This window comes from Cynocephalus volans, chromosome 3, assembly GCF_027409185.1.
Source record: "Cynocephalus volans isolate mCynVol1 chromosome 3, mCynVol1.pri, whole genome shotgun sequence".
NCBI lineage: Eukaryota > Metazoa > Chordata > Mammalia > Dermoptera > Cynocephalidae > Cynocephalus > Cynocephalus volans.
In genome coordinates, this window is record NC_084462.1 from 185,717,049 (window position 1) to 185,789,137 (window position 72,089).

The 72,089-nt window shown below is 41.5% G+C and overlaps 3 gene segments (V, D, J or C); all 3 read right to left on the reverse strand.

The window, feature by feature from the left end:
- Positions 1–23,259: 23,259 nt before the first annotated feature.
- LOC134372840 (immunoglobulin heavy variable 3-23-like) lies at positions 23,260–23,858 on the reverse strand. The segment is given in 2 exon segments: positions 23,260–23,666; positions 23,774–23,858. Coding segments are annotated over 2 exon segments (453 nt in total).
- Positions 23,859–29,083: 5,225 nt separating this feature from the next.
- Positions 29,084–42,284, reverse strand: LOC134372841 (immunoglobulin heavy variable 4-39-like). The segment is given in 5 exon segments: positions 29,084–29,142; positions 29,683–29,953; positions 32,211–32,239; positions 41,805–42,128; positions 42,212–42,284. Coding segments are annotated over 5 exon segments (753 nt in total).
- A 154-nt stretch (positions 42,285–42,438) lies between these two features.
- Positions 42,439–56,627, reverse strand: LOC134372842 (Ig heavy chain V region 1B43-like). The segment is given in 4 exon segments: positions 42,439–42,443; positions 44,330–44,506; positions 56,071–56,496; positions 56,582–56,627. Coding segments are annotated over 4 exon segments (654 nt in total).
- Positions 56,628–72,089: the final 15,462 nt, after the last annotated feature.

Below are 72,089 nucleotides of genomic sequence, written 5' to 3' on the forward strand. Positions count from 1 at the left end.
CTAAAGCTATGGCAATTCTGTTGTTATTTCTTGCTAACCAGGTAAAATCTGTTAATTTATACATGAGGACAATTTTTTCAGATTCCTTAGCATAACAGCGCAGAGCAGTAGTCCTTCCTTTTTGAAGCAAATTGGCAGTTTGGTTGACTAAGGTATACACCCTGGGGCCCCTCCCAAAGGATACATGGACCCATTGGATGGCCGTGTTGTCTTGGACCAGCACGGCCATCATAGATTGCTGGCTGTCAATAAGCCACAACTGCAATGGTTTGGTAATACTGAACCTTCCGAGTTGAGCCTGATTTAGCCGGTCTTGGATGGTGCGGAAGCAGTCCTGATGTTTTCTCTGCAACACGATTTTTTGAGTGTCACTGTGGGTTCGCAGCAACTCAAACAGGGGACTGAGATCCCCTGTTGACAAGGGTAGCCAGGGCCGAAGCCAATTAATTTCTCCCAATACCTTCTGTAGCTCTATCGGGGTGTATTCAGTTTTAACAGATAATTGCGGTTTAAAGGGGCTGACCCCCTCCAGCGTTAACAGTGAACCCAATATTTTAAAAGGAGACACCATTTGGGTTTTATCAGCAGAAATACACAGATTTCCTTGTGTTAAGCATTTTAGCAACACTTGGTAAGCCGCTGACAGCCCCTCCAAAGAGGGGCTGCCCAAAATATTGTCATCCATATAAACATATAGCGTGACATGTGGGGAGTTGCAAGACAGGTTGAAGCAGCTGGTACATATAATTTTGACAAAAGGCAGGACCCTTGGCCATGCCCTGGGGCAAAACTACCCACTTGTAATGCTGGTCTGGTCCATGGTAATTGACAGATGGGACGGAAAAGGCAAATTTCTCACAATCCCGGGGGTGTAAAGGGATAGAAAAGGAGTCCTTGAGGTCGACCAATGCCAAGTAGAAGTGGCTGGGAATGGCAGGAACCCAGGGCATTCCCCGAAGGCATGTTCCCTGGATTACCATGCGCTTGTTAACTTCCCAAAGGTCTTGGAGCATTCTCCACTTGCCTGATGACTTGCGGATTACAAACACAGGGGTGTTCCAGGGACTAGAGGAAGAGCGTATGTGGCCCAACTGCAGCTGTTCGATAATGATATCTTTTAAAGCCATTAACTTGGAGGATGGGAGGGGCCACTGCTCCACCCATACTGGTGGGCCCTCCTTCCACCTGATGGGGGGGTCAGGGCAGTGGCACTTAGGACTGGGGGTTCACTATGATTCTGGAGCGGGGTTGATGGGATCTTGCTCTCTCGAATTCAAGATCCCTTCGATAATTGGGAATGCTACTGAATCGTGGGGCAGGATCGTGAAACTGCTGCTGGTATTCCTCCTCATCCAGAAGGTCGTCATAAAACCCCTTGTGGTAGGTGGTAATATATGCATCAGTCTGCCCTAGGATATCCTGCCCTAGAAGATTGGCATTAAGCCCCGATGCAATAAGTGGCTTGAATTGACCCACCAAGCCATCAGCGTCCTTCCACTGGATGTATGTTTTGGTTTCATATGAAGGTGTTTGGCCCCCTACCCCAAGGATTTTAGGCCGGGGGACAAGCTCCCAGTTGGGCGGGTCTCCTCCCTTTGGAGGACGGTGCAGTCCACTCCTGTATCTATAAGGCAGCAGAACCACTTTCCCCCGATAGTGATGTCCATCTTAGGTCTAACCCCCTCAACGATGGGGACAGTCCTGTTGGTCCCAGGGGCCTTTCTTGTGTTTGGACACGATAGCTCCGCTTCTGGCGGACTTGAACTACTCCTTTGGGATAATGGGGCTGGGAGGATCCCCCCACCTAGTTTAAAGGGTTGCTATGCTTGTCATACTTGGATCGGCACTCCCTCTTCCAGTGGAATCCCCACTGGCACCAGGGGCAGGGGGTAGAGGGCTGCCCGGCTTACCCCTCCTGGGGGGTGCCCCGGGGGTGAATCCTGTCCCTTGGGGCACTGTTTCTTAAAGTGCCCAATTTCCCCACAGCTGAAGCACTATCTTTCTTGGGGCCCAGTTTTACTGGGGAGGGCCAAAGAGGCCATAGCTTGGGGCATGGCCTCTGGTAAGGCTTCTGTTTGGGCCCTCAGGGTGGAAGAAAGAGATTGCGACTGGTGATGTTGTGTCCCCACATCCGTGGCAGCTAGGACCCACCATTCCAGGGCTCTTTCTTTAAGACCAGTGCAGGCCAGTTTGTGGTTGGCGGTCATTCTTTCCCACACCAGCATTTTAATAAATTGATCCCTTAAGGGACTGGGGGGGGGACTTCCTCTTGATACTTTCCTCAACCCAGGCAATAAAGGATGGGAGGTCGTCAGTAGGCCTTTGGGTAATACCCGATATCGGGGGTTCTGAAGGGCCCTCTGCGAGTTTCCTCCATGCAGATAGCGTGGCTGCCCTGACCTGATCCTGGTAAGGAGGGGGAATTGCTGCTTGCTGTATCCCTGTACTGTACTGGTCTGTTGTCCCTGAGAGCATCCCGAATGTGATGGGGATTGGGGGGTTGGCGGCTCGGTTTCTTTCAGCTTGCTGATGACATTCCTCCTCGTAGAAGGCACAAAACTTAATGTAAAGGTTGCTGGCAGCACTGCCCGGCACAGCATTTTCCAATTCTGGGTAGTACAGGGCTGGTGGGCCAGCCCTTGGAGAATGGTTTCAGACCATGGGGAGTTAGGGCCGTCCTCAGCTACTGCCTTCTTTAGCTCTTTTAGGTCTCCCACCTCCCATGGGTACCAAAGGGACGGTCTATTGCCCCCCGGGTTAACATTTATGGGGTAGGCTTGGGGCTGATTAGTACCTGCTGGCTGACACTCCCAGGGGTCCCTGAACACCTTAAGTGGTGCAGTAAAGGGTGGGGGAGGCCCCCAGGCAGCCATCAGGGCACCTGTTTGCCCCTTGAGCCATAGGGTCACTGGGGCTCCTCTGCATAGGGGCTAGGTACTTGCCCTCCAGAGGTGGGAGGGGAGGATAAAGACTGTGTTGAATCCCCTCTTGTGAGGCGGTCAGGAGGAAGTGAATTCGCATCTTCCACCTTTTTGGCTGAGCCCGCCATTTGGGCTCGCTCTTGGGTGAATTGTGCCCAATGGCATTCCACTTCCACACTCTCTGACCCACCCATGGAGGGGGCTGGGAAGCAGAGCTTAAGGGCTGACAAGCTGGCGTAAAACCCCAAGGGTGGCTCGACCCCCTGGTGAACCTCCCTCTGCCAGACCAGAGTTTGCACTCGGTCCCAGGTTTCAAATGAGAAGAAGTTCACTGAGGGGACCCAGGGGGCTGCCATTAAGATGGTCTCCCATGTTCTGTGGCCTGTGGTGTCAGAGAGGTTGATCCCGTGACTTTTAAGCAGATACCACAGTGCCTTAAGGGCCAGATCGTCTCCTTTACTAGACACACCACCCATCCTTATACTTAGATTACGAGGACAAAAAACACTCAAAAGTGAAATTAAACTGGCCACAGCAGACGTTGGCCCCCGACAGATTTGGACACCCAACAAACATACACTTACATGGAACAGAAATAAAGGGGGGACTGATGGCCCACGTCACTCACCCAATTCCTTTTTGTGCTTGATCCCACAGGGTGTTGACCCCTCTCACACTCAGAGGTTCCCAGACAAAGGCTTAGCTTCACCGTCAGTTGCCAACCATCCCGCGGCTGGCCAGGCTCCCCTGAGTGGGAGGAGACATGGAGAGTAAAGTAGTTTTCTTCACACAGGGCATCAACTGCTGGGTTCAACCAGCAGGTTTTTCCTCCCTTTCCTAACCTCTCCCATGCCGAACCCAAGAGTGAGCTGCCCTAATGCTTCACCCCTCAGCCCTAGAGACGGCCAGAGGATCTCCCTGGGGGGAGTGAGTGATCTGCCCACCAACCCAGCCCCGAAGAAAGGACACTCAGACGCAGCAGGGGTTCCATTAATCAGTTCCGTTTATTGTTTGCTAAGCAAGCGTATTTATGCTTTGCCAGCGGGAGAGTTTCCTCCACCCAGCCAATCAGGGTGAAAATCACATGGTCATGCATGGGGGTTCCTTAAACAGTCATGCCTTGATAACGATCATGGAAAATCAGGGCTGCCAATGGAATTAAACAAAAACAAAATGCAGAACCCAGCTGTCCCCTCCCACCTTGCTTCCTCTCAGCGCCATCTTTAGGTGGCCGCATGGAGAGGGCCTTGCCTAAATCGCCATTTTGGGGTTACTGAATTGCATATGAGCCCAACACCCCACCACTTCTATTTAATATTTAGAATTACCAGCCAGAGCAATCAGGCAATATAAAGAAATAAAGAACCTACAGATTGGAAAAGAGAAGTGAAAATGTCAGTCTTTTCAGAAGACATGTAAACCTACTTGGTACTTTTAGGCATGGTGAAAGAACATAAAGAATGGCCAGGAAAGCATTCTTTGTAAGTGTGTGTACTAAGAGTTGCGGCCTTGTGTGTGTGATCCAGTTGTGTATCACTCTCTCAGCCCTTCTTCACATCTGCTCCACACCATTGGCAGTCGCAGTCATTTGAGTGCATATATGGGGTGTGGCCATTGATGACATTGGCCATATACATTTTGGGTGTTCAATAATACATTTTGCTATATGTATACATTGTGAAATGATTAATGAAAGTGATGATTATACGTATCACTTCACATAGCTATCATATGTATGTGTGTGTTGAGAACACTTAAGATGCACCCTCAGAATTTATGAAGTACAAAATGCATCATTACTAGGCAGTGTCACAAGGGTGTACATCAGATCTCCAGAAATTACTCATCCTGTTTCATAGAAGCTTTGTAAGCTTTAAACAGTGTCCCTTGATTTGCACAACTCCAGTTCTCTGAAAACCACCATTTGGCTCTCTGTATTTGACTGCATATATGGGGTCTGGGTTCCATTAAGGGTTAACAGCCAGCACACCCTGTTCTCTGACCACTGTGTGACCCTAGCATCCCATGGTCTTGTTCACTAAGGTGTTCTGAGGCTGGCGGAGCCATCTGGACTCACTCTGACATAGGTGTGTGACTTACTATAGGTGAACTGGCATCAGCAGCAACTTGTGCCCCTCAAGAGATGCAGGACTGTCCTGCACTAGTGCCTGAGTTGCCTAGTTATACGTGCAAAAGACACATGGGCATAGGTAAGGAAGCTTCAGGGAACCAACCTGTCACCTGTTGGTGGTTCCACAGATGGATGAATACATGAGATGGGCATTAACAGATTGAGCGAGGTCGATTGCATTGACGGACAAATCTTTATTCAAAATCACAATGGACAGGGGTGTGTCTATGTGAGAAAAGTGGTTCCTATACAAACAAAACGTGTTTGACACAGGACGTAGAGTACAAGGTTACGACACACAGAAAATAGGCTTTGTTTCTTTTTCAGTTAAATCATTTCCAGTCAATGATGTTCAGAATCTTCTGGAAGATCTGTTTATCGTGAATGAAACATGAGTCTCAGTGAAACAATGGCCCTATAGACAGTTCACATCTCATCTGAAAAAAAAGACATGCCAGTTTCTCCCTCACTAACAGAGTGAGGATGAGAGAAATTCAAAACATAAAGAAAAAGGCATGAAGTGTCCCAGAGGACATCTGAGAAGTTGGAGAGGACAGGAAATCCCTAATTTCTACAGGAAACACTTCACTGTCCTCTGCACCTGCCACTGGCACGAGGCCCCTGAGTTCAGTGTGTCCTGCGCGCCCCCTGGTGGTCAGCGCTCCCTGCAGTAGGTTCGTGTCTGGGTTCCCACTGACGTCCCCTCACAGAATTTTTCACACAGTAATACACAGCCATGTCCTCAGCTCTCACATTTTTCATTTGCAGATGCAGCGTGCTCTTGGCATTTTCTCTGGAGATGGTGAATCGGCCCTTCACGGAGTCTGCATAGTTTGTGCTTCAACCATACCAATCAGTGGGTGAGACCCACTCCAGCCCCTTCCCTGGAGCCTGGCAGGCACAGTGCATGTCGTAGTCAACAAAGGTCAATCCAGAGGCTGCACTGGAGGGTCTCAGGGATGCACCCAGGCTCTACCCAGCCTTCCCCAGACTCCACCAGCTGAACCTCACACTGGAAATCTGCAAACACAGAGACATTCTCTTCAAGAAAAGTCTCACGCACATCTACTGTTTCACCTACATACACTCACATTTTCAATGTCTGTCTTTCTCCATTATATGACCTTTTAATACAGAAATAAGGGAAAGCCAGCTCAGTCCAAACTCCATGATGAGTCATCTATGTTCAGTCCTGCTTAATGTACTGGAGCACCAGGGAATCTGGGGCTGGGGCTGCTCTCCCAGAGCTGCAGGGTCGGGTCTGAGCTGCTTTTCTTCAGCAGAGGGAGGCCCTATCTGCATGTCCTCCTGCTATACAGCAAGCTCTGTGGTGGGAGCCTAGGAAGAGGGCGGAGTCCAGAGCAGATGTGAGCGTCTTGGTGGAGATGGGGACAAAAATTACATTTGTGAAAATATGATTTTTATTATATGCTTGTAACTTGGTAAAAATTTTTAATTCATCTTATGTTATATTTGCTCATAAACACAAAATATTTGATGCAATTCAGAACGCTAATTCTTTATACAGGTGTACAGTTATAAACCGAATCATCAAAGGATTATGCAGTGTATCCAAGTGCTCATGTATGGTCAGAGGGAGCCTCAGTGTCTGGGTCTGTGCTCCACACCACGGATCCAACACCAGGACAGAGCTGGGCCTGCCTACTGACATTTGCCTGGTTAGATTCTCCTTCCTGTAATCACACTTTGTGAATTTGCTGTGTTCTGTCTTTTATTTCCATCGTATATAGAGAACCAGAGTTCATGCAAATGCACCTTAAAGAGTCTCTACCATTATATGTTTTAGGATCGTTCTATCTCTCCTCTACTGTAACATACTTTTATCTGCAACAACCCTATGGAATTATAATAGATATAATGCACAGCACATATTTAAAGTGTTTCCTGTGGTTCTTCTGTGATTTCCTCTTCCCATTCCTTCCTTCCTCACTGCCCACGCCCAGGCAACTCATGACCTTCTTTATGTTACTTCTTAGTAGTTTCTCTCTCCTAGAATTTAAGTAAATGGAACTTGGAGTAAGGACTTTCATTGTTTATCATATTTCTCTGAGATCATTATGGGAAATGCAGTCTTGTTCTTGTGTGAATCAGGCACTCATGAGTTTTAACACTGAGTGGGATCACAATGTGTGAAAGTCCCCCCTTTTTTCAGTTTACCAGTTGATGGGAATTTGGATTGTGTCATTTCTGGATATCATTACTTAAGCCGCTACAAATGCAAATGTAGAGATAAAGTACTTTATCTTATTCTTTCAACAAACACAACAAAAATAGGAAGTCCATGATATAAGTGGCAAATTAGCACGTTTTCTTAAACAAATCAAATAGTAAAGTTAACAAGACAAACAGCAAACCTGAAATCTGGAGAGAGTAGTTTTCAGGCAAAACAGGACCAAAACTTAGCTCACCTGGGTCAGAGATCACTAGACGGCAGACACACTAGAATAAAGATGAAATTAGAAATATTTCATGAATTTCCAAATGTCCAGTGTGCTAAAGCATCAGAGTGTGAATCTGGCAGGATGCACATACCTGCAGGGTCCTAACTTCTTTCTGGCTTCTCCAGGGTTGGGGAGAATCACTCAGCTCCGGCCTCCTGGGCTGGTGCTCAAGGGAGAGAGGAGCAGCCCCCCTGCCTAGTGCTCCAGCAGCTCCCCCAGATCCTCCACACGACAAGTTATCAATGTGCATGGGAGGCAGCAAAGCCAATATTTATGCTTTATATTTTGAGAAACTGCTGAACCGTTTTTTGAAATGGATATAAAATTGTACGTTCTCACCAGCATTTGATGAACAAACCAATTTGTCCACATCCTCATCAATATCTCTTATTACTCTTCACTTTTATCATGTTCATACAACGTGGCACAAAACAGAAACTTAAAACATAAAAGAACCTAAATACTGAACACTGCATGTTACTAATTCCACTTATGAAAATTATCCAGAATAGGCCTGCATGGAGACAGAAATTAGGTTAGTGGTCCTGGACCTGGATAAGGAGGAGGAAGGGAGGACTGGAAAGTGACACTGAAGAGACGTGTTCCTTTTTGGTTATTCAAATAATCTAAACTTAAATTCTGTTGGTGGTTGCAGAAATTTTGTTAATTATTTTGTGAGTACCGTATACTGAAGTCTTCTAAACTGCACACTTTCATAGGTAGCTTTTATCATAAGTAAAATATATTTCAATAAGTTTAAAAATCTATCCATCATTTTCAAATATTAATACAGTTATACAATTTTATACAGTTTATAACCCCCATGAAATGTACTTTTCTGAAATAAACAGCAAACATATTGTGATGTCAGTAATTTAAAGGATATGAGAGCATGAGAAACTGTGTGGTATTTTGATATAGTCCAGTTTGTTTATTTTCTCTTTTGCTGTTTGCGTTTTCTGGCTCATGTTCATAGTCTGTGCACACACCTAGTTCCTGAATTGTTTCACCTACATTTTGTCTTAGTGTTATTTAAGTTTCAGGTCATATAATTGTCTTTAATTCACTTTGAGTTGATTTTAGTATATGGTGTGAGGTAAATACCTGGTTTCATTGTTCTGCTTATGGACATCCAGTTTTCCCTGCATCACTTGTTGAGAGGAAGTCTTGTCTGCAATGTAGATTTTTGTTGCCTTTGTCCAATATCAGATGGCTGTGAGCCTGAGGGGTGATTTCTGTGTTCTCAATTCTGCTCCACTGGTCTGACTGTCTATAGTCAGTACTAATAGTGTCTACAGTCAGTAACAATACATTTCAAAATAGCAAGGAGAGTAAGTTTCAACTGTCTTCCCTCAAAAATTATAATGTGATGTGATGGATATATTGACCTTCTTCCAGTTGTCGAGAAGACAAAACATCACTAAAGCCAAAATGTCTCATTAGATTAGTTCTACTATGTTTCCATTTGTATTGTCAGGGCTAGTGCTCAGACCCTTCAAACCCATTGTACAAAATGGGTGACAAACCCCTCACATGCCAGGCTGGGTCACCAGACACTTCACACACAGGTCCACGCTACATAATTGGAAAAGATCCTGGTACCATTGGCAGATGACATGAGCTCCATCTTCAGCGACAGCAGCAGCATCTTACATGTTCGGCAGATTTCAGGTCGAGGAGGTGGTGGTGGCAGTGGCCTTGCGGAGGGTCCCGGTGGCACTGGTAGCAACAGCTTGGTCAACACCCTCCAGAAGCAGGAGAGGCTTCCCATAGCCCCTGTGGACCTCCCAGGGGTGGGGAGAGCACCATGGGTCAGAGCCACTCATCCTTTATACTTCAGTCCATAACCCAGGTCACCTGGGTGCACATGCGCAATTACATTAGACAGTAACCAAGGAACACCTGGGCGCACGTGCATATTTACATCAAATGCTCCGCAATATTTTGAACATCTGAGGGGTCCTGACCATTTTCCTGTATTTTCCCAACAGATCTAATTATTCCACATTATATACATTTATCAAAACATCATTATGTTCCTCATAAATGAATACAATTATGATTTATCACATAAGATGATATTAATAAATAGAGAAGGAGATATAGCCTCTCTCAGACCACACAGTGGTAAAGGATCAAGACGTCCCTCAGAAATCACGAATAAGCTGAGGACAGCCACCAGCACAGCTCCTATTCGACACCTTCAGTGTGACAAGTGGAAGTAAACAAGCAGCAACCAGAAGGAAACATCAACACAGCCCTTTTCTCCAGGTGTGACACGAGGAGTTCTGGGTTCAGGTCTCACAATAAGAAGCTTGGGTGTCATCACTCCCATCCAGACAAAAGTAAAAACTCTGAACGAAATGAAAATTGGTGACAATTCTTGAATCTGTAAAAGAATGAAGTCACAGGGTGAACGGCTGTCCTCAAAATGGAAGATGCAGCCAGGAAGACACAGAGGGTCATAACCTGTCAGATTAGAAACTCATGAGCAGAAACCTCCGTGGGACCCAGGACTGGGGGAGAAAAACCAGAGCTGCAGCTGAAGAATTGCTGAAGACTCAGAGCTGGGAAGTCTGAGAGTTGGGTGCAGCCCAGTGCAATGGTCTCAGGGATCCCCAAACTTTAAACTCTACCTCAGGGGCCCAACCGTGTTCTCGTAGAAAATATCAGAGAAGAATCCTGATGTTCACAGCAGAGAAAGGGAGGAAGGAGCCGTTCTGAAGTACCCCAGAGCATGACCTTCTCTATAAGAAGCCTTGACCTCAGGAGAAGCGAGTTTAGCTGATCCTAATGGATTGCAGATTCATCAGAGCATCATTGACCTGAGAGAAGAGAAAAAATGAATCCCCTCCCCCTCCCACAAGAGACTTGCAGTGTCCCCTAAAGGAGGGTAAAGGGAGAAGCACTTGGGAATGTCACACCCAGGACACGGCTCACTACAGGACAGAACTCATCCTAGGACTGTGCACTGCTTCCCCAGTCCCACAGTTTACCCACATCCACAGGGCTTCTGTATCATGACAGAGAAAAACTAAAACATAACATGCACCTTAGACACGATTTAAGAAGTGTCCATGAAAATGTAGTCCACAAAGGAGACAAAAACAAAGACATCAGGGGACATTTTATTGGGTCTGTTGCTCATCTTGTCATCTTATCCTGTCTTGTCTTTGAGAGACCCAGCCCAAAATTCAGCCCAGCGGGACTCTGTTGGTTTTTAGCTTTGTGCTTGTCACCATGAATCCTCCACATGGACATAGAAGAGCTGTGTGTGGCCCTCAGGCATCTGCTTCTCCATCCAGGACACTGAGGAATGGACAGAGAGTGGGACAAATCCTCAACATCAATGTCCACAGTGTGGATGAGGATCCAGAGGCTAAACTGCCCCATTGAGGATAGAGACGCCGTGGGCAGGGGTCCTGTAGGATGATAGTAACCATGTGGGTGTAGCTGCACTTTATTTAGGGAAAAATGCTGATTTAGGGACAGGGTACTCCTGGACAGATGTAATGTTTGGGGAAAATAATAATAGATCATAATGATTTGTGTGTCAGGACAAAGACAGGTCAAGAAAAACTCAAGGAGGAAAAGCCCTCAGTGAAAAGAACCTTCTCATCTGCACATGAGGAAAGTTCCTTCACTCTGTGTTGCCTGTAGTGAGAATGTGAGAAATTAGAGTCACAAAGAATAAAGGACATGATCCTCAGGGGCATCTGGGAGTCAGCAGAGCAGAGGAAACCTCAGATCCCAAGAGGAACCCCCATGCCCTCTCTGCACCTGCTCCATGGGGCACAGGAGCTGGGTGGGCCTTGAGCGCCCCCTGCAGCCCAGACCCCTCCTGTATCCTGCAGGGAGGTTTGTGTCTGGGCTCACGCTGACTTCCTGTCACTGTGTCTCTCGCACAGTAATACACGCCTGTGTCCTCGTTGGTCACAGAGCTCAGCTGCAGGAAGAACTGGTTCTTGGATGTGTCTATGGTGATGGAGATGCGGCTCTTGAGGGATGGGTTATAATATGTGCTTCCACTAGAATAGATGTATCCCATCCACTCAAGGCCCTTCCCTGAGAGCTGGCGGATCCAGCTCCAGTAGGAATTACTGGTTGTGATGGAGTAACCAGAGACTGTGCAGGTGAGGGAGAGGGTCTGTGAGGGCTTCACCAGTCCTGGGCCCGACTCCTGCAGCTGCACCTCAGACAGGACACCTGGAGACAAGGAGAATCAGATCCTGTCAGCCACATTCACTCACAAATATACCATAACCCCTGTGTGACATCTGAGACACTCACCGCTGGGAGCTGTCACAAGGCAAAGGAGAAGACCCCACAGTTTCATCTTCAATTTGATCTCAACTCTGCTTTCCCCAGAGACCTGAGCCCTGTTTGAGGAGAGACCTGTGAGCTTCCACCACCCATGTCCACATTTACCCTGGAGCTTGAATGAAAATTTGCATGTGGGGGAGCTCTGTCCTTATAAGTGCTGAGGAAGTGAGGTGAGAACCATTGTATTTTTTGAAATGCTCACATGTTTTTTTTTCTTGAAATTATGTGACATGTATTTATGGTATGGGAGGGAACTTGGTGAGCTTCAAACATGCCAAAATGTGGCCCCAGCTTTCTGAGCCCAGATCTGCCTTCCTTCAACCCCTGTGTTCTGTGCAACTCTCCCACATAAACTCAGGCTCTGGGTCTTGCTTCTGCAGTTCTGATCCCAGCACAACCCTTTGTTTCTTTCCCTGGACCCTCTCCTGGGCTGTGGTTCTCATCACACTTGAGAGCTTGTTACTTGTTGTATTGTTGTTGTTCCATGAGTTCCAGGCCTGCCTTGTGTTTTCCATCCTCCATACAAGACACAGCACATCAGAACCACAGAGACTCTGCAGAAAATGGTGCCCAGGAGATTACTGAGGAAACTGACCCTCAATGTTTGGGAAAGAGCAAAATCTTAAATGCCTCCATTCCATGGTCGTTCCTGTTCATCTAAAGTGTAGGAATTTTCAACTTAAATTCATTTCTCACCAATATTTTATGGATTTAATCCTTCACGTAAACCACCAATCTCATCAGATATCAAAAAATAAAATCGATTACAATGGTTAACATGAAAGCAGTAATAACATCCCTATTACTAATCTTTTAAAAACACACTTTCCCTTGACGTGCACCTGTCTGTGGGCATGAGAGCCAGTCCATGTCTGGGGCATCACTCTCTGGATGACTGCCCACCACAGAGAGAGAGGCCAGGGGCTTGGCTGGATGCTGATTTGTCTGCCCCTGTGAGCTCCAGTTCAGTCCCAAAGACAGCTGCATGTCAAGGAGGGACAGACCTTCAAGAGTCCTGAATGAATGACAAGACAGGAGCTGCTGATGGGCAATTTGGGGATGATTCTTCAGGCCCTGTTGACTCATACATTGTGTTGGAGTTTTATCGAAATGTTAAAAGACCTGGGAAAACGTGATGAAAAACAACCACTCTGAAATGATAACGCAAGTATTAGAACCAGAATAAGATATGACACAGATTCTGGAATTATCAGAGAGGAGATTTGAAATAACTCTGTGTATGTGCATCTATGTTTCAGTTTTTTTCAAACCCTCAGCTGACTCTCCAGAGTCCTAGTGGCCCAGCTCTGTGTGTCCAGGAGAACTTGTCAGGAAGCTCCGCCTCATGGAGAAGCAGCGCAGCCTCTCAGTGGAGTAAGGGACAAGGACAAAGACCTGCATCTTGCTCGTTTCTGTTCTAACGTGCTCAGGAGGGAAGTTGCAGTGAGAAGAGGTGACTGATTCATAACGTCACTCAGGAACCCAGACTCCACTGGTGTAAGAGCCCAGATCTACAGCTTGTGGACAGACATTTACAGAAATCAGAAGGTGAGGGAATGGTGAATTTCAGGTGGAATGTTTTTTAGCTGCTGTGAAGACACTAAACATGAGGTCTCCCTAGTAACACAATTCAAGTGCATGACACAGGATGTGAACCACGAATGCAGTGTTGTAGAGCAGATCTCTAGACCTTGTTCATCCTGCATAACTGGAACTTTCCTCCTGTAGAACGTTACGTTCATTAGCCAGGCTGTGAGGGTGTGTGTTATAACTGTGTACACTTCCTTTTGCATAATTATTCATATGGCCCTGACTTACATCAAAAGATAAAAAGTGTGTGTTATCTGCTATTTCAGGATAAAGAAGAATTAGTGTGTGTGTGGACTGGATCCTGACACACTGAGCCTGTGTCACCTCTGTCTCTGTCTCTGTCTCTCTCTCTATCTCTCTCTCTCTACACACACACACATAGCATTGGTCTTTTTTGAAAATCTACCTTGTACTCTCCATTTGATTGATGGTGAACAACTCAGTATAATAGAAAAAAAAATGTGAAACTTCACAGTCCTGTTCTGGAATAAGTCACAGTGTGTAGGAAGAATCTCCCATAGTGCAAAGTGACAGGATGGCCCTGTGTGTTTGAGAGTTAGTGCTTCACAGCCTATTTCTTTGTATCATAATTGTCCTGCAGGCCTCATGCACATGCTGGTTTCTAACTTGGAATGAGTGTTGTGTTTTATAGATAGACATACTGTAAAAAAATATTTTAAGATAATTATAGTATTGAAAATTCATTAAGTAAGAGCCTCACACCACTGAAAAGAGAAAATATGTTCATGAAAAAGTGGTCTTAAATGTAATGTCAGAAAACTGGGAAAAGTACTAGCTGAGAAAATTTTAAATGTCATTTAAATAAATTAAAAAATATAAAAAACAATTATGATGTCATTAATACTAATTAATATTAATGGTGTTTTTAGTGAATATCTTAACAAAAGAAATTTTTAAATGATAATAATAATAAATCACCAAACACTTCTATTATTGGAAAGAAGCAGAGAGATGAACTTAGCAGATAATCTACATATATATGAAATCCTCAATATGGAAGAAATAGAGAGATAAAGAGAAATATCCAGATGAAAAAGGAGAAAAGATTTAAGAACAGACCTATCAGGCAGAGAAGAAAGGGGGAGTATGAATCTGGAATAACCTTAGAGATAAACCAGGAACACACCACAACTTCTCAAAATGTGCCTGTAATTGGATTAATTTAAATGGACTGAAAGGTGAAAGAAAATGCACAATAGGGGCTTTCATTACCAAAAAAAATGCATGCCTTAGGAATATTTGCTGTGCTATGGTTTAAGTATGTGAATACAAGATGGTTGGGAATGCAGGACCAGAAATCAACAAGAAAAATACCTGCCAGAGCAATGCTAATATGAAAAATTAGATGTTATGACAAAGGCTTTATTGAAGTTCAATTATGCCTGAATATAACACTATACACGGGACATGTTTGATACTTGGTAACAAACCAGTCACCATGTCATACTTTGTTCAAGGTCTTCCTATCAGACTTTCTAACACAGGATAATGCAGTTCAACTTCAAATGTAACAGGGTCTACAGGAAATTAGTAAATGTTAACTAAAATACTCTGAATCACTTTAAATTTCCCCTTTAAATGCAAAAGTGAGTGTGACACTGGTTGATTTGCTATTTGCATAATACGTTGTCAACCCTTTGAAGTTCACATCTGATCTGTGTGATAATTTTGAGACTGTCACTGTATGTAAAGGAAAGCCACATGTAATCATTTAAAAAGGTTTCCATTAACAATCATGCTCAGTTGAAATATAGAAACACACTCTGCTGTCCTGTGTCCAGGTTCCAAATTAGAAAACTCAGCTCATTTGCTAATGGGATTTAGTAAATTTCCCCTAAAAGTGTTTTCACAGGAACATGTCTATCTCCATCCTGCTTCAGGTCTGTTCCCAAATTTTGGGGCTCTGATGTTTGGCTGTATTTTGGCCTCTGATCATTGCAATCACCAGGGTTGATGATTAGGACCACACTGCTCAGCCCATTCCCTGACTGTTGTCTGACCCTAGCTTCCCATGGGCTTGTCCACCTCAGTGCTCTGCAGATGGTTGCGCTGTCTGCATGTCCTCTGACATAAGGTGTGTGAGTTGTGAGAGGTGTCCTGGGGTCAGCAGCTGTTGTGTCCTCACAGATAATCTGTGCTTTCAAGAAAACTGCTTGCATTCTGTAGTTTGTATTTCTGCTGTGTTGATTGTCTCCTTTGATGTGCAGAAAATTTTAATTTTGATATAATCCCATTTGTATATTTTTTCTTTTGTTGCTTGTGCTTTTAGGTCTTATTCACAAAGTCTTTGCTTAGACATCTGACAATGGATTAATATACATAATACATAAGTTTCTCAAACACCTATACAGAAAAAAGACCAAACAATCCAATTAAAATATATGCGATGGACATGAGTAGACATTTTTCAAAGGAAGATATGCAAATGGCTAACATATAAATAATAAAAAGTTCAGCATCAATAATCATCAGGAAAATGCAAATCAAAACCACATTGACATATCATCTCAACCCAGATAGACTGGCCATTATTGAAAGGACGGTGAATAACAAAGGCTGGTGAGTATGTGGAGAAATCAGAAAACTTCTACGGTGTTGGTAGGATTGTAAATTAGTAAAGCCATTATGGATGTTTCTCAACCAACCACAGACAGAAGTATCATAAGATCCAGCAGTCCTACTACTGGATTTATATCCAAAGGAATGGAAATCTTTATGTCAAAGGGACACCTGCACTTCCATGTTCATCACAGCTTTACTTATAATAGTCAAAATATGGAGCCAACCTAAATGTCCATCAACACACTACTGGATAAGGAAAATGTGGTATATATAAATAATGGAACACAACTCTGCCATAAAAAAGAAAGAAATTCTGCCATTTGAAGCAACATGGACGAGTCTGGAGAAAATTATATTAAGTGAAAAAAGGCAGACAAGGAAAGAGAAATGCTGCATATTCTCATTCATAACTGCATGCTGAAAGAAAGAAAGAAGGAAGGAAGGAAAGAAGGAAGGAAGGAAGGAAGGAAGGAAGGAAAGAAAGAAAGAAAGAAAGAAAGAAAGAAAGAAAGAAAGAAAGAAAGAAAGAAAGAAAGAAAGAAAGAAAGAAAGAAAGAAAGACCACAACAATACGTTGAGCATTCAGAAGGAAGGAACAAACCTAAGGACACTACAGACGGGGGAAGGGAGGGAGGGAGGAGGGAACAACAAGGCAGGTCAAGGGCGTGAAGAATAATTGTGATTTGTAATAATGTTTCTGCTAATATTAAAAATTAAAAATAAATAAATATAGCTGCTTGATGGCTGCAGATGATTTCAAATTAATATTAGTTAGATATTTATATTAATCAGCTCTACACGATATAGATGAATTGGTTCCTATCTTAAATCAGCATTCGTGAGAAACTGCTAGGTTCTTTTTCACCATGTGTAACCAGTCAACAGGACAATCCTGGGGATTCTCTAAAGGTGGGACATGGTCATGAAACAAGCCTCAAAGACACTTTGGACATTTCCTGGTGGATTTTACTCAGCTTCCATTCATCAGAGGATGTTAATATGTTTTATTTTTTGTCTTCTTATTTTTTCAGTGTCTTGAAGTAATGCATTGAAAAATGTCACAGCTCTTTCAGTTGATAAAATGATGCTTTATTTCGTGTTTCTAACCTGTACTATGACAGCATTTACATCAAGTGAGCTTGTCAAAATTCTAAACACAAGAGCACACACACACAGATACACACAGAAACTATGCTTTTGGAATTGTACATGACAAATAGGTACTTTGCAAACAAAGGGTTTGTGACGTTCTTCACGGAAATAGTAAAATCTATCCTAACAGTCACATCAACTAATAAAAGCCAAAGCAATGCAGAGAAAGAAAATAATAATGATCAAGCTGGAGATGTTACACTACCTGACTTTAAATCCCACTACAAATCTTTAGTAAGAGAAACAGCATGGTACTGGCATAAAAACAGACACTAAAACCAATGGACCAGAACAGAGAACCCAGAAAACAATCCTCATACTTACAACCAACTGGTCTTTGACAAAGGCACCAAGAGCACACATCGGAGAAAAGACTGTTCTCCAGCACCCCTCTTCCATATATGGTGCTGGAGAACCTTGAAAACCATCTATTAAAAAAATAAAACTAAACCTGTATCTTCCACCGTATTTGAAAATCAACTCAAAATGGATTAAAGAGTTAAATGTAAATCTTGATACCTTACAACTCCTAAAATAATACACAGGCAAAACACTTCAGTAAGTAGGACTGATAAAAAACTTTATAAAAATGAACCCAAAAGCACAGGCAACAAAAGAAAAAAAAATAAACCAATGGGATTATATCAAACTAAACACCTTCTACACAGCCAATGAAAAAATTAACCAAACAAAAATACAACCTATGGAGTGGGAGTAAATGTTGGTAAACTGTGCATCCAGTATGGGATTATTATCCCAAATATACAAGGAACTCAGAAAACATCACCATAGGAAAAAATAAAATGAAACAGATTTAAAAATCGGCAAAGGAGTCTAATGGACCTTTCTCAAAAGAAGATACACAACTGGCCAACAGACACATTAAATAATTGTCAACATCACTAAATATTAGGGAAATACAAATCAAACCACATTTATATATCATCTTATTCAGATAGACTGGCCATTATCCAGAAGACAGAGTAAGAGATGCTGGGCAGGATTCTGAGAAAGTGAAACCCTCCTACACTGTCGGTGGGACTGTCAATCAGTGTAGCTATTATGGAAAACAGCATGGAAGTTTCTCAAACAATGACAGATAGATCTGCCATATGATCCAGGAATCCCACTGCTGGGTACATAACCATAGGAAAGGAAATCATCATGTTGAAGGGAAACTTGCACTCCCATGTTTAACGCAGCTCTATTTACAGTAGCCAAGATTAGGACCCAACTTACATGCCAATTGCTGGGTGTCTGGATAAGTAAACTTTGGTATCTGTACAGAATGTAATACTACTTTGCCAATAAAATAAATAACAAAAGTCTGCCATTTGCAGCAATATGGATGAACTTGGGGAAAATTATGTTAAGTGAGATAAGCTGGGCACAGAAAGTGAAATACCACATGTCTTCACTCATAAGTGGGAGCTAAAAATAAAACAGAAAAAGAAATAAAGATGCAATGATGACAAATAACTTGTAGAAATTTCGAAAGGGGAGATCGTACGTAGACCACCAGAGTGTGAAATGAGGAGGGGGGATGGGTTTAGCAAGGAATTGGTAAAGAACCCCAAAATATATCACACTGTACAATGTTGAATATATTATTTATTCTGATATGAGCATTGTATATTGTACACAGATATGGATATTCAAAGCCATACCCCTCAGATATTTACAAAAAAATTCAATAAAAACAATAAAAAGAATATAATAAATTTACTTTTAAGAAAAATATGAAAGAAAAAAATGTAAATCCTAGAATAATAAAATTATAAATATTAATCTAGGAAAACGGGAGAAAATTATTATTTTCCATTTATGCTGATCAGTGCTCAAAAGTTCTCAATAAAATCATGTGCAGTGTTAGATCCTTCGATCACTGAAGAAAGATAGACTGGGAACTAAAGTTTAAAATGCACTAAAACAAATTTCTATTCTTTAGAATAGCAACTCAAGTTGAATGGATGGGCTTGATGTTATGCAGGTCACCACCAGTAGAAAATAGAGATGCTTCCCTTGGAACTTCTTGAGAAGCCACATGTTGACCTGGGCACTAAGAGTGGGGCATTATCTTCCTATTTCAACCTCCATTGCTGGTGGATACCCCTGAGAGGTTTGACTTATCTACACATCAGGGCGGTATCGACCTGTGGGACTCAAAGATCCCACTGCAGTGAAGAAAGTTACGCATCACCTGATAGCTGTTTCAGGTAAAGGTGGATCTTGTCCATACAGAAATATCCAATGCAATTGCTGCTAACATTTGTCTTGGCTTGGGGGACACGAAAGGAAACAACAAAAATCCAGTCCAGTGTGTCCTTATATTTCTCTTTTCTTAGTTGGTTCCACACAGGTCCACTCAGTCCACTCTGCCACAAAGGCCAGACTGACTCCTCTTTGTCTCGGTGCATAGTTGACATCTTAACCTGAAAGACATGGGGCAGTTACCATCCCTGGTAGAGAAACTCTCTTTATCAGCTGAGCCACAGTCATAAGTATCTCCTTTAAGAAGACAACAAACATAGACTCAAATTACGTGGAACCACTTCTGTGCCCTAGTGGAAGGACTGTGAAGGCATAAATAAAATTTTGCATTTAGTCACAGCAAATGTGGTGAAAGGAATTAATCCTGCTTCAACACTCTTATTCCCAGACCCCTGTATTGTAGCTACTGGGCTAAAGTGTCCTATAGTGCAGATTGATTTGGACCATATGCTGGACACTAGATTACAGTGAAATGCCTGTGATGGAATTAATTTAGAGCTCAGAGTTTCTTCTGGAAGACGATGTCGTAAAACATCCTCAGTCACATCAATTTGGTTTTATTTTCAGAGACTTGAATTGGCCCTTCCATTGTTCTGTTAGTCTTTCTGCTTCTGGAAATATCGAAATGATCAATGACAACTTTAGCCCATGCGTGTGTTCCCATGGCCTCACGTCCTATGACTCAACAACAACTAGTGTCCTTGGTCTTAGACAACATCCTGCAGGATCTCATATAAGATCCAGACCTTCAGCGCCAAGGACATTGGTCATGAGCAAAGGACTTTGCCAACAAAGGCAAATCCTCATACTGGATGAGACTAACTACCATAAACAAATATAAAGCTACAAGTGTAGGTGAAGGGCACATGGTATTCTCTCTCTTATTACTGCAACATATGTATAAGCCTAAAGTTACTTGAAAATGCATTTAAAAATTAAGAAAAATATGAATGAATAGGAAAATAATGCCAATAAAAAATTAGATAAGAAAATTCTAATGAGGACAATTTTCTGGCTCTCATGGGTGAATATGACATGAAGCAATCAACTTATTACCAAGAGCATTAGTGTTCGTCCCATGTTGACGGATGGTGTCGTGTTTGTCACCGTCATCTCAGGCACTCAGTGTGAGGAGCTAGGCCAGTCGTGGAGGGAGCGTCCCCAAACTTCATCTTGTATTCTCAGGAAAGCCTGGTATAAACAGAGAAGGCACAAAGGTTGGTACAGAAATATCGATAGTTATATAAAGATCAATGACCTCATTCCCTGGACCCACTGACTTAGCAGAACCTGTTTTCCTCTCATGAGGTGCTGATACTCTCACATGTCAATGCATTTGGTTGGACTTTAACATTATAATTGCCCTGAAAAGTTGTGTCATAGATTGTTAGAAAATTCCCTGAGAAATTACAACATTAATTTTCAGGAAGATGTGGAAAAATATCAGGATGTGATGGAGTTGCTAAGTATAAATCCCAGAAAATAACTAACTAAAGAGGTTATTTCAAGAAGATGAGTGCCCAGGGAGGACCAAAGCTACAAAGGCTTCCAAAGTGTCGAGTAGACGGAGACCAAAGAAGAGCCATCAGATTTGTCATCTCAGAATGTTAATTCTATCAGTGAGAGCACAGAGTGGAATTGCTGGTGTGGACAAAAATTAGAGCAAGTCCAAGAGAGAGTGAAACATGTTATACCTGAAGACATTCAGGATACTCACACTTTCAGTGTGTGTGTGAGGACCCAGAGGTACAGTCCTCCTAAATGGAGGGTTTTTTTTTTTAAGACGAATACCAAACATGTGTTGTTAATAAAATCACTCAGGATATGGCCACGTATAGGACTGCATAAGTGACAGTGGCACCCAGGGGTCACTGTGGACCACACAGTCCATGTGATCATTCTGATTTACTCAGAATCTTTTCCATCCACCACAGTTTGGGATGGGGAAGCTCAAGTTTAAGGTGAGTGTTTTACTCTATGAAGAAAAGAAGAAAACGAGGACACAGATGTTGAAAAAATCTTCCAAAATTCACAATGTCCTGTTCATGACAAATTTGTTAGTATAGGACCTAGATTTAATATTTACACTTTTTTGTGTTTAGCAATATGCCTGTGCAATAAAGTTAATTGGTACTTTTAGAGAGTGCCAGTGAGTGTGTATATACTGTCAGAAAGGCATTATTTTAAAACAGTATTAAAAATTACACTCACTTTAAAAAGTCACCTTTTAATATATGTGCTACAATATCATCTATTCAATAAAAGAAGACAGTAATGTATCTACTTTTCTGCAAAAACAGTTTTTTGATTCAGTCGGATTATCTGACATTTTCCAGAAGGGTTTGTTTAGTCATATGAATATAAAACTTTAACTGGCTCATGTAGAAATTGGAAATCTTGGCTGTTCTACATAATGGTTGGGTGGGGCCTGCCTGGCATATAGCAGACTCTAAAACTCATATTATTATTTTTATAGAGGAACATAGTGCAGTGCAGATGTAATAATGATTTATTGCCTCATGTCTGATAGTCTTTGTTCATGTTGTTATAATTTAAAATAAAATAAGCACAACTTCTGTTCTGTGAAATAAATCTACTCAAAACAGTCTTTGAGACACTGCTTCTTTGTGTTTCACTTCCCCTGCCATATGTGAAGAAAAGTTAAGAAAATCTAAAAGAAAAGGTGTATGCTTGGGTAAAATACACATTTTCTGCCCTTTGTCCAACTTCTTAAATAGAATGCTTAGATCCTTTGCATTTAGTATATTTTCTTTGTTTTTATAAAAGCTTTTCAGAGTTTTAGATTAGTCTTTTAGCCCTTCCTCAGCTCTGTTCCATAACACTGGAACTCACAGATATTTGATTTCATATATGTGCTCTGCTCACTGGAGACAAACTTTATATTGAGGGTGACCTGGACAACCAACGCATCACTGTGCAAACACAGCATCTCATAGATTTGCCTACCAGTGTGTCCTGCAGGTGGTGGAGCCATCTGTACATTATAAGGCATAAGGTACGTGAGTTGTTCTAGGTGTTGTGGGGTCATTAGCCCCCTGTGCCTCCAACTTGCTGCAGGATTGACCTGCACTAGTGCCTGAATTACATGGTTCTGCATGTGAGAGACACATGGGCTCAGCAGCACAGTGAGGAAGCTGTAGGTGACCCACTTCAGGTGACCTGTCCAGGGTGTCCATGGATGGAATGACACATACAATGCACATTAGGAGACAATGTGGGGTTGGATGTTTGAAGATCAAATCTATTCGAGACCCTGAGGGGAAGAGGTAGTCTGTGTGAGTGAAGGTGTCCATGAAGGGACAAAAGCTTCTTCTCTGAGGCCAAAGAGTGTGAGCTTGGGACACAGAGCGACTGGACTATGCAGCTGTTTTTCTATGAGTGAAATTAGCTCCACAAAAGAGAAAGGAGGAGAATCTTCAGGATGGTCTGTTTCTAGAGAATGAAACATGAGTTACAGGAACTCAGGAAGGAAATGACCCTAGTGAAACTTTTTTTTTAAATAGTTAATGTATATATATGTTTATATATTATTGGTTATGAATATTCATGAGATACAGAGCTGATTGTCACCCCTAGTGCCCAAGACGTGAAGTGCAGATTTGTGCTGGCAGCATGTGCATTGCCACATCTCATCTGCAAAATGACCACATCAGATGCACCTTCATTACCCCGTGAGGGTGTGAGGAATTAAAGACACAAGTAACAAGACATAAAATGTCTCAGGGGACAGCTGAGAACTTGGAGAGTGGATGATTCCGTTGAACCCAACAGGAAGCCCAGGCCCCTCTGCACCTGCCCAAGGGAATCAGCCTTGAACTTGGTGGGTCCTGAGCGCCCCCTGCTGGTCCCGTGTGTCCCAGTAGGGAGGTTCTTGTCTGGGCTCCCACTGACGTCCCCTCACTGTGTCTCTCGCACAGTAATACGTGGCCGTGTCCTCAGCTCTCGCATTTTCAGTTTGCAGATACAGTGTGTTCTTGGCGTTTTCCCTGGAGATGGTGAATCGGCCCTTCACGGAGTCTGCGTAGTATGTGCTACCACCACTCTCGCTAATGGCTGAGACCCACTCCAGCCCCTTCCCTGGAGCCTGGCGGACCCAGTGCATGGCATAGTCATCAAAGGTGAATCCAGAGGCGACACAGGTGAGTCTCAGAGACCCTCCAGGCTTCACCAAGCCTCCCCCGGACTCCACCAGCTGCACCTCACACTGGACACCTGCAAACACAGAGACACCCTGGTCAAAAAACTCTCACACGAATCCACTATTTCTCCCACCCATAACCACACACATTCCCAATGTCTGTATTTCGCCTTAATATGACCTTTTAATACAGCAAGAAGGAAAACGCATTTCAGTCCAAACTCCATGGTGACTCGTCTGTGTTCAGTCCTGATCACCGAGTTGGAGCACCTGGGGATCTGGGGCTGGTTCTTGTCTCCCAGAGCTGCAGGGTCAGGGCTGGGCTGCTTTACATCAGCAGAGGGAGGCCCTATTTGCATGTCCTCCTGCTACATAGCAGGCTCTGTGGTGGGAGCCTATGAAGAGGGCAGAGTCCAGAGCAGATGTGAGGGCTCCAGGGGAGTTTGGTGGCAATAACTATATTTGAGACAATGTTTTTTTATTATATAACTGTACCTTTTATACACACCTATAATCCAACTTACGTTATTTTTGCACAGAAACAAAGTATTTGAGTCACTTATGAATGGTAATTCTTTATATAGACGTACAGGTATAAACAAAACCTTCAAAAAATTATACACTGTATCCAGGAGTTCATGTACGGTCAGAGGGAGCCTCAGTGTCTGGGTCTGTGCTCCACACCACGGATCCAACCCCAGGACAGAGCAGGGCCTTCCTAGTGACATTTGCCTAGTTAGTTTCTCCTTCCTGTAATAACACTTTGTGATTTTCCTGTGTTCTGTCTTTTATTCGCATCATACTTAGAGAACCAGAGTTCATGCAGATCCAATTTAAAGGATCTCTGAAATTATATGTTTCAGTATATCTCTATCTCTCTTTCTGTATTGACACCTGGTTTTATTTGTAACCATCATAAGGAGCTATAATAGACAGAACACACTGCACATTTTTAAAGTGTGCACTTGATGAGTGCTGACATACATGTGCACCTGCACAGTCACCACCACAATGGAAATAGTGTACAAGTATTTAATCCCGAAGCATTTCCTGTTGTTTTTCTGAATTCTTCGTCCCACTGCTTACTTCCTCTCACCCTATGTCCAGGCAACTCGTGAACTTCTTTATGTTACTTCACAGTATTTTTTTCTCATCTAGAATTTAAGTCAATGGAATATGCAGTCGCTGCATTTAATTCCTTGTTATACTTCCTCGAGATCTTGATTCGAGATGCAATCTTTTTCTTGTGTGAATCAGACACTCATGGCTTTTACTACGGAATAGTAATCCAATGTGTGAAAATGCTTCCTTTTCTCAGTTTACCTGTTGAGGGGAATTTGTATCATGCTCAGATTTTGGATATTATAAAGTAAGCTGCTCTTAGATTACAAATGTAGAGACTGAGTAAAACTGCTTTTTCTTATTCTTTCAACAAACACAACAATAATAGCAAGTGCATTGGATAAGTGGCAGATTAGCATATTTTCTTAAACAAATCAAAGAGCAAAGTTAACAAGACAAACAGCAAACCTGAAATCTGGAGAGAGTAGTTTTCAGGGAAAACAGGACCAAACCTTAGCTCACCTGGGTCAGAGATCACTAGATGGCAAACACACTAGAATAAAGATGAAACTAGAAACATTTCATGAATTTACAAATGTCCAGTGTGCTAAAGCATCAGAGTGTGAATCTGCCGGGATGCACATATCTGCAGGGATCCTAACTTCTTTCTGGCTACTCCAGGGTTGGGGAGAATCACTAAGCTCTGGCCTCCTGGGGTGGTGCTCAAGGGGGAGAGGAGCAGCCCCCTGCCTAGTGCTCCAGCACCTCCTCCAGCTCCTCCACACAACAAGTTATCAATGTGCACGGGAGGCAGCAAAGCCAATATTTACGCTTTACATTTTGAGAAACTGCTGAACAGTTCTTCAAAGTGGATATACAATTTTATGTTCTCACCAGCATTTTATGAACAAACCAATTGCTCCAAATCTTCATCAATATCTCTTATTATTACTCACTTTTATCATATTCATACAACATGGCACAAAACAGAAACTTATAACATAAAAGAACCCGAATACTGAACACTGCATGTGATTAATTCCACTTATAAAAGTTACCTTGGATAGGCATCCATGGAGACAGAAATTAGGTTAGTGGTCACCTGGACCGGCATAAGCAGGGGGAAGGGAGGACTGGAAAGTGACCCTGAAGAGACGTGTTCATTTTGGGATATTCAAAGAATCTAAAATTAAATTCTGTTGGTGGTTGCACAAATACTGTTAATTATTTTGTGAGTAACATATACTGAAGTCTTCTAAACTGTACACTTTTATAGGTAGATATTATCATAAGTAAAATATATTTCAATAAGTTGTAAAAAATCTATCCACAATTTTCATATATTAATACAGTTATACAATTGTATATAGTTTATAACCCCCATGAAACACAGTTTTGTGAAATAAACAGCAAACATATTGGGATGTCAGTAATTTAAATATATGAGGGCATGAGAAACTGCGTGGTATTTTGATATAGTCCCATTCATTTATTTTCTCATTTATTGTTTGTTCTTTCAGGCTCATGTCCATAGAGTCTGTGCACACACCTAGTTCCTGAATTGTTTCACGTATATTTTGCCTTAGTAATTTTTCAGTTTCAGGTCTTATACTTGTCTTTAATTTACTTTGAGTTGATTTTAGTATATGGTGTGAGGTACATACCTAGTTTCATTGTTCTGCATATGGACATCCAGTTTTCCCTACATCACTTGTTGAAGAGGAAGTCTTGTCCCCAGTGTAGATTTTTGTTGCCTTTGTCCAATCTCAAATGGCTGTCAGACTGAGGGGTGATTTCTGTATTCTCAATTCTGTTCCACTGGCCTGAGTGTCTATAGTCAGTAACAATAGTTTCTATAGTCAGTAATAATATATTTCAAAATAGCAAGGAGAGTAAATTTCAAATGTCTTCCCACATAAATAATAAGTTGATGTGATGGATATATTGACCAGCTTGATCTTGTAAATCTACACAACTATTCCAGTTCTTGAGAAAGGCAAATTGCAACTGAAGCCAAAATGTCTCATTAGTTTAGTTCTACTATGTTTCCATTTGTATTGTCAGGGCAGTGGTGGTGGTGGCAGCACCTTGTGGAGTGTCCTGGGGGCAATGACAGCAACAGCTTGCAGCAACACCCTCCAGCTGCATTAGAGGCTGCCCCATGGCCCCCTGGGCTTCCAAGGGTTGTGGGGGCACCATGGGTCACAGCCACTCATCTTTTCTACTTAAGTCCATAACCCAGGACACCCGGGCACACACGCACATTTACATCAAATGCTCGGCAAGACCGAGCTGACAGACCCCCTGGTTCTTACACAGGGCCATATACAGAGGACAGATGTATGGTATGATAAGACTAAATATGAGCAAAAAAATTAAAGTTTTGTTTATGAAAATATCTGTTAGATCTGGGCTTTTAAGTTATTCAAAAATTTTTAAATAAAAAATTGTTTTATACAAATAGTTAGATCATATTATAAAAAAGATGTGCTTTTTAAATAATTGTTGCTTTTAGTTGATTAAGATAAAAATTTAAAATCAAAATAGGTAATGGATATATAAAAATCATATGTTGTAAGGGTTGAATGTTCTACGTGAAAACTGCCGTTGCTGCCAACCGTGAGGCCTCCGGCCACTGCACTGACCTCGGTTAGAAGCTCTTGTTGCTGGTTAAGTTTGTTTCACTTTAAAGAATGACAGGGACTTTATCGGGAGATTGTGACCTGTGACTGATTGAGAACAATCGGTTGAGATGATTCATTACCTTTTTCAATTTGAAGAATAATATGTACTTTCCCAAAGATTATGATTTATAAATAATGACATGTAGTTCCTTAAAATCTTATGATTCGCTATGATCGAAAGAAAATGATTTCAGTATTGTTCTGATCAGTTTTATGTTCACAGTTTAATATTAACCTAATGAAAAATGTTTGCTTTGTGTAATCGGAGGACTGATGTGATATAAATAAAGGACAGTGGCTTTTGTGTGTCGTCGCTAATGCACTAGACGTCACTGTCCGTCGTCTTTTTCTTCTTTGTTTTACTTTCACCGACTCCACACGTCCTTCTCAGGCTCCAAGAACCAGCTGGAGCTGGACTCCGGCAGGCCCTGACCATTTTCCTATATTTTCCCAACAGATCCAGTTATTCCACATCATGTATTGATCAAAACATCATTGTGTTCCCCATAAATGAATACAATTATTATTTGTCACATAAGATGATATTAATAAAAAGTGAAGGAGATATAGCCTCTCTCAGACCACACAGTGTTAAAGGATCAAGGCATCCCTCAGAAATCACGAATGAGCTGAGGACAGCGGCCAGCACAGCTTCTATTCAACATCTTCAATGTGACAAGTGGAAGTAAACAAGCAGCAACCAGAAGGAAACACCAACACAGCCCTTTTCTCCAGGTGACACGAGGAGTTCTGGGTTCAGGTCTCACACGTAAGAAGCTTGGGTGTCATCACTCTCATCCGGACAACAAGAAAAACATGGAACAAAATGAAAATTGGTGACAATTCTTATATCTGTAAAAGAAGTGAAGCCACAGCGTGAACTGCTGTCCCCAAAACTGAGGATGCAGCCAGGAAGACACAGAGGGTCATAACCTGTCCGATTAGAAACTCATGAGCAGAAACCTCTGTGGGATCCAGGACTGGGGGAGAAAAACCAGAGCTGCAGCTGAAGAATTGCTAAAGACTCAGAGCTGGGAAGTCTGAGAGTTGGGTGCAGCCCAGTGCAATGGTCTCAGGGATCCCCAACACTTTAAACTCTACCTCAGGGTCCCAACCGTGTCCTCGTAGAAAATATCAGAGAAGAATCCTGATGTTCACAGCAGAGAAAGGGAAGAAGGAGCTATTCTGGAATACCCCAGAGCATGACCTTCTCTATAAGATGCCTTGACCTTAGGAGAAGCGAGTTTAGCTGATCCTAATGGACTGCAGATTCATCAGAGCATCATTGACCTGAGAGAAGAGAAAAAATAACTCCCCTCCCCCTCCCGCAAGAGACTTGCCGTGTCCCCTAAAGGAGGGTAAAGGGAGAAGCACTTGGGAAGGTCCCACCCAGGACACAGCTCACTACAGGACAGAACTTATCCTAGGACTGTGCACTGCTTCCCTACCCCACACCTTACCCACATCCACAGGGCTCCTGTATCATGACAGAGAGAAAGTAAAACATAACATGCACCTTAGACACGATTTAAGAAGTGTCCATGAAAATGTAGTCCACAGAGGAGACAAAAACAAGGAAGTCAGGGGACATTTTATAGAGTCCGTTGCTCGTCTTGTCATCTTATCATGTCTTGTCTTTCAGAGACCAACCCCAAAATTCAGCCCAGCAGGGCTCTGCTGGGTTTATATCTCTCTGCTTGTCACGCAGAATACTCCACATGGAAATATAAGAGCTGTGTGTGGCCCTAAGGCATCTGTTTCTCCGTCCAGGACACTGAGGAATCGACAGAGAGTGGGACAAACCCTGAACATCAATGTCCACAGGGTAGATGAGGACCCAGAGGCTAAACTGCCTCACTGAGGATAGAGACACCGTGGGCAGGGGTCCAGTAGGATGATAATAACCACGTGGCTGTAGCTGCACTTTGTATACGGATAAATGCTGATTTAGGGACCGGGTCCTCAAGACTAATCTAAAGTTTCTGGAAAATAATACTAGATCATAATGATTTGTGTGTCAGGAAAAAAACAGGTCATTGAAAAACCTGAGAAAGAAAAGTCCCCAGTGAAAAGAACCTTCTTATCTGCACATGAGGAAAGTTACTTCACTCTGTGTTGCCGGCAGTGAGAATGTGAGAAATTAGAGTCGCAAAGAATAAAGCAGGACATGACCCTGAGGGACATCTAGGAGTCAGCAGAGCAGAGGAAACCTCAGATCCCAAGAGGAACCCCCATCCCCTCTCTGCACCTGCTCCATGGGACACAGGAGCTGGGTGGGCCTTGAGCGCCCCCTGCAGCCCAGACCCCTCCTGTATCCTGCAGGGAGGTTTGTGTCTGGGCTCACGCTGACTTCCTGTCACTGTGTCTCTGGCACAGTAATACACGCCTGTGTCCTCATTGGTCACAGAGCTCAGCTGCAGGGAGAACTGGTTCTTGGACGTGTCTCTGGTGATGGAGGTGCGGCTCTTGAGCGATGGGTTATAAGCTGTACCACCACTATAATCAATTACTCCCATCCACTCCAGCCCCTTCTCTGAGAGCTGGCGGATCCAGCTCCAACCATAATCACTGGTTGTGATGGAGTCACCAGAGACCGTGCAGGTGAGGGAGAGGGTCTGTGAGGGCTTCACCAGTCCTGGGCCCGACTCCTGCAGCTGCACCTCGGACAGGACACCTGGAGACAAGGAGAATCAGAACCTGTCAGTCACTTTCAGTCACAAACTTCCCAGAACCCATGTGTGACATCTGAGACACTCACCTTGCGGAGCTGTCACCAGGTAAAGGAGAAGACCCCACAGTCTCATCTTCTGTGAGATCTCAACTCTGCCTTCGCCAGAGACCTGAGCCCTGTCTGAGGACAGACCTGTGAGCTTCCACCACGCATAAGTCTACATTTACCCTGGAGCTTGAAGGAAAATTTGCATGTGGGAGAGCTCTGTCCTTATAAGTGCTGAGGAATTGAGGTGGTAACTATTGTATTCTTTGAAATGCCCATAAGTTGTTTTTTTTTCTTTCTTGAAATCATCTGACATGTATTTATAATATGGGAGGGAACTTGGTGAGCTTCAAACATGCCAAAATGTGGCCCCAGCTTTCTGAGCCCAGATCTACCTTCCTTCAACCCCTGTGTTCTGTGCTGACCTGGACCCAGCCCAACTCTCCCACATAAACTCAGGCTCTGTGTCTTGCTTCTGCAGTTCTGATCCCGGCACGACCCCTGGTTCTTTCCCTGGACCCTCTCCTGTGATGTGGTTCTCATCACACCTCAGAGCTTGTTGTTATATTGTTATTGTTCCATGAGTTCCAGGCCTGCCTTGTGTTTTCCATCCTGCCATACAAGACACAGCACATCAGAACCCACAGAGACTCTGCAGAAAATGGTGCCCAGTGCATTACTGAGGACACTGATTCTCAATATCTGGGAAAGATAAATATCCTAAATGCCTCCATTCCACGGTCATTCCTGTCCATCTAAAGTGTACAAAGTTTCAACTTCAATTCACTTCTCACCCACATTTTATAGACTTTATTCCTTTTTTTAATCACCAGTCTTATCAGATATCAAAAAATAAAATCGATTACAATGGTTAACATGAAAGCAGTAATAACATCCCTATTACTAAACTTTCAAAAGCTCATTCTCCCTTGATGTCCACCTGTCTGTTGGCATGAGAGCCAGTCCATGTCTGGGGGCATCACTCTCTGGATGACTGCCCACCACAGAGAGAGCGGCCAGGGGCCGGGCTGGATGCTGTGATTTGTCTGTCCCCGTCACCTCCATTTCAGCCCCAAAGACAGCTGCATGTCAAGGAGGGACAGACTTTCAAGAGTCCTGAATGAATGACAAGACAGGAGCTGCTGGTGGGCAATTTGGGGATGATTCTTCAGGTCCTGTTGACTCCTACATTGTGTTGGAGTTTTATCAAAATGTTAAAAGACCTGGTAAAATTTGATGCAAAACCAACACTCTCAAATGATAACATAAGTATTATAACCAGAATAAGATATGACACAGATTCTGGAATTATCAGAGAGGAGATTTGAAATAACTCTGTGCATGTGCATCTATGTTTCAGTTTTTTTCAAACCCTCAGCTGACTCTCCAGCGTCCTAGTGGCCCAGCTCTGTGTGTCCAGGAGAACTTGTCAGGAAGCTCCGCCTCATGGAGAAGCAGCGCAGCCTCTCAGTCGAGTAAGGGACAAGGACAAAGACCTGCATCTTGCTCGTTTCTGTTCTAACGTGCTCAGGAGGGAAGTTGCAGTGAGAAGAGGTGACTGATTCATAACGTCACTCAGGAACCCAGACTCCACTGATTTTAGAGCCAGAATCTGCAACTTGTGGACAGACATTTAACAGAAAACAGAAGGTGGGGGGATGGTGAATTTCAGGTGGAATGTTTTTTAACTGCTGTGAAGACACTAAACATGAGGTCTCCCTAGTAACACAATTCAAGTGCATGACACAGGATGTGAACCACGAATGCAGTGTTGTAGAGCAGATCTCTAGACCTTGTTCATCCTGCATAACTGCAACTTTCCTCCTGGAGAAAGCTAAGTTAATTAGCCAGGCTGTGAGGGTGTATGTGATACCTGTTTACATTTCCTTTTGCATAATTAGCCATATAGCCCTGACTTACATCAAAAGATAAATAGTGTGTGTTATCTGCTATTTCAGGATAAATGGAACGGCAGGTGTGTGTGTGGACTGGAGCCTGACACACTGAGCCTGTGTCCCCTCTGTCTCTCTGTCTCTGTCTCTGTCTCTGTCTCTCTCTATCTCTCTCTCTCTACACACACACACACACACACACACACAGCATTGGTCTTTTTTGAAAATCTACCTTGTACTCTCCACTTGATTGATGCTGATCACCTCCTTATAATAGAAAAAAAAATATGAAACTTCACAGTCCTGTTCCGGAATAAGTCACAGTGTGTAGGAAGAATCTCCCATAATACAAAGTGACGGGATGGCCCTGTGTGTTTGAGAGTCAGTGCATCACAGCCTGTTTCTTTGAATCATAATTGTCCTGCAGGCCTCACACACATGCTGGTTTCCAACTTGGAATGAGTGTTGTGTTTTATGGATAGACGTAGTGTAAAAAAATATTTTAAGGTAATTATAGTATTGAAAATTCATTAAGAAAGAGTCTCGCACCACTGAAAAGAAAGAATATCTTCATGATAAAAATGGTCTTAGATGGGATGTCAGGAAAGTGGGGAAAGTAGTAGCTGAGAAAATTTTAAATGTCCTTTCAATAAATTAGAAAATATTTAAAAACAATTATGTCATTAATAATAATTAATATCATAGGTATTTTAGTGAATCCCAAAGCAAAAATATTTTTTCTAAATAATAATAATAATAATAATTATAATAAATCGCCAAACACTTACGTCATTAGAGACCAGCAGAGAGATGAACTGAGGACATAATCTCTCTATAAATATGGAATGATCTATATAGAAGAAATAGAGAGATTAAGGAATCTATGAAGATGAATAAAGAGGAGAGATTTAAGAACAGACCTATCAGGCAGAGAAGAAAGGGGGAGTATGAATCCAGAATAACCTTAGAGGTCAAACCGTGACCCACCACAGCACCTCAAAATGTGCCTGTAATTGGATGAAGTTTCAATAGACTGAAAGGTGAAAGAAAAGGCACAACGGGAGCTTTCATTACAAAAAAGTGCAGGCTTTTTGCAATATTTGCTGTGTGATTGTGTAAATACATGAAGACAAGATGGTTGGTAGTGCGTGAGCAGAACTCAACAGTAAAAATACCTGCCAGAGCAATGCTGACATAAAAAATTAGATGTTATGACAAAGGCTTTACTGAAGTTCAATTATGCCTGAAGATAATGCTCTAAACTGCAACATCTTTGCTATTTGAAACCAATCACCATGTCATACTTTGTTCACAGTCTTCCTATCAGACTTTCTAACACAGGATAATCCAGTCCAACTTCAAATGTAACAGGGTCTTGAGGAAATTAGTAAATGTTAACTATAATACTCTGAATCACTTTCAATTTCCCCTTTAAATACAAATGTGAGCGTGACACTGGTTGATTTGCTAATTGCATAATATGTCATGAGCCCTTTGACGTTCACATCTGATCTGCATGATAATTTTTGAGACTGTGTCTGTATGAAAAGGAAAGCCAAAACTAATTATACAAAAATGTTTCCACTAATAATCATGCTCAGTTGTAATATAGAAACACACTCTGCTGCCCTGTGTCCAGGTCCCAAACTAGAAAACTCAGCTCGTTTGCTAATGTGATTTAGTAATTTTCCACTAAAAGTGGTTTCAGAGGAATATGTCTATCTCCATCCTGCTTCAGGTCTGTTCCCAAACTTTGGGACTCTGATATTTGGCTGTATTTGTGTCCTCTGATCATTGCAGCCAAGAGGGTTGATTGTTTGGACCTCACTACTCAGCCCATTCCCCGAGTGTTGTCTGACCCCAGCCTCCCACAGGCTTGTCCCCCTCAGTGCTCTGCAGCTGGTGGCGCTGTCTGCATGTCCTCTAACATAAGGTGTGTGAGTTGTGAGAGGTGTCCTGGGGTCAGCAGCTGCTCTGTCCTCACAGATATTCTGTGCTTTCGAGAAAACTGCTTGCCTTCCATAGTTTATCTTTCTTCTGTGTTGATTGTTTCTTTGGATGTGCAGAAGCTTTTGTAAATGATATAATCCCATTTGTATGTTTTTTTGTCTGTTGCTTGTGCTTTTTGGATATTATTCACAAAGTCTTTGCCTAGACATCTGACAAGGGTATTATATGCAGAATACATAATGTTCTCAAACACCTATAGAGTAAAAAATAATAATAGTAATAATAATCAAATTGAAATATGTGCAATGGAGATGAGTAGACATTTTTCAAGGGAAGATATTGAAATGGCTAACAGATAAATGAAAGAAATGTTCAGCATCACTAATCATCAGGAAAATGCAAATCAAAACAACATCGAGATATCACGTCAACCCAGATAGACTGGCCATTATTAAAAAGACCGTGAATAACAAATGCTGGTGAGGATGTGGAGAAATCAGAAAACTCCTACTGTGTTGGTAGGACTGTAAATTAGTAAAGCCAGTATGGAGGTTTCTCCACCAACTACAGATAGAAGTGTCATATGATCCAGCAATGCTACTGCTGGATTTATATCCAAAGGAATGGAAATCCTGTCAAAGGGACAACTGCACTTCCCTGCTAATCACAACTCTATTTCCAATAGTCAAAATATTGAGTCAACCTAAATGTCTCTCGAAAAACTACTGGATAAGGAAAATGTGGTTTATATACACAATGGACTACGACTCAGTAATAAAAAAAAAGAATGAAATTCTCCCATTTGAAGCAACATGGATGACTCTGCAGAAAATTATATTAAGTGAAATAAGCCAGAAAAGGAAAGAGAAATACTGCATATTCTCACTCATAACTTCATGCTAAGAAAGAAAGAGCGAGAGAGAGAGAAAGAAAGCAAGAAAGAAAGAAAGAAAGAAAGAAAGAAAGAAAGAAAGAAAGAAAGAAAGAAAGAAAGAAAGAAAGAAAGAAAGAAAGAAAGAGAGAAAGAAAGAAAAAGAAAGAAAGAAAGGAAGAAGGAAAGACCACAACAATACGTTGAACGTTCAAAAGGAGGGAACAAACCTAAGGCCAGGAGAGATTGGGGAAGGGAGGGAGGGTGGAAAGGAACGACAAGGCAGGTCAAGGGCATGAAGAAAAATGGAGATTTTCAATAATGAGTATGCTAATAATAAAAACTAAAAATAAATACATAAAAGTAAATATAGCTGCTTGATGGCTGCAGATGATTTCAAATTAATATTAGCTAAGTATTTAAATTAATCAGCCGTACATGGTGTAGACGAATAGTTTCCAATCTTAAGTCAGCGCTTGCCTTGACACTTCACCGACACCGCTAGGTTTTTTTCACCACGTGTAACCAGTGAACAAGACAATCCTGGGAATTCTCTAAAGGTGGAACGTGGTCATGAAACAAGCCTCAAAGACTCTTTGGACATTTCCTGGTGGATTTTCTTCAGCTTCGATTTTAATATTTTTTATTTATTGATTTCCTATGTTTTCAATGTCTTGAAGTAATTTATTGGAAAAATGTCACAGCTCTTTCAGTTGATAAAAAGATACTTTATTCTGGGTTTCTAACCTGTAGTATGACAGCATTTACATCAAGTGAGCTTGTCAAAATTCTAAACACAAGAGCACACACACACAGAGAAAATATGCTTTTGGAATCGTACATGACAAATAGATACTTTGCAAACAAAGTGTTTATGGTGTTCTTCACAGAAATAGTAAAAACTATCCTAACAGTCACATCAACTAACAAAAGACACCACACAGCCAAAGCAATCCAGACAAAGAAAAAAATAATAATAAATTTGGAGGCATGACACTACCTGACTTTAATTCCACTACGAAACTATAGTAAGAGAAACAGTATGGAACTGGCATAAAAACAGACACTAAAACCAATGGAACAGAACAGAGAACCCAGAAAACAAACCACATACTTACAACCAACTGGTCTTTGACAAAGGCACCAAGAGCACACATCGGTGAAAAGACTGTCTCTTCAATATATTTTGCTGGGAAAACTAGAAAACCAACTATAAAAAAGTAAAAGTAGACCTGTACCTTGCACTATATTTGAAAATCAACCCCAAATGGATTAAAGCCTTGAATATAACACCAGATAGCTTACAAGTCCGAAAATAAAACACAGGTGAAACACTTCAGTAAGTAGGACTGGGGAAAAACTTAATGAAAATGACCCTAAAAGCACAGGCAACAAAAGAAAACAAAATAAACAAATGCGGTTATATCAGACTAAACACCTTCTACACATGAAAGGAAACAAATAACCAAACAAAAAGACAACCTACAGAGTGGGAGGAAATATTTGTAAACTACGCATCCAGCTTGGGATTATTATCCAGATATACAAGAAACTCAGAAAACATCACCATTAGAAAAAAGAAAATGAACCAGATTAAAAAATGGGCAAAGGAGCCTAATAGACATTTCTCAAAAGAAGATATGCAAATGGCCAACAGACACATTATATAATTCTCAACATCACTAAACATCAGGGAAATACAAACCAAAACCACACTTATATATCATCTCATTCAGATAGATGGGCCATTATCCAAAAGACAGAGTAAGAGAAGTTGGGCAGGATTCTGAGAACGTGAAACCCTCCTACACTGTTGGTGGGACTGTAAACCAGTGCAGCTATTATGGAAAACAGTATGGAAGTTCCTCAAACAACTACAGATGGATCTACCATATAATCAAGGAATCCCACTGCCGGGTATATAACCATAGGAATGTAAATCGTCATGTTGAAGGGAAACTTGCATTCCCATGTTTAACACAGCTCTATTTACAGTAGCCAAGATTAGGACCCAACTTACATGCCCATTGGTGATTGCCTGGATAAGTAAAATTTGTTATTTGTACACAACATAATATTACTTTGCCAATTAAATAAATAAGAAAAGTCTGCCATTTGCAGCAACATGGAAGAACTTGGGGAAAATTATTTTAAATGAGATAAGCTGAGCACAGAAAGTGAAATACCACATGTCCAGACTCATAAGTGGGAGCTAAAAAAAAAAAGAGAAAGAGAAACACACAAAAATCACAATAATTTGTAGAACTTTCAAAAGGAGAGCTCATACTTAGGTCACCAGAGTGTGAAATGGGGAGGTGGGAGGGGTTAACAAAGAAGTGGTAAAGGGACCCAAAACATATTACACTGCATAATGTTGAATATATTATTTATTCTGATCTGAGCATCATTTACTGTATACAGACATGGATGTTCAGTGCCATAACCCTCAGATATTTTTTTTAAGTTTCAATACAAAAAATAAAAATATATATAATTAATTTATTTTTAAGAAAAATATCAATGAAAAAAATTTAAGGCCCAGAATAATAAAACTATAAATAGTAAACTATGAAAACAGGGGAGAAAATTATTATTTTCCATTTATGCTGATCAGTGCTCAAAAGCTCTCAATAAAATCATGTTCAGTGTTAGATCCTTCGATCACTGAAGAAAGATAGTCTGGGAACTAAAGTTTAAAATGTACTAAAATAAATTTCTATTCTTTAAAACAGCAAATCAAGTTGAATGAACGGGCTTGATGTTATGCAGGTCACGACCAGTAGGAAATAGAGATCCTTCCCTTGGAACTTCTTGAGAAGCCACATGTTGACCTGGGGCACTAAGAGTGGGGCATTATCTTCCTGTTTCAACCTCCATTGCTCGTGGATACCCCTGAGAGGTTTGACTTATCTACACATCAGGGCAGTATCGACCTGTGGGACTCAAAGTTCCCACTACAGTGAAGAAAGTTACGCATCACCTGAGAGCTGTTTCAGGTAAAGGTGGATCACGTCCATACAGAAATATCCAATGCAATTGTGGCTAAAATATGTTTTGGCCTGGGAGACATGAAAGGAAACAACAAAAATCCAGTCCAGTGTGTCCTTATATTTCTCTTTTCTTAGTTGGTTCCACACAGGTCCACTCAGTCCACTCTGCCATAAAGGCCAGACTGACTCCTCTTTGTCTCGGTGCATAGGTGCCATCTTAGCCTGAAAAGACATGAGTCAGTTACAGTCACTGGGAGAGAGACTCTCTTTATCAGCTGCTCCACAGTCATAAGTATCCGCATTAAGAAGACAACAAACATAGACTTGGATTAAGTGGAACCACATCTGTAGAAGGATTGTGAAGGCATAAATAAAAGTTTGCATTTAGTCACAGCAAATGTGGTGAAAGGAATTAATCCTGCTTCAACACTCTTATTCCCAGACCCCTGTGTTGTAGCTACTGGGCTAAAGTGTCCTATAGTGCAGATTGATTTGGACCATATGCTGGACACTAGATTACAGTGAAATGCCTGTGATGGAATTAATTTAGAGCTCAGAGTTTCTTCTGGAAGACGATGTCATAATACATCCTCAGACATATCAATTTGGTTTTATTTTCAGAGACTTGAATTGGCCCTTCCATTTTTCTATGATTCTTTCTGCTTCTGGAAAAATCTAAATGATGGATGAGAACTTTAGCCCATGCGTGTGTTCCCATGGCCTCAAATCGTGTTCCTCAACAACAGCTATAGAGTCCTTGATCTTAGACAACATCCCGTGGGATCTCATATTAGAAACAGACATTCAGCACCAAGGACATAGGTTATGAGAAAAGGACTTTGACAAGAAAGGCAAATCCTCATACTGGATAAGACTAACTGCCATAAACAACAATAAAGATAAAAATGTAGGTGAAGGGCACATGGTATTGTCTGTCTTATTTCTGCAATATTTGCATAAGCCTAAAGTTACTTCAAAATGCATTTAAAAATTAAGGAAAATATGAATGAACAGGTAAATAATTCCAATAAAAAATTAGATGAGAAAATTCTTATGAGGACAACTTTCTGGCTCTCAGGGTGAATGTGACATGAAGCAATCAACTCATTACCAAGAGGATTAGTGTTCGTCCCATGTTGACGGATGGTGTTGTATTTGTCACTGTCATCTCAGGCACTCAGTGTGAGGAGCTAGGCCAGTCGTGGAGGGAGCATCCCCAAACTTCATCTTGTATTCTCAGGAAAGCCTGGTATAAACAGAGAAGGCACAAAGGTTGGTACAGAAATATCGATAGTTATATAAAGGTCAATGACCTCATTCCCTGGACCCACTGATTTAGCAGAACCTGTTTTCCTCTCATGGAGGTGCTTATACTCTCACATATTAATGTATTCTGTTGGACTTTTATATTATAATTGCCCCGAAATGTTGTGTCATAGAGTGTTAGAAAATTCCCTGAGAAATTCCAACATTAAATTTCAGGAAGATGTCGAAAAATATTTGGATGTGATGGAGTTGCCAATAAAAATGCCAGAACATACCCAACTGAAGAGATTATTTCAAGAAGATAAGTGTCCAGGGAGGACCAAAGCTGCAAAGGCTTCAAAAAGGTGGTGTAGACTGAGACCAATGGAGATGTGCAATCTCAGTATGTTAATTCTATCAGTGAGAGCACAGAGTGGAATTGCTGGTGTAGACAAAAATTAGAAGAAGCCCAAGAGAGAGTGAAACATGTTATACCTCAAGACATGCGGGATACTCACACTTTCAGTTTCTGTGTGAAAACCCAGAGGTACAGTCCTCCTAAATGGAGGTTGTTTCTTTCTTTCTTTCTTTCTTTCTTTCTTTCTTTCTTTCTTTCTTTCTTTCTTTCTTTCTTTCTTTCTTTCTTTCTTTCTTTCTTTCTTTCTTTCTTTCTTTCTTTCTTTCTCTCTCTCTCTTCCTTTTTTCTTTCTTTCTTTCTTTCTTTCTTTCTTTCTTTCTTTCTTTCTTTCTTTCTTTCTTTCTTTCTTTCTCTCTCTCTCTCTTCCTTTTTCTCTTTCTTTCTTTCTTTAAGACTAATACCAAGCGTGTGTTGTTAATAAAATCACTCAGGATATGCCCATGTATAGGACTGCACAAGTGACAGTGGCACCCAGGGGTCACTCTGGACCACACAGGCCAGGTGATCATGCTGCGTTACTCAGAATCCTTTCCATCAACCACAGATTGGGATGGGGAAAGCTCAAGTTTAAGATCAGTGTTTTACTCTATGAAGAAAAGAGGAACACGAGGACACAGACATTGAAAAAACCTTCCAAAATTCACAATGTCCTTCTTCATCACAAATTTTTCAGTATACAGTCTAGATTTAATATTAGCACTTTTTTGTGTTTATCAATTTGCCTGTGCAATAAAGTTAATTGGTACTTTTAGAGAGTGTCAGTGAGCGTGTATATAATGTCAGAAAGGCATTATTTTAAAACAGGTATTAAAAATTACACTCACTTTAATAGGTCACAATTTAATATATGTGCTACAATAGCATCTATTCAATAAAAAAAGGTAATAATGTATCTACTTTTCTGCAAAAACAGTTTTTTGATTCAATAGGATATCTGACATTTTCCAGAAGGGTTTGTTTTGTCAAATGAATATAAAACTTTAACTGGCTCATGGAGAAATTGGAAATCTTGGCTATTCTACATAATGCGTGGGTGTGGCATGAATGGCATATATCAGACTCTAAAACTCATATTATTATTATTATGGAGGAACATAGTGCTGTACAGATGTAATAATGATTTATTGCCTTATGTCTGATAGTCTTTGTTCATGTTGTTATAATTTACATAAAATAATCACAACTTGTGTTCCATGAAATGTATGTACTCAAAACAGTCTTTGAGTCACTGCTTCTTTGTGTTTAACTTCCCCTGCCATATGTGAAGAAAAGTAAATAAAAGCTAAAAGAAAAGAAGCATGTTTAGTTAAAATACACATTTTCTGCCCTTTGTCCAACTTCTTAAATAGAATGCTTAGTTCCTTTGTATTTACTATATTTTATTTGTTTTTATAAAAGCCTTTTAGAGGTTTAGACTAGTCTTTAGCCCTTCCACAGCTCTGTTCTATAACATTCGAAGTCATAGATATTTGATTTCATATATGTGCTCTGCTTAATGGAGACAAAGGTTATATTGAGGGTCACCTGGACACCCAAAGCATCACTGTGCAACCACAGCATCTCAGCGATTTGCCTACCAGTGTGTCCTGCAGGTGGTGGAGCCATCTGTACATTATATGGCATAAGGTACGTGAGTTGTTCTAGGTGCTGTGGGGTCATTAGCCACCTGTGCCTACAACTTGATGCAGGATTGACCTGCAGTAGTGCCCAAATTGCATGGTTCTGCAGGTGATGGACACATGGGCTCAGCAGCACAGTGAGGAAGCTTCAGGGCACCTACTTCAGGTGTCCTATCCGGGTGTCCATGGATGGAATGACACATACGATGCACATTAGGAGACAATGTGGGGCTGGGTGTATAATGGTCAAATCTATTCAAGACCACGTGGGAAGAGGTAGTCAGTGTGAGTGAAGGGGTCCATGAAGGGACAGAAGGTGCCTGTCTGAGGCCAAAGAGTGTGAGCCTGGAACACAGAGCGACTGGACTATGCAGCTGTTTTTCTATGAGTGAAATTAGCTCCAATAAAAAAATGAGGAGAATCTTCAGGATGGTCTGTTTGTCGAGAATGAAACATGAGTTACAGGAACGCAGGAAGGAAATGACCCTAGTGAACGTTCACATCTCATCTGCAAAAACACCGTATCAGTTTCTCCTTCATTACCCCGGGAGGGCGTGAGGAATTAAAGACACAAATAACAAGACATAAAACGTCTCAGGGGACAGCTGAGAACGTGGAGAGTGGATGATTCCGTTGAACCCAACAGGAAGCTCAGGCCCCTCTGCACCTGCTCCTAGAATCAGCCCTGAACTTGGAGGGTCCTAAGCGTCCCCTGGTGGTCCCGTGTGTCCCTGTAGGGAGGTTTGTGTCTGGGCTCCCACTGACGTCCCCTCACTGTGTCTCTCGCACAGTAATACACGGCTGTGTCCTCGGAGGTCACAGAGCTCAGCTGCAGAGAGAACTGGTTGTTGGACGTGTCTCTGGTGATGGAGGTGCGGCTCTTGAGAGAAGGGCTGTAGTATGTGTTGCCACTAGCACATATTTCCCCAACCCACTGGAGCCCCTTCCCTGAGGGCTGGCGGATCCAGCCCCAGCAGTAACCACTGGTTGTGATGGAGAATCCAGAGACAGCACAGGTGAGGGAGAGGGTCTGCGAGGGCTTCACCAGTCCAGGGCCCAACTGCTGCAGCTGCACCTGGGAGAGGACACCTGGGGAAAGAGACAACCACAGTGAGTCATGGGCTCTGATGCAGCATCCCATACCTTCATGTCGGAATCCTTCGGACACTCACATCTTGGAGCCACCACCAGAACGAGGAAGAGGAACCACAGCTGTTTCATGTTCCTGGGGATGAAGTTCATGAGTCTCAGATCTTGTTTCCTAGGTTGAATAGAAGCATGAATTTAAGTAAATTCTCACTGTAGGTTCATCCAGCTGTTAATCTCATTTGCATGTGGGAGCTGTCTTTGTGTATAAAGGTGAAAAGGAATAAGAAGAAGAGGCCTTTGTCTTTAGGGTTCACCCTAGTAGGAGGGTGCTGGGTGGGTCCTCAGAGGACTCATGTCTCTTTCTGGATCTCCCCTCAGCAAGCCCAGGGTCCTGTTCTTTCAGGGCAGAAAAATTTGCTGGAATAGCTGATCATAAGGCCAAGTGTGGCCCAGGATTGAGGATGGCTTTGGATATCGAGTCAATGCTCCCCTACTAAAAAAATAAAATAAAATAATATAAAAAAATATTTATATATTTATATTTATATATATGTATATGTATATATATATGTATATGTATATGTATGTATGTATCTTTTAATATATATAAATGTACATGTATGTTAAAAGATACATGTATATGTATATTAACATAACATAAATTCATGGAAGTCTAAATTGTTACATATCTGATCAAACACATTGGGGCAACCGTGAAATGTAATAACCACATTGATTTCAGACAAATTTGGGTTCAGTCTAAAGTTTATTGTAGTTCACAACCACTTTACTGTCTCACTTAACAGGAGTCAACATTTCTTGCTCTGAAACAGCCCCACTACCCAATACATCCAATAAACATCAAAAACAACTCACTCCACACAGGTTTGATTCTTCTGTAAGTGGAAAATTCCATTAGGTTACTGAGACTAATGAAAGTCCATAGGTAAGATCATGCCCTTTTGTTCTGATGTGTAAAATAATAATAATAATAATAACTTTACTTCTTCCTTTCCAGTATGCATATGTTTTATTCGTTTTTCTTGCTGAATTGTTCAGGCAAGGACTTTTTGGGTTTTTTCTTCTTTATATTTTAATTTATCAATATACAATGTAGTTGATTTTCATGTTCCTTAACCAATTCCTCTTTCTCTGTCCCTCTCCCCCCACACCATCAACATCATATCTGCTCACTTGACTTAATGAGTTCAAGGAATTGTGATTTTTCTGTCTTCTCCCTTCCCTCATTTATTTGTCTGTGTATTTATTTACTTATTTATTGTTAGCTCCTGCAACTAAGTGAGATCATGTGGTATTTCCCTTTCAGCATCTGGCTTATTTCACTTAACCTAATTTTTTCTAATTCCAACCATGTTGTGGCAAATGACGCTTTTTCTTTTTCATTTTTCCTGTTTTTTACAGCAGAGTAGTACTCCATTGCATAGATAAACCACATTTTCCTTATCCACTCATCAGATAATGGGCATTTAGGTGATTCCAACTCTTGGCTATTGTAAACAGAGCTGCAATGAACATGGGAGTACAGGTGTCCCTTCGACATGGTAATTTCCATGCCTCTGGGTATATACCAAGCAGCAGAATAGCTAGATACGTGAGTTTTAGATCTATCTGTAATTGTTTGGGGAAACTTCATACCATTTTCCATAGAGGCTGCACTATATTTCAGTTCCACCAGCAGTGTATGAGAGCTCCCTTTTCTCCACAAACTCTCCTGCACTTATCAATCTCAGTCTTCTGGATATTTAGCCATCTTGCCCGGAGTGACATAGTATCTCAAAGTGGTTTTGATTTGCATTTCCTGCATACTGAGTGATGTTGAGCTTTTTTTCATGGGTCTGTTGACCTTTGTATATCTTCCTTTGAGAAATGCCTATTTAGCTCCTTTGCCCATTTTTTAACTGGGGTACTAGTTTTTTTGCTGTAAAGTTGTTTGAGGGCCAGGACTTCTATGTCTAATAAAAGTGGTAGGAATGAGCATCCTTTTCTCCTTCCAGATCTTGGAGCAAAAGTAGGTTCGTGTCTACGCTCCCACTGACATCCCCTCACTGCATCTCTCGCACAGTAATACATGGCCAGGTCCTCAGCTCTCAAATCTTTAATTTGCAGATACAGTGTGTTCTTGGTGTTTTCCCTGGAAACCGTGAATCGGCCCTTCATGAAGTCTACGTAGTATGTGCTACCGACGTTCCCGCTAATGGTTGAGACCCACTCCAGCCCCTTCCCTGGGGCCTGGCGAACCCAGTGCATGTCGGAGTGACCAAAGGTGAATCCAGAGGTGACACAGGAGAGTCTCAGAGACCCTCTAGGCTTCACCAAGCCTCCCCCGGACTCCACCAGCTGCACCTCACACTGGACACCTGCAAACACAGAGACACCCTGGTCAAAATACTCTCACAGGAATTCAGTTTCTCTCACTCATAACCACATGTTATAGACATCAGGAGAAACTCACCCTTGGAGACTGATATAGAAAAAGAGAAAAAGATTTTTATTTCCGGCGGCCGGGGTCGCAACAGCCAATTCAATGTGCTGCGGGGTGTCACCTTTGTTCTCGGTTTTTAAAGCTGCAAGCACAGCAACTCTGTCCCGACCCTCCGCGCTGGGAGTTAGTAACCAATGCAAGCTAACAGTACATAAGCTCACTTTGCAGTTATTGGAGCTCCTCCCATCCCATCCCCACTTTCCCGCCTAACTTTTACACATGGAGGGGCTATCTTATGTGGCATCAGTCCTGCTCTGGGAAAGAGGGCACTACTTCATTCCCCACTGGTTTTAAGGGGGTTCTTTAAGCAAATCTTTGCTTAAGGGTCAATACCTGGTCCCCAATTTTTGTGTTCCCAATCATCTAGTGGGATTTCATCATATTGGGAATGGAGAACCAGTAATTTGACCTCTCATATGCGGGACCCGATCAAATTGAGGAGTTTGTTGAAAAGGCATGGTCCCAAGGTCACTAGCAAGAGGAGGATTATAGAATTTTCAGACTCATAATCATTAGTTTTTATATAAAGTCCTTGGTTTTCCACACCGCCAATCATAAGTTTGGGCTTTTACCCCCTTGGGCAGAGTCTGTCTTTGGTGATTTCCGTCAGATTTAGAGACCTAACAGTTTGGTTCACAGGCCTAGCCTTATTGTTTCTTTCACCCCTGAGAGATTTTATCTCCCTTATTTTTAAGGTAAAAGGGGCTTGAGGTCTCTTTCCTCTGAAACTACTTCCTGCAGACCATGGGCATAGTCTCTGCCTGTATTTTGGAGGTATAAAATCTCTCATTGGTTGATCTAGTGATTTATAGGGACTTAGTTCCTCTCAGAAAAGGTTGGGTTGGAATCCCTGGGTAATCACCATCTTGACGTGGAACTGTAGCCAGGAAGACACAAGCTTTACAAACAGATTAAAAACATAGGGCTAGAATCAGATAGTAGGTGTGTTAATGTTTCCTTTTGAAAAATAATTCTTTCTCTAAGTTTTTCAAATTTATCAACGGTACCTATGACAAGATTAATTTATTTGCAAAATAAGTTTAGTTTTTGGCCAGATTATTTGCATAAAGTGAAGCAAGAGTAATGGCTTATCATATAAGCTCTTTTTTTAATTTTTATTTATTTATTTATTTTGAGTTGGCTTTGCTGGGACATTCATGAGGAATCTCAGATTAGATCTTCAAATGCCATTCGGGTCTTAGGAAGCCAAGCCAAGGATTTGACTTACTCTCTGATTACCTGTGTAAGTTGGTCGAATTCCTCTCTTCTGGAAGTCCCCCAAATATCAAGGTTCAGGCCTATCAGAAAGTTACATTCCTTACTTACTGGAAGACCAGGAACCTTGTAATTATGTTGACAAGGTATCAGGCCAGTCTCTCCAAAGGGCTTTTTATTGGCTCCATAGAAGTGTCAACCTTAATTCCTTAAGGCATCCGGTCATGTCTGAAGGTATGATATTCCAGTCAAAGCCTTGGTAAAATAACCAGTGTTTCCAATTGTGTCCTGTTACAAAAAGAACAGATTCTTATTGAACTTATGCAAATAACTGTATTGCCATAAAACAACTTGTGAATAGTTTTTTGTTTTGTTTTGTTTTTTCTAATCTTGGAGGGATCAAGTAGAGAGAAAGGTGTTTTAATTTTTATTCATAAACATATACTTTAGCAAACTGTTATATCTTAAAAGATTTTCTTAGATCTAGAAAACAAAACATTAAGAGAATCAGCAGTGTTTTAAAATAAAGAAATTGTAAAAAACCTATAATTCCTTTTAACTAGTTTACCAATTAACTTTTGTTGTTTTGACCTTTGTGAACAATTTCACAAACCCATCAGTTTCTTCATTAGAATTTTGGAACTTCAGTTTAAAACTATGAACTCAAAGTTTGTTGGAAACTGTACCTATCAGAATTTTTTTTCATGAAGTATTTGAAGACATAACATTTTAAGATTATAATTAAAACAAGATTATGACCAGTAGCATTTATATCAAGACACAGATATTTAAGAACCTTACGAGATTCTGGAACACATATCCGTAACACCTTTCGTACTGACAATGCTTTCCCATATAGTTTAATTTATTAAATAAGCCAATTAGCTCTGATATACCTTTTATATATCCTTTGAGAACCTCCAGGGCCCTTGGAATTCCTTAAAGTTATTTTAAAGTTTCAGAATTTAGTGTTGGAAAGTTTCATTAAATAACAAAAGACAAACCATTTAGTTGAATAAGATCACAGAGTACTACAAAAAATAAAACCAAATTGAAAAAGGTTTTAAAGGCAGAGAGCACAAGAACTTATCATGATAAAAAATGAAATAAGCTCTCTAGGCCAGTTATCTAAAAGACAAGGAAAACTTTTTACAATTTTGTGTTAAGAGCAATCAAGTTTTTTTTTTTTTTTAATTTAGAAAATCTGGTTGTTCCTTCACCGGAGAGCAAGTTCTAACCCTGTATTAGAATATGTTTGACATTAATTTTTAGAAAAAATCACACATAATTTGTTTTTAAATCCAGTTAATTTTTTTATTGTAAAACCCTTTTAACAAACTTATTTACCTAAACCATTATCAAGAGTCACTCAGACATTGTGTTTTTGTCCTATACTTCCTACTTTTTAAATAGCCAGTCATTTTATTTTAGGACAAAAATACACTGTACCACATGCTTTCTTATGTAAAAATTATTATTATTATTTTTTCTCTTTAGCCCCTCCAACCATAACCATATGCCCACATCCATGGCCTTTTTTAAATTACCTCCTTTTACATACTTGCTTTTATATTGTCAATCTTCAATTGGCCCAATTTGTCTAAAAATTATATATAAAAAGGTTTTTTTTATTATTTAGTTTTTTGGTTTTGGTGGGGTTTACAACTTAAGAGCCTCTAGCAAAGACAAATGTAGTCCTGTTTGATTAGTAAAACCAGGCAACAATGTGCATTGATAAGATACATTCAGGTTAGTAAATAGGTGTCCATTTATCAGAGCAAAGTATACAAAGCCTAGTTTGAGTCTTAGCTATTTCTACCAAATAAGTATTTATGGTTTTTCCAGCCCCAAAACTTGGTTTATTAAGTAGTTCCAAAGGTCTCTAACAAAGGTTAAAGTTATGAGGCAGCAATCTTGAGTTTCCATGAGTTATAGAAAATACCTTCTATTATCCGTTATTAATATTACAGGAAAATTTTAAGAAGGAAACCAAATTTTACTTTTTGTACCAGTGCACTGTTAATATTATAACTAATTTCAATAAAAACTTATAAACAAATCTAATCTTAGTGAATTTTGATCACATAAGATTATCATAAACTTTTTACTAGTTTTTATAAACCCTTTATTTTTATTTATTCATTTTAATTTAATTTTATTTTTTTTTGTCTTTTTCGTGACCGGCACTCAGCCAGTGAGTGCACTGGCCATTCCTAAATAGGATCCGAGCCCGCGGCGGCGTTGCCGCGCTCCCAGTGCCGCACTCTCCCGAGTGTGCCACGGGCTCGGCCCAACCCTTTATTTTTTATTCAGACAAAAAAGATATTTTTAAAACAAAACAATATTATCTTTGTTTTTAATAGCCTTTACCAAAATGTGTTTTTTATTAAAAAAATATTCTGTTAAAAAGTTTTTATACCTTATCAGTTTGAATTATGCATATTGACTATAATAGACTCATTAGCTCCAGTTTTCCAGTAACAAACCTGTGAAGCAAACAATTTTGAATTGTTTTATATTAATGTTTGTAGATAAAAATCTATTTCTAAATTCTGAAGAGACATGTTTTTAATTTTAACAGATTCAAATATTTGGGGTTTTTTTTTTGTATCATATAAAACCAAAACATTAAATATAATCATAAACTTATATAATAATTAATGTTTTTGTATTTCATTAATATAACATTTTAAGATTTCAAATTCTTGAGAAGCAATTTGAAATTATGATTTTATTTATAAGCATTTAACCCATTTATATTTGTCTAAGGTTTACATCAAGATACACCTTTATTAATTAATATAGGTTTTGTTTACAGTGTTAATGAGACAGATAAAATAGAAAACTTACTAGTTTAAAAAGGACAGTTGATGTTAAATTGCACTCCTGAAAAATGCCACAGCTTATCTTTTTTAGAGAAAGCAAGGTAACAAATTTACATTGCAAAGCAAAGTACATGGGACTTTTCAAGGGGACAAATTTACGTTGCAAGGCAGGTATGCAAGCCTTTTCAAAGAAATGCAGAGAATGTTTTCTTCTCTAGCCAGATCAAATGGAACAAATCTTCCCAAATATTTTGCTGTAATTTAGCTGGGCACATGATTTGTTGCACCTTGGCATTGCCTTTTCCCAGTGATCTTAAGGCCAAAGGCACAATTTGGATCTTGTGACCCCTAAGTAGTACCTTGAAAAACAGACAGAAATAGTTGCCATATATACAGACAAAACACTCATGCATATGCACACACCTACATCCCAACGAGACGTCTCCACCAAATTAGTTGGTCTAAGTTGTAACTTGTCATTCTCTACACCTATGGTACCAATCAATGGCATGGAATATGGGGCATCTGTGGGGTACATGCCAACAGGATTGGAGGGGTTATTCAAATTGCTGGTACTCAACTAAATGTCTAGCCAAGCAAACAAACAAAGAGAAAAGAGGAAAAGTGGGGTCATCCAGTTCAGCTTAGTCCCAATCAGCGGTGCCAATCCGTTCCATTAACAGTAATTGATTGAAGCAGTTCTCTCCACTGTTTTCAACATAAAGAAGAAAAATACCAACCAGATTTCAATCAGAAAAACAAAGCCTACCCAGGAGCCCTCCAGGGAGCACTTAAACAGAAGTGGATACAATCCAACTGAACAGAAGAGGGCTCAGAAAATCAGAGAAAGATAAAGAGAATAAAGCATTTCCTTGTCAGAATTTAGGCCAGGGACTCCAGGAGAGATGTACCAGCAGCAGAGACAGGGCAGCAGAATAGTCCCAGTGGCCACTTGCCTCTTGCAGCTGGAGCCCTCTCTGGTGCCCAAAGCTTTCCAATTTTTGCCAGTAATTAAATTAGCCTCTCAGATCCCAGTGTCATAACTAGTACAATAAAGGTCGGAAACACAGGATGGCAGATACTTATCATGCTTCACTATTACATTACATATGACCACAGTTAAAGACATACAAAGCTACAAAACATATGTGCACACCCAGCAACACACAAAAGACAAAGGCAAGTGGCCACAACAAATTTCCAAACAATTCCAAACCAAAGGACCAGACGATGTTTCATGGGAGTCCTGGATTTGGGAAGTACTGCTGCATCCAGCCTTCCACAAAGTCCCTAAATCAGAGCTCTGATACCCAAATGCAAAACAAGACTCACCACAACATAAACTCACGAGTCAATATAAAGACAAACATAAAGACAATACACGAGTTTGGCCATCAAGAGAAGGCACCAAGTGGACCACAGCGACGTCTCGCTGGATTCAGGGAAGAGGCGTTGCAACTGCCTTCAGTCTGGCTGGATTTCCCCATCAAAAGAGCTGACACACCCAAATCTAGAGGTGCCTGAGAATCCTAAGCTGGCCAGCAGAAGATCTTGTGCCTCCGGGGCTGATGAACTCTCAGGAGTTCCCCCCTAGAGGCTTCTAGTGTGGGAAAGAATCCTAGCATGGTGGGGATGCTCCGCAAGGGGTGATAGTTTATCCGGGGACATCCCAGATGAGCCCCCAAATGTTATAGACGTCAGGAGGAACTCACCCTTGGAGACTGATCTAGAAAAAGAGAAAAAGATTTTTATTTCCAGCGTCCGGGGCCGCACCAGCCAATTCAGGGTGCAGCAAAGGGTCCCCTTTGTTCTCAGTTTTTAAAGCTGCAAGCGAGGCAACTCTGTCCCGAACCCCTGTGCTGGGAGTTAGTAACCAACTGCAAGCTAACAGTACATGAGCTAATTTTGCAGTTAGTGGAGCTACTCCCATCCCATCCCCACTTTCCTGCCTAACTTTTACACAATGGAGGAGCTCTCTTAAGTGGTGTCGGTCCTGCTCTGGGAAAGAGGGCACTACTTCACACACACATTCTCAATGTCTCTCTTTCTCCATAATATGACCTTTTAATATAGCAAGAAGGAAAACCCAGCTGAGTCCAAACTCCATGGTGACTCGTCTGTGTTCAGTCCTGATCACAGAATTGGAGCAACTGGGAATCTGGGGCTGGGGCTCGTCTCCCAGAGCTGCAGGGTCAGGGCTGGGCTGCTTTACATCAGCAGGGGGAGGCCCTATTTGCATGTCCTCCTAATATATAGCAAGCTCTGTGGTGGGAGCCTATGAAGAGGGCAGAGTCCAGAGCACATGTGAGGGCTCCAGGGGAGTTTGTTGGCAATAACTATATTTGTGACAATATGTTTTTTATTATATGACTATACCTTGATAAACACGTATAATTCATCTTACGTTATTTTTGCACAGAAACACAAACTATTTGAGGCACTTATTAATGGTAATTCTTTACATAGATGTACAGTTATAAACAAAATCATCAAAGGATTATACAGTGTATCCAAGAGCTCATGTATGGTTAGAGGGAGCCTCAGTGTCTGGGTCTGTGCTCCACACCACGGATCAAACTCCAGGACAGAGCTGGGCCTGCCTAGTGACGTTTGCCTAGTTAGGTTCTCCTTCCTGTAATAACACTGTGATTTTGCTGTGTTCCATCTTTTATTCACATCATAGTTAGAGAACCAGAGTTCCTGCAGATGCAACTTAAAGGATCTCTGAAATTATATGTTCCAGTATTTCCCTATCTCTCTCTATTGACACCTGTTTTTATTTGTAACCATCATAAGGAGCTATAATAGACAGAACAAACTGCACCTATTCAACGTGTGCACTTGGTGAGTGCTGACATACATGTGTACCTGCACAGTCACCACCACAATGGAAATACTGCACAAATATTTCATCCCGAAGCATTTCCTGCTGTTCTTCTGATTTCTTCATTCCACTCCTTCCTTCCTCTCACCCTAATCCAGGCAACTCGTGAATTTTTAATGTTACTTCACAGTATTTTTTTCTCATCTAGAATTTAAGTAAATGGGATATGCAGACGGTACTTGTAATTCCTTTTTATACTTCATTGAGATCTTTGTTCGAAATGCAATCTTTTTCTTATGTGAATCAGGCTCTCATGACTTTTAATACTGAGTAGTATCCCAATGTATGAAAATGCCTCCTTTTTTCAGTTTACCTGTTGGGAATTTAGATAATGCTCAGATTCTGGATATTATAAAATAAGCTGCTCTTAGATTACAAATGTAGAGACTGAGTAAAACTGCTTTTTCTTTCTTTCTTTTTAAACTGCTTTTTCTTATTCTTTCAACAAACACAACAATAATAGCAAGTACACTGGATAAGTGGAAAATTAGCACATTTTCTTAAACAAATCAAAGAGCAAAGTTAACAAGACAAACAGCAAACCTGAAATCTAGAGAGAGGAGTTCTGAGGCAAATCAGCACCAAACATTAGCTCACCTGAGCCAGAGATCACTAGATGACATACACAGAATAAAGATGAAATTAGAAATATTTCATGAATTTCCAAATGTCCAGTGTGCTAAAGCATCAGAGTGTGAATCTGCCGGGATGCACATATCTGCAGGGTCCTAACTTCTTTCTGGCTTCTCCAGGGTTGGGGAGAATCACTCAGCTCCGGCCTCCTGGGCTGGTGGTCAAGGGGGAGAGGAGCAGCCCCCTGCCTAGTGCTCCAGCAGCTCCTCCAGATCCTCCACACGACAAGTTATCAATGTGCACGGGAGGCAGCAAAGCCAATATTTACCTTGAACATTTTGAGAAACTGCTGAACAGTTTTTCGAGGTGGATATACAATTTTATGTTCTCACCAGCATTTTATGAACAAACCGATTTCTCCACATCCTCATCAATATCTCTTATTATTCTTCAATTTTATCATATCATACAACATGCAAGAAAACAGAAACTTAAAACATAAAAGAATCCGAATACTGAACACTGCATGTCATTAACTCCTCTTATAAAATTATCCAGAATAGGCATGCATGGAGACAGAAATTAGGTTAGTGGTCACTGGACCTGGGATAAGGAGGGGGAAGGGAGGACTGGAACGTGACACTGAAGAGACGTGTTCATTTCGGGATATGCAAATAATCGAAAATTAAATTCTGTTGGTGGTTGCACGATCATTGTTAATTATTTTGTGAGTAACATATATTCAAGACTTCTAAACTGCATACTTTCATAGGTAGATTTTATAAGTAAAATATATTTCAATAAGTTATAAAAAATCTATCCATAAGTTTCATATATTAATATAGTTATACAGTTTTATACAGTTTATACAGTCTGTGCACACACCAAGTTCCTGAATTGTTTCACCTATATCTTGCCTTAGTAATTTTTCAGTTTCAGGTCTTATACTTAAGTCTTTAATCCACTTTGAGTTGAATTTAGTTTATGGTGTGAAGTAAATGACTAGTGTCATCCTTCTGCTTATGGACATCCAGTTTTCCCTGCATGACTTGTTGAGAGGAAGTCTGGTCCCCAACGTAGATTTTTTTGTGTGTGTGTCTTTTTGTGACCGGTAAGGGAATCGTAACCCTTGGCTTGGTGTCTCCCACACCGCGCTCAGCCAGTGAGCGCACCGGCCATTCCTATATAGGATCCGAACCCGCGGCAGGAGCGCCGCTGTGCTCCCAAGAGCTGCACTCTTCCGAGTGCGCCACGGGGCCGGCCCCCCAATGTAGATTTTTGTTACCTTTGTCCAATGACAGATGGCTGTGAGCCTGAGGGGTGAGTTCTGTATTCTCAATTCTGCTCCACTGGTCTGAGTGTCTGTATTCAGTACTACTAGTGTCTATAGTCAGTAATCATATATTTCAAAATAGCAAGGAGAGTAAATTTCAATTGTCTTCCAACAGAAATTACAAGTAGATGTGGTCGATATATTGACCAACTTGACCTTGTAAATCTACACAACTCTTCCAGTTGTCGAGAAAGGCAAACCATAACTACAGCCAAAATGTCTCATTAGATTAGTTCTACTATGTTTCCATTTGTATTGTCAGGGCTAGAGCTCAGATTCTTCAAACCCATTGTACAAACTGGGTCACAGACCCCTACATGCCAGGCTGGATCACCAGACACTTCACATGCCAGACTGGGTCACCAGACTCATCACACACAGGTCCATGCTACGTAATTGGGAAAGGTCCCAGTAGACACTGGGAGATGCCATGAGCTCAGTCTTCAGCAACAGCAGCAGCAGCTTACAGGTCTAGAAGCTGACAAGTCTGGTGGTAGCACTGGTGGTGGTGGCAGTGGCCTTGTGAAGAGTCCTGGGGGCACTGGCAGCAAAGCTTGCAGCAACAGCCTCCAGCAGCAGTAGAGGCTCCCCCATGGCCCACAGGGGTCTTCTCAGGAGAGGAGGGAGAACCGTGGATCAGAGCCACTCATCCTTTATACTTAAGTCCGTAACCAAGACACCTGGGTGCACATGCGCAATTACATTAGGCAATAACCAGGGAACACCTGGGCGCACATGCATATTTATATCAAATGCTCGGAAATATATTGAACATCTGACAGGCCCTGACCATTTTCCTATATTTTCCCATCAGATGTAATTATTCTGCATTACATACATTTATCAAAACATCATTCTGTTCCCCATAAATGAATACAATTATGATTTGTCACATAAGATGATATTCATAAAAAGTGAAGGAGATACAGCCTCTCTCAGACCACACACTGGTAAAGGATCAAGGCGTCCCTCAGAAAACACGAATGAGCTGAGGACAGCTGCCAGCACAGCTTCTATTCAACACCTTCAATGTGACAAGTGGAAGTAAACAAGCAGCAACCAGAAGGAAACATCAACACAGCCCTTTTCTCCAGGTGTGACACGAGGAGGTCTGGGTTCAGGTCTCACACATAAGAAGCTTGGACGTCATCGCTCCCATCCAGACAACAATAAAACCATGTAACAAAATGAAAATTGGTAACAATTCTTATATCTGTAAAGAAGTGAAGTCACAGCGTGAACTGCTGTCCCCAAAACTGAGGATGCAGCCAGGAAGACACAGAGGGTCATAACCTGTCAGATTAGAAACTCATGAGCAGAAACCTCCGTGGGATCCAGGACTGGGGGAGAAAAACCAGAGCTGCAGCTGAAGAATTGCTGAAGACTCAGAGCTGGGAAGTCTGAGAATTGGGTGCAGCCCAGTGCAATGGTCTCAGGGATCCCCAAAACTTTAAACTCTACCTCAGGGGCCAACCGTGTTCTCCAGGAAAATATCAGAGAAGAATCCTGATGTTCAGAGCAGAGAAAGGGAGGAAGGAGCCATTCTGAAGTACAGCAGAGCATGACCTTCTCTATAAGACGCCTTGACCTTAGGAGAAGCGAGTTTAGCTGATCCTAATGGATTGCAGATTCATCAGAGCATCATTGACCTGAGAGAAGAGAAAAAATGAATCCCCTCCCCCTCCTGCAAGAGACTTGCCGTGTCCCCTAAAGGTGGGTAAAGGGAGCAGCACTTGGGAAGGTCCCACCCAGGACACGGCTCACTAAAGGACAGAACTCATCCTAGGACTGTGTACTGCTTCCCTAGCTCACACCTTACCCACATCCACAGGGCTTCTGTATCATGACAGAGAGAAATTAAACATAACATGCACCTTAGACACAATTTAGGAAGACTCTATAAAAACCTAATCTATAGAGGAGACAAAAGCAAGGACATCAGGGGATATTTTATGCAGTCTGTTGTTTGTCTTGTCATCCTGTCAGGCTCTTGTCCTGAGAGACCCAGCCCAAAATTCAGCCGAGCAGGGCTCTGCTGGGTTTATATCTGTGCGCTTGTCACCCTGAATCCTCCACATGGAAACAGAAGAGGTGTGTGTGGCCCTCAGGTAGCTGCTTTTCCATCCAGGACACTGAGGAATGGACAGAGAGTGGGACAAATTCTGAACATCAATGTCCATAAAGTAGATGGGGATCCCGATGGTAAAATGCCTCATTGAGGATAGATACACCATGTACAGAGGTCCTGTAGGATGATAATAACCACGTGGGTGTAGGTGCACTTTATGTAGGGAAAGATGCTGAATTAGGGACTGTGTGCTCCTGGACTGATCTAAGGTTTTGGAAAAAATAGTAGTAGATCTTAAGGATTTGTGTGTCAGAAAAGAGAACAGGTCATAAAAAATCCTGAGAAAGAAAAGTCCCCAGTGAAAAGAACCTTCTCATCTGCACATGAGGAAAGTTGCTTCACTCTGTGTGGCCTGCAGTGAGAATGTGAGAAATTAGAGTCACAAAGAATAAAGCAGGAATTGACCTTGAGGGACATCTGAGAGTCAGCAGAGCAGAGGAAACCTCAGATCCCAGGGGGAACGCCAATCCCCTCTCTGCACCTGCTCCATGGGGCACAGGAGCTGGGTGGGCCTTGAGCGCTCCCTGCAGCCCAGACCCCTCCTGTATCCTGCAGGGAGGTTTGTGTCTGGGCTCACGCTGACTTCCTGTCACTGTGTCTCTCGCACAGTAATACACGCCTGTGTCCTCGTCGGTCACAGAGCTCAGCTGCAGGGAGAACTGGTTCTTGGATGTGTCTCTGGTGATGGAGGTGCGGCTCTTGAGGGACGGGTTATAAGCTGTGCTTCCACTATAACCAATTACTCCCATCCACTCCAGCCCCTTCCTTGAAGGCTGGCGGATCCAGTTCCAACCAGAACCACTGGTTGTGATGGAGTCACCAGAGACTTTGCACGTGAGGGAGAGGGTCTGCGAGGGCTTCACCAGTCCTGGGCCCGACTCCTGCAGCTGTACCTCGGACAGGACACCTGGAGACAAGGAGAATCAATCACTGTCAGTCACATGCAGGCACAACCATATCATAGACCCATGCGTGACATCTGAGATACTCACCTTGGGACGCTGTCGCCAGGCAAAGGAGAAGACCCCACAATCTCATCTTCTGTTAGATTTCAACTCTGCCTTCCCCAGAGACCTGAGCCCTGTCTGAGGACAGACCTGTGAGCTTCCACCACCCATGAGTCTACATTTACCCTGGAGCTTGAAGGACAATTTGCATGTGGGGGAGCTCAGTCCTTATAAGTGCTGAGGAACTGAGGTGGGAACCATAGTATTTTTTGAAATGTCCATAAGTTTTTTTTTTTTCTTGCAATTATTTGACATGTATTTATGGTATGGGAGGGAACTTGGTGAGCTACATGGCATAATGTGGCCCCAGCTTTCTGAGTGCAGATCTGCCTTCCTTCAACCCCTGTGTTCTGTGCAACTCTCCCACATAAACTCAGGCTCTGGGTCTTGCTTCTACAGTTCGGATCCCAGTACAACCCTTTGTTTCTTTCCCTGGACCCTCTCCTGGGCTGTGGTTCTCATCACACCTGAGAGCTTGTTACTTGTTGTATTGTTGTTGTTCCATGAGTTCCAGGCCTGCCTTGTGTTTTCCATCCTCCATACAAGACACAGCACATCAGAACCACAGAGACTCTGCAGAAAATGGTGCCCAGGAGATTACTGAGGACACTGATTCTCAATGTCTGGGAAAGAGCAAAATCTGAAATGCCTCCATTCGATGTTCATTCCTGTTCATCTAAAGTGTACAAACTTTCAACTTATATTCATTTCTCATGCACATTTTATGGATGTGAATCCTTCATTTAATCCACCCATTCTCATCAGATATCAAAAAATAAAATCAATTACAATGGTTACCATGACAGCAGTAATACCATCCCTATTACTAACCTTTCAAAAGCACACTTTCCCTTGATGTGCACCTGTCTGTGGGCATGAGAGCCAGTCCATGTCTGTGGCATCACTCTCCGGATGACTGCCCACCACAGAGAGAGAGGCCAGGGGCCGGGCTGGATGCTGTGATTTGTCTGTCCCTGTCAGCTCCATGTCAGCCCCAAAGACAGCTGCATGTCAAGGAGGGACAGACTTTCAAGAGTCCTGAATGAATGACAAGACAGGAACTGCTGGTGGGCCATTTGGGGATGAGACTTCAAGTCATATTTACTCATATATTGTGTTGGAGTTTTATCAAAATGTTAAAAGACCTGGTGAAACGTGATGAAAAACAAACATTCTGAAGTGATAAAGCAAGTATTAGAACCAGAATAAGACATGACACAGATTCTGGAGTTATTAGAGAGGAGAGTTCAAATAACTCTGTGCATGTGCATCTATGTTTCAGTTTTTCTCAAACCCTCAGCTGACTCTCCAGCGTCCTAGTGGCCCAGCTCTGTGTGTCCAGGAGAACTTGTCAGGACGCTCCGCCTCATGGAGAAGCAGCGCAGCCTCTCAGTGGAGTAAGGGACAAGGACAAAGATCTGCATCTTGCTAGTTTCTTTTCTAACGTGTTCAGGAGGGAAGTTGTGGTGAGAAATGGTGCCCGATTCATAAAGTCACTGAAGAACACAGACTCCCACTGATTTCAGAACCAGAATCTACAACTTGTGGACAGACATTTAACAGAAAACAGAAGGTGAGGGAATGGTGAATTTCAGGTGGAAAGTTTTTTAAGTGTTTGAAAGACACTAAACATGAGGTCTCCCTAGTAACACAATTCAAGTGCTTGACACAGGATGTTAACCGCGAATGCAGTGTTGTAGAGCAGATCTCTGTACCTTGTTCATCCTGCATAACTGGAACTTTCCTCCTGGAGAACCTTAAGTTAATTAGCCAGGCTGTGAGGCTGTATGTTATCACTGTGTACATTTCTTTTGTCACAATTAGACATATGGCCCTGACTTAGAGCAAAAGATTAAAAGTGTGTGTTATCTGCTATTTCAGGATAAAGAACAGGTGTGTGTGGACTGGAGTCTGACCCAGTGAGCCTGTGTCACCTCTGTCTCTGTCTCTGTCTCTGTCTCTGTCTCTGTCTCGCTCTACACACACACACACACACACACACACACACACACACACACACACAGCATTGGTCTTTTTTGAAAATCTACCTTATGCTCTCCATTTGATTGATGGTGAACAACTCCTTGTAGTAGAAAAAAATGTGAAGCTTCACAGTCCTGTTCTGTAATAAGTCACAGTGTGTAGGAAGAATCTCCCATGATACAAAGTGACAGGATGGATGGCTCTGGGTGTTTGTAGAGTTAGTACATCACACCCTGTTTCTTTGTATCATAATTGTCCTGAGAGCCTCGTACACATGCTGGTTTCTAACTTGGAATGAGTGTTGTGTTTTATGGATAAGGCATAATGTAAAGAAATATTTTAAGATAATTACAGTGTTGAAAATTCATTTAGTAAGAGCCACACACAAGTGAAAAGAGAAAATATATTCATGAAAATAATGGTCTTAAACGGAATGTCAGAAAAGTGGGAAAAGTACTAGCTGAGAAAATTTTAAATGTCCTTTAAATAAATTTAAAAATATAAAAAACCAATTATTATGTCATTAATACTAATTAATATTATTGGTGTGTTTAGTGAACCCATAAGCAAAAAAATTAAAAATAATAATAATAATAATAATTCACCAAACACTTCTGTCATTAGAAAGCAGCAGAGAGATGAACTTAGGAGATAATGCATATATATGTGGAATCATCAACATAGAAGAAATAGAGAGATAAAGAAAACTATCAAGATGAATAAAGAGGAGAGATTTATGAACAGACCTATCAGGGCGAGAAGAAAGGGGGAGTATGAATCCAGAATAACCTTAGAGGTCAAACCGTGACCCACCACAGCACCTCAAAATGTGCCTGTAATTGGATGAAGTTTCAATAGACTGAAAGGTGAAAGAAAAGGCACAATGGGAGCTTTCATTACAAAAAAATGCATGCCTTGCGAATATTTGCTGTGCTTAGGTGTAAGTACATGAATACAAGATGGTTGGGAGGTCAGGACCAGAAATCAACAGTAAAAATACCTGCCAGAGCAATGCTGATTTTAAAAATTGGATGTTAGACAAAGGCTTCATTGAAGTTCAATTCTGCGTGAAGATAACACTACAAACTGCACATTCTTGATACGTGGTAACAAACCAGTCACCATGTCATACTTTGGTCAAGGTCTTCCTATCAGACTTTCTAACACAGGATAATGCAGTTCAACTTCATATGTAACAGGGTCTTGAGGAAATCATTAAATGTTAACTAAAACGCTCTGCTACACTTTAAATTTCCCCTTTAAATACAAAAGTGAGTGTGACACTGGTTGACTTGTTATTTACATGTTATGTTGCCAGCCATTTGAAGTTCACATCTGATCTGCATGATAATTTTTGAGACTGTGACTGTATGTAAAGGAAAGCCACAAGTAATTGTTTTAAAATGTTTCCACTAATAATAACACTTAGTGGAAAGATAGAAACACACTCTGCTGTTCTCTGTCCAGGTTCCAAATTAGAAAACTCAGCGCATTTGCTAATAGGATTTAGTAATTTCCCCCTAAAAGTGTTTTCAGATGGACATGTCTATCTCCATCCTGCATCAGGTCTGTTCCCAAAATTTGGGCCTCTGATGTTTGGCTGCATTTGTGTCCTCTGGTTATTGCAGTCACCAGGATTGATGGTTTGGACCACAGATCTCAGCCCATTCCCTGACTGTTGTCTGACCTCAGCCTCCCTTGGGCTTGTTCACCTCGGTGCTCTGCAGCTGGTGGCACTGTTTGCATGTCCTCTGACATAAGGCGAGTTGTGACAGGTGTCCTGGGGTCAGCCGCTGCTCTGTCCTCACAGATAATCTCTGCTTTCAAGAAAACTGCTTGCATTCTGGAGTTTGTATTTCTGCTGTGTTGATTGTCTCCTTTGATTTGCAGAAAATTTTTATTTTGATATAATCCCCTTTGTATATTTGTTCTTATTTTGCTTGTGCATTTTGGGTCTTATTCACAAAGTCTTTTACTAGACATCTGAAAATGCATTAATATACAGAATATATAAGTTTCTCAAACACCTATACAGTAAAAGAACCGAAATAATGCAATTAAAATATGTGCAATGGAGATGAGTAGACATTTTTCAAAGGAAGATATGCAAATGGCTAACAGATAAATGAAAAAAAGTGAAGCATCAGTAATCATCAGGAAAATGCAAATCAAAACCACCTTGACATATCATCTCAACCCTGATAAACTAGCCATTATCAAAAGGACCGTGAATAACAAATGCTGGTGAGGATGTGGAGAAATCAGAAAACTTCTACTATGTTGGTTGGACTCTAAATTAGTAAAGCCAGTATGGAGGTTTCTCAGCCAACTACAGACAGAAGTGTCATATGATCCAGCAATGCTACCACTGGATTTATACCCAAAGGGATGGAAATCTTCATGTCAAAGGGACACCTGCACTCCCATGTTAATCATAGCTCTATTTACAATAGTCAAAATATGGAGCCAACCTAAATGTCCATCAACACAATACTGGATAAGGAAAATGTGGTTTATATACACAATGGAACAAAACTCAGCCATAAAAAAGAATGAAATTCTCCCATTTGTATACCATGGATAAGTCTGGAGAAAATTACATAAACTGATAAAAGGCAGACAGGAAAGAGAAATGCTGCATATTCTCACTCATAACTGCATGCTCAGACAGAAGGAAGGAAGGAAGGAAGGAAAGAAGGAAGGAAGGAAGGAAGGAAGGAAGGAGAGAAAGAAAGAAAGAAAGAAAGAAAGAAAGAAAGAAAGAAAGAAAGAAAGAAAGAAAGAAAGAAAGAAAGAAGGAAAGAAAGAAGGAAAGAAAGAAGGAAAGAAAGAAGGAAGGAAAGAAGGAAGGAAAGAAAGAAAAAAGAAAGAGAAAGAAAAGAGAATAAAGAAAAGACAGAAAGACCACAATAGTATGTTGAACGTTCAGAAGGACAAACAAACCTAAGGACTCTAGAGATGGGGGAAGGGAGGGAGGGTGGATGGGAACGAAAAGGCAGGCAAAGGGGATACAGAAAAATTGAGATTTTCAATAATGTTTCTGCTAATAATAAAAACTAAAAATAAATAAATATAACTGCTAGATGGCTACAGATGATTTCAAATTAATATTAATTAGATATTTATATTAATCAGCTCTACATGATATAGATGAATTGGTTCCTAACTTAAATCAGCGCTTGCCTTGACACTTTACAAACACCGCTAGGTTCTTTTTCACCATGTGTAACCAGTCAACAAGACAATCCTGGGGATTCTCTAAAGGTGGAACATGGTCATGAAACAAGCCTCAAAGACACTTTGGACTTTTCCTGGTGGATTTTACTCAGCTTCCATTCATCAGAGGATTTTAATATGTTTTATTTTTGTCTTCCTGTTTTTTCAATGTCTTGAATAATGCATTGCAAAAATGTCACACTTGTTTCCATTGATAAAATGATGCTTTATTTCGTGTTTCCAACCTAGACAATGAGAGCATTTACATCAAGTGAGCTTGTCAAAATTCTAAACACAAGAAAACACATAGATACACACAGTAAATGTGCTTTTGGAATAGAACATGACAAATAGATACTTTGCAAACAAAGGGTTGATGCATTCTTCACAGAAATAGTAAAATCTGTCCTAACAGTCACGTCAGGTAACAACAGACACCACACAGCCAAAGCAATGCAGACAAAGAAAAAAATAATACTCAAGCTGGAGGCGATACACTACCTGACTTTAAATTCCACTGCAAATCTATAGTAAGAGAAACAGCATGGAATTGGCATAAAAACAGACACTAAAACCAATGGAACAGAACAAAGAACCCAGAAAACAAGCCACATACTTACAGCCAGCTGGTCTTTGACAAAGGCACCAAGAGCACACATCGATGAAAAGACTGCCTCTTCCATGTATGGTGCTGAAGAACCTGGAAAACCATCTATAAAAAAATAAAACTAGACCTGTATTCCACCGTATTTGAAAATCAACTCAGAATGGATTAAAGACTTAAATGTAAATCTTGATACCTTACAACTCCTAAAATAAAATACAGGCGAAACACTTCAGTAAGTAAGACTGATGAAAAACTTCATGAAAATGAACCCAAAAGCACAGGCAACAAAAGAAAAAAAATAAACCAATGGGATTATATCCAACTGAACACCTTTTACGCAGCCAATGATAAAATTAACCAAACAAAAATACAACCTACGGAGTGGGAGTAAATATTGGTAAACTGTGCATCCAGTATGGGATTATTATCCCAAATATACAAGGAACTCAGAAAACATCACCATAGGAAAAAATAAAATGAATCAGTTTTAAAAATCGGCAAAGGAGTCTAATAGACCTTTCTCAAAAGAAGATATACAAATGGCCAACAGATACATTGTATAATTCTCAACATCACTAAACATTACGGAAATACAAATCAAACCACATTTATATATCATCTTATTCAGATAGGCTGGCCATTACCAGAAGACAGAGTAAGAGAAGTTGGGCAGGATCCTGAGAAAGTGAAACCCTCCTACACTATCGGTGGGACCGTCAACCAGTGCAGCTGTTATGGAAAACAGTATGGAAGGTCCTCAAACAGCTACAGATGGATCTACCATATGACCCAGGAATCCCACTGCTGGGTACATACCTACAGGAATGGAAATCGTCATGTTGAAGGGAAACTTGCACTCCCATGATAACGCAGCTCTATTGACACCAGGCAAGATTAGGATCCAGCTTACCTTCCCATAGGTGGGTGTCTGGATAAGTAAAATTTGGTATCTGTACACAACATAATACTACTTTCCCAATAAATAAATAATAATCCTCTGCCATTTGCAGCAACATGGATGAACTTGGGGAAAATTATGTTAAGTGAGATAAGCTGAGCACAGAAAGTGAAATACCACATGTCTTGACTCATAAGTGGGAGCTAAAAAAAAAGTAGAAAAAGAAAGAAAGACACAATGATCACAATAATTTGTTGAACTTTCAAAATGAGAGGTCATACTTAGGCCACCAGAGTGTGAAATGGGGAGGGGGAGGGGTTAACAAAGAAGTGGTAAAGGGCCCCAAAATATATTACACTCGTAATGTTGAATATATTATTTATTCTGATCTGAGCATCATTTATTATACACAGATATGGATATTCAGTGCCATAACCCTTAGATATATTTTTTTAAGTTTCTATACAAATAATAAAAAATAATATAATACATTTATTTTTAAGAAAAAATGTCAAAGAAAAAAATTTAAGGCCTAGAATAATAAAATTATAAATATTAAACTAGAAAAACAGGGGAGAAAACATTATTTTCCATTTATGCTGATCAGTGCTCAAAAGCTCTCAATAAAATCATGTTCAGCATTAGATCCTTTGATCACTGAACAAAGATAGTCTGGGAACTAAAGTTTAAAATGCACTAAAATAAATTTCTATGCTTTAAAATAGCAACTCAAGTTGAATGGATGGGCTTGATGTTATGCAGGTCACCACCAGTAGGACATAGAGATCCTTCCCTTGGAACTTCTTGAGAAGCCACATGTGGACCTGGGCACTAAGAGTGGGGCATTATCTTCCTGTTTCAACCTCCACTGCTGGTGGATACCCCTGAGAGGTTTGACTTATCTACACATCAGGGCGGTATCGACCTGTGGGACTCAAAGATCCCACTATAGTGAAGAAAGTTACGCATCACCTGAGAGCTGTTTCAGGTAAAGGTGGATCTTTTCCATACATAAATATCCAATGCAATTGTCTATAAAATATGTTTTGGCCTGGGGGACATGAAAGGGAACAACAAAAATCCAGTCCAGTGTGTCCTTATATTTCTCTTTTCTTAGTTGGTTCCACACACGTCCACTCAGTCCACTCTGCCACAAAGGCCAGACTGACTCCTCTTTGTCACGGTGCATAGGTGCCATCTTAGCCTGAAAAGACATGAGTCAGTTACAGTCACTGGTAGAGAGACTCTCTTTATCAGCTGCTCCACAGTCATAAGTATCCGCATTAAGAAGACAACAAACATAGACTTGGATTAAGTGGAACCACTTCTGTAGAAGGATTGTGAAGGCATAAATAAAAGTTTGCATTCAGTCACCACAAATGTGGCAAAAGCAATTAATCCTACTTCTACACCCTTGTTCCCTGACCCCTGTATTGTAACTATTGGGCCCAAGCCTCCCGGACTACCCACTGATTTGGACCATGTGCTGGACACTAGATTACAGTGAAATGCCTGTGATGGAATTAATTTAGAGCTGAGAGTTTCTTCTGGAAGACGATGTCATAAAACATCCTCAGACACATCAATTTGGTTCTATTTTCAGAGACTTGAATTGGCCCTTCCAGTGTTCTATTAGTCTTTCTGCTTCTGGAAAAATCTCAGTGATGGATGACAACTTTAGCCCATGCATGTGTTCCCATGGCCTCACGTCCTATTCCTCAACGACAACTAGTGTCCTTGGACTTAGGCAACATCCTGCAGGATCTCATATCAGAAACAGACATTCAGCATCAAGGACAGAGAAGGCACAAAGGTTGGTACAGAAATATGGATAGTCATATAAAATCAATGACCTCATTCCCTGGACCCACTGACTTAGCAGAACATGTTCTCCTATCACGAATGTGCTGATACTCTCACATGTCAATGCATTCTGTTGGACTTTAAAATAAAAATTGCCCTGAAAAGTTGTGTCATAGATTATTAGAAAATTCCCTGAGAAGTTACAACATTAATTTTCAGGAAGTTGTGGAAAAATATCTGGACGTGATGGAAAAATATCCAGACAAGTATAAATGCCAGAAAATAACTAACCAAGGAGGTTATTTCAAGAAGATGAGTGTCCAGGGAGGACCAAAGCTACAAAGGCTTCCAAAGGGTGGTGAATACTGAGACCAAAGAAGAGCCATCAGATTTGTCATCTCAGAATGTTATTATACCAGTGAAAGTACAGAGTGGAATTGCTGGTGAGGACATAAATTAGAACAAGCCCAAGAGAGAGTGAAACATGTTATACCTGAAGACATGCTGGAAACTCACACTTTCAATTTCTGTATGAGGACCCAGAGGTACAGTTCTCCTAAATGGAGGGTTTTTATTTCGTAAGAATAATACCAAGCACGTGTTGTTAATAAAATCACTCAGGATATGCCCACATATAGGACTGCATAAGTGACAGTGGCACCCGGGTGTCACTCTGGACCACTCAGGCTATGTGATCATGCTGCGTTACTCAGAATCCTTTCCGTCTACCACAGATTGGGATACGGAAGCTCAAGTTTAAGGTCACTGTCTTACTCTATGAAGAAAAGAGGAACAAGAGGACACATACATTGAAAAAACCTTCCAAAACTCACAATGTCCTTGTTCATCACAAATTTTTCAGTATACAGTCTAGATTTAATATTTGCACTTTTTTCTGTTTAGCAATTTGCCTGTGCAATAAAGTTAATTGGTACTTTTAGAGAGTGTCAGTGAATATGTGTGTGTGTCTGTGTGTGTGGGTGTCAGATGGCATTATTTTAAAACATATATATTAAAAATTATACTCACCTTAAAAATTCACATTTTTAATATATGTGCTACAATACCATCTATTCTATAAAACAAGACAATAATATATGTACTTTTCTGCAAAGACAGTTTTTGATTCAATGAATATCTGACATTTTTCAGATGGGTTTGTTTGCATTAAATGAATATAAAACTTTAACTGGCTCACGTAGAAAGTGGGAATCTTGGCTATTCTACATAATGGTTGGGTGTGGCATGCCTGGCATATAGCAGACTCTCAAACTCATATTATTATTATTATGGAGGAACACACTGCGGTACAGATGTAGTAATGATTTATTGCTTCACGTCTGATGGTCTTTATGTTGTTACACTTTACAGAAAATTATCACAACTTGTTGCGGGGGCACACCTGGGGTCCTTCGGCAGACCCAGAAGGAGAAGGAGCTGACAGGATTACCCCTGGGGTGTTGGGACTGAGGGATCTTTGGGAAAAGTGAGCCTGCTGCCCACCCACCCAGCCCCGTGAAAGAGACACTCAGACGCGGCAGGGGTTCTGGCAGGGCAGTTCCACTTTATTGCCATTATGCTGCAATTTATATAAGCGAGTAAGTAGGGGCTTTCCATGAACTAACCAATCAATTAAAGGATCACGCAGGCATGCATTTTGTTCTAACATGCTGAGCACAGCGATCACGCAGGGTTCACGAGTGTGGAAATACTGGAGGACCAATAAAAGCCTTATGGAGCTATCTTGGGTTGCGCCTCCCCTACTTCCTGCGGGTGCCAACTTCATCCTCCACCCATAGGCACCATTTGGCTCACAGATCATGTGTGCTCCTAAAAATGGGCCCAACGACTTGTGTTCCATGAAAGGAATCTGTTCAAAAAAGTCTTGGAGTCACTGCTTCTTTGTGTTCTACTTGCCCTGCCAGGGGTGAAGAAAAGTAAATAAAAGCAAAAAGAAAAATTGTGTGCTTGGTTTAAATACACATTCTCTGCCCTTTGTCCAACTTCTCAAATAGAATACTTAGATCCTTTGCATCTACTATATTTTATTTGCCTTTCTAAAAGCTTTTCCACTTTTAGATAATTCTTTCAGCCCTTCTTCAGCTCTATTCCATAACATTGGAACTCACAGATATTTGATTTCATACATGGGCTCTGGTCACTGGAGACAACAGTTATATTGAGGGTGACCTGGACACCCAAAGCATCACTGTGCAACCACAGCGTCTCATAGCTATGCCTACCAGTGTGTCCTGCAGGTGGTGGAGCCATCTGTACATTATATGGCATAAGTTACGTGAGTTGTTCTAGGTGTTGTGGGGTCATTAGCCACCTGTGCCTCCAACTTGCTGCAGGATTGACCTGCAGTAGTGCCTGAATTACATGGTTCTGCATGTGAGAGACACATGGGCTCAGCAGCACAGTGAGGAAGCTGCAGGTGACCCACTTCAGGTGACCTATCCAGGTTGTCCATGAATGGAATGACACAAACGATGCACATTAGGAGACAATGTGGGTTGGATGTTTGACGATCAAATCTATTCGAGACCCTGAGGGGAAGAGGTAGTCTGTCTCAGTGAAGGTGTCCATGAAGGCACAAAAGCTTCTTCTCTGAGGTCAAAGAGTGTGAGCTTGGGACACAGAGCGACTGGACTATGCAGCTGTTTTTCTATGAGTGAAATTAGCTCCACAAAAGAAATGAGGAGAATCTTCAGGATGGTCTGTTTCTAGAGAATGAAACATGAGTTACAGGAACTCAGGAAGGAAATGACCCTAGTGAATCTTTTTTTCATAGTTAATGGAGATATATATATATATATATATATATATATATATATATAATTGGTTATGAATATTCATGAGATACAGAGCTGATTGTCACCCCTCGTGCCCAAGACGTGAAGTCCAGATTCGTGCTGGCAGCATGTGCATTGCCACATCTCATCTGCAAAATGACCACGTCAGATGCACCTTCATTACCCCTGAGGGCGTGAGGAATTAAAGACACAAATAACGAGCCATAAAACGTCTCAGGGGACAGCTGAGAACGTGGAGAGTGGATGATTCCGTTAAACCCAACAGGAAGCTCAGGCCCCTCTGCACCTGCTCATGGAATCAGCCCTGAACTTGGTGGGTCCTGCGCACCCCATTGTGGCCCCGTGTGTCCCAGTAGGGAGTTTCGTGTCTGGGCTCCCACCGACGTCCCCTCACTGTGTCTCTGGCACAGTCACACACGGCTGTGTCTGAGGCCTTCGGGCTGCTCCACTGCAGGTAGGCAGTGCTGGCAGAGTTGTCAGCAGAGAGGGTGACATGGCCTTGGAAGGACGGGCCATACCGTGTATCTGAATCACTAGGATCAATCCTCCCCACCCAGTCGAGACCTTGCCCTGGAGCCTGGTGCTCCCAGCTGATCCAGCAGCCACTGGTAAAGCTGTAACCAGAAGTCTCACAGGAGATCCTCAGGGACTCCCCGGGCCTTTTCACCTGTGCCCCAGACTGCACCAGCTGCACCTGGGCACACGCACCTGTGTGGGAGATGCAGGACTCCGATCAGGGGTCCCCTCCTGCCCACTACCCTCTGTGACCCAAACTCTGTGCCTGGACAGAACTGGGAGAACAGCCAGGAGGAGGGCAAGGATGGTGGCAGACCCCTTCCTGGAGGAGGACAGAAGAGGACACACTGAGGACCCAGTTGGGCGGTGAGGGGGACTCCACTGTGGAGGGGAGCCCTGGGATTAAATGGAAAGTCACCCCTCTTGAGTTTGCATATTTACCACTCTGCCCTCCAGGGGATCAGCCCAAGGGTTTATAACCCAGAACTCCCGGGGACCTGGAAGGAGTCTCATCTGAGCCTCATGTGACAGAGAGGATGATGTCACAGTCATACACAAACTTTGTACCTCACTCCTGGGCCCTGGAATGCACAGAAGCGCAGGACTGAGAAATGCAATTGCTGGTGTCCACGGTGATCTCACCATGGGCGACTCTCACCAGGTGGTCCTCGCACTAGCATCACCTGTGAGTGTATTTGAGATGCAGAGTGTCAGTTCTACCTGTGAGAGGTGTCCAAATCATAATGGAGTCACTTGTGTTAAACAAACAAAACTGACAGAGCTGGGAAGGCTGTGAAGGGAGGGTGTTCATGCACACACACCTGGTAAGACAAATTACCACAAAGAACTGCACAACCGCAGCCTGTACAGAGGCCATCCCAGCCTTACAGACACATCTGCAAGGACATCTGCCCAGCAACTTGCTGTCCAACCTCAGACTAGTGACACTCTTGTCATTGATCATGTAGACAAGCATAATTATACAAAACAATTGCCGAACTCTCCATTTTTTTTCCTTTGAACACTTTGCCTTTATTTACATCCCTGAACATGCACATAGCTCCTATGACTCACATATGCCTTTCGTAATTTTCTGTTGCCAATTAAGTTATGATGCATTGGAGAGCCTCTGTCTGTTATTCAGGTTAACATTCCCAGGAGCCCTGAATCTGAGCCTCTGAGGTAGGACCAGGCACCTGCAATATTATGTGTCCTGAAGGAGAGTCTTGTTGCACCAAAGGTTGTAAAGTACCCTACACTTAGAAACAGATTGTCTCTCAACATCCTCAGCCCATTAAAGGTCTGCATAAATACAACAGTATTATGTTTATATTACCGAATGGAAAATGTTTCTCTTATACTTATATGTTAAATTCCTAAAACCGTCATCTCAGAATGTGGCTGTATTTAGAGATAGGTTCTCAAAAATTAATTAACATAAAATACCATAATTAAGGCAGCCTCTAATCTAAAATGACTGATGTGCTTATAAGAAAGGGAGATAAATACAGAGACATGTAGAGATAAAAGACCATGTGAAGACAGGAAAAATACAATTCCCAACGCAAAGAGAGAGACCTCAGAAGAAATCAAAATTTCTGACATCTGGATCTCAAATTCTTTTCTCCAGAATTGTGAAATTACTATATCTATGTATGTTTAGTTTAATTCCCCAAGTCTATGGTACTTTGTTATGGCAGCCCTTGACAGCTAATACAGTCTCCATGTGTCAACTTGTAGCTCATGCGGAGTTGAATCCTTCACCCCTTACGAAGGATGATACATCGTGGGATGTGTTGGGTGCATGAATTCTGGGAAGGAGACAACCTTCAATATTGAAAGCAAGCACGGGTGGGACCATAATGTGCCTGGGGTGATGCACGTCTCAGAGTTTACCAGGTTTCACTTTTTCAAACTTTTGTAAGAAGAAATTTAAACAGCCTAAGATAGACCAAACATAAATATTTTAAAAAATGCATGCAGGACAGGAAAATGTTTATTTTCATAAGTGGTGATCTGAGCTCTTAATTTATTTATTTTTTTATTGTATATATTTATTTTAATGAATTGGTGTTTGTGCTTAGATCCTATAAGAAGGCTACTCCAGAGAGATTAAGTGTGAAAATGTACGGAAAGAATTTTTCATCTTTTTCAACGTCATGTCAATAGTGTATGAAGGAGCTTCATTTTACGAAGGTCACTGCCAGTAGGAGGTAGAGCCCCACCCTTCAAGGTCTCTGGAGACTCCATGTAACGTCCTCGGGCCCTAGGAGTGGAGCATTTGCCTCCCTGCTTCTCCCTCTGATGTTGATGGTCATCCCTGGGAGGACTAAAGTCTCTACACTTCAGTGATTCATCAGACGTTCATCTTCAGAATCCCCACTGCAATGAAGAAAGTCGCATGTCACCTGAGCTCTGTCCCAGCTGCAGGTGAATCACGTACGCTCAGAACTATCTAATGCAATGGCTGCTATAAGCTGTGTTGGCTCAGTGGACACGAATGGGATCAACAGGAACCCACTAGAGTGAGCCCTCGACGTCCACTTTGGATGATTTGATGCACAGAGTGCCATGCTCAGTCCACTTTCAATGAAGGCTTTGAAACAGCAGCCAGCCCCAATGTGCATGGAAGTCACCGTGTGAGAGTTTGTGGATCAGGCTTCACTGTCCACTCTGTAGCTGGACCCGTGGTCACCACTTGAAACTCGTCACTATTCCCTCTCATGTCCAGTCTAGATTCTTCTAAGTCATGGCCAGCACTTTGGTGTTGGTGATGACTATGTGTTGCTTGGCTGGTGGGATGGCCTAGGCCTTGATCCCTAAGTTCCCATTGTCCTTGGAGACTTGGGCACTGTCAGATGTTTGATGCAGTTGCCCTAGACCATGTTGAATGTAATAGAAGAAATTCTCACACTCTGCATAGGTCAAGGTGACTCCTCTCTGTCTCTGCTGGTAGCAGCAACTTTTCCCCAAAGGAGACAAGTCAAATACTTTCATCTATATATTAAAGATTTCTTTTTTTGTTGCTGCTGCACATTTATAGGAATTTTTATGACTTAGGCTGTCATCACCTCCTCAGACTCACTGAAATCCTTTTTGTCCCCAACTTATTTGAACGTTGCTTCCTGAGGACCAGTTCTCCTAACTGATCACAGCCTAAGGTTGTGGAGATAGGAAGAAAATTATGAAAAATAACTGTGCATCATAACCAAAGATGTGATGAGATAAAGTAATTGTACCTCTCAGCACTTATTTCTAGATACATGAGTCCTAAATCCCGGGATGCAGAGACCTATAAAGTCCATCACTTTGAGTCAGTCACATGCAGAAATCTCAAAGTCAGGTGGGACTGCAAAATGGCGCAGCCTCTATGGAAAATGGTATGGAGGTTCCTCAAACAATTGCAGATAGATCTACCATATGACCCAGCTATCCCACTGTTGGGAATATACCCAGAGGAATGGAAATCATCAAGTTGAAGGTATACCTGTTCCCCAATGTTCATCGCAGCACTCTTTACAATAGCCAGAGTTGGAACCAGCCCAAATGTCCATCATCAGATGAGTGGATACGGAAAATGTGGTACATCTACACAATGGAATACTACTCAGCTATAAAACCGAATGAAATACTGCCATTTGCAACAACAAGGAT